The sequence below is a fragment of the Ochotona princeps genome, chromosome 10 (genome assembly GCF_030435755.1).
Source record: "Ochotona princeps isolate mOchPri1 chromosome 10, mOchPri1.hap1, whole genome shotgun sequence".
In the NCBI taxonomy this organism is placed as follows: domain Eukaryota; kingdom Metazoa; phylum Chordata; class Mammalia; order Lagomorpha; family Ochotonidae; genus Ochotona; species Ochotona princeps.
In genome coordinates this window covers 61,660,825-61,724,214 of record NC_080841.1, presented here as the reverse complement: position 1 = coordinate 61,724,214, position 63,390 = coordinate 61,660,825, and the positions used below count along the sequence as shown (strand labels likewise).

General features: G+C 39.3%; 1 protein-coding gene across 1 annotated transcript; it reads right to left on the bottom strand.

The window, feature by feature from the left end:
* Positions 1–26,865: 26,865 nt before the first annotated feature.
* LOC101527569 (aldo-keto reductase family 1 member C15-like) lies at positions 26,866–48,924 on the bottom strand. Its single transcript, XM_004588483.3, has 9 exons — positions 48,768–48,924; positions 45,559–45,726; positions 43,961–44,077; positions 42,709–42,786; positions 41,244–41,366; positions 33,780–33,889; positions 31,304–31,469; positions 29,697–29,779; positions 26,866–26,995 (listed from the first exon to the last, which is right to left on the bottom strand). The coding sequence occupies exons 1-9, from the start codon at positions 48,852–48,854 to the stop codon at positions 26,953–26,955; spliced, it is 975 nt and encodes a 324-aa protein (XP_004588540.2). The 5' UTR covers positions 48,855–48,924; the 3' UTR covers positions 26,866–26,952.
* Between the last annotated feature and the right edge of the window lie 14,466 nt (positions 48,925–63,390).

The following is a 63,390-nucleotide window of genomic DNA, read 5'->3' as shown; positions in this document are numbered from 1 at the left end:
ATGTATCCTTGACAATCACACCACACTTTATCTGTAAGAAGTAAAATTATCATAGATTGATCATTTAAAATGCCTATTATGCTACAAGACCTTATTTATGTCCCTTAAAATCCATTTTATCTTGTTTTCCAACATAAGCGAACTTATTCATAATTTATTGCATAAAATTTCACACCTAATCTGAAGTAGATACATCACAAGATCCCCTACAAATACATATTCCTAATTTGATTATCTTATTCCTCTGTAAGGATGCTTCATTTTATCTTTAGAATCTCTCTGACTCCTTAACTGGTTTGGGAAAAAAAGTTGTACAAAATTACTGATATCTTCATTATTGCCTTTGTTTCACCTGCTGCCTGACTCTGGAAAAAAAATTGCTGGCTTTACCATGTCCTCCACAGCTTTATAAATGCTCACCCATTTTAAACCCTTTTGCTCCTGCCAAGTATCTCTTACATTTCTATGACTTCTGTCAATGAGGTTCATCACTTTTTCTTTTGTATCATTGCAATTTTACAGTTGATATCAACATACTTTAAAAAATCACAATAAAGAAATTACACTCTCAACTAATTAGAAATCCTGCTAGCTAAAATTCCTAAGCACACATCCAATTTTTCTTCCTCTCTCTATAGTCTACCTTTCAAATATATAAAATGTTTTTCAATAATGAACAGATTCATTATTGCTTTAAAAGACACCCATTTTTTTTACATTTTTATTTTCTAAATTCTAATTTTACTAGAACAAGAAAATCTATGAAAACTTCATTGGTATATGCAGGTTAGCAGGTACTCCCAAAAAGCAAGCAATTATCTAATTAATATATATACTTTATTTTATATATATTTCACCGGTTATCAAAGGCAATTAAAGGAGAAAGTCCAGAATCTACCTTTATGAGATTGTGTAAGTCAAAAAGGAAACACCCATTACACTGCAGGCAAATTCAGCTGATATGCTGAATTTGATATGATATCATTTGATATGGTGTCAGGGCATTTTGTTTCTTTGTTGTTTGTTTTGTTTAAGATTTATTTTTATTGGAAAGGCAGATAGACAGAGAGGAAGATCTTCTATCCCATGGTTCATTCCCCAAGCGGCCACAATGGCTGGAGCTGAGCCAATCCAAAGCCAGGAATCAGGAGGTCTTCTGGGTCTCCCATGTGGGTGCAGGGTTCCAAGGCTTTGGGCCATCCTCAACTGCTTTCCCAGACCACAAGCAGTGAGCTGGATGGGAAGTGGGGCTGCCCAGATTAGAACCGGCACCCATATGGGATCCTGGTGCATGCAAGGCAAGGACTTTAACCACTACGCTATCGTGCCGGGCCACTGTCACAGCATTTGTAAGTGCAAACTTCTCCTTTATAATACTCACACAAATATTGTAACTGAGGAGTTCAGATCTGTTACATACATCTTTTTATAAAATTAGGGATTCAATGAAACAAACCATTGGTTTACAGATCTCTGTAGGGGATGTGTGTGTGTGTGTGTGTGTGTGTGTGTGTGTGTGTGTGTGTGCTTGGTTTTCAAGTGCAGTTGAATTTGTCACGGTGCTGAAAGAGTTTGATGGTGCTAAGCAGCTGCCCGGAGTCGTTAGTACTAACATTGGGGTCCACTACTCTCTGCTCAGTTGCAGGAATACCAGGCAAAGGGAAAGTTCTCTTTTGTCTCCATGGCAAGTTGCTCATGTTATTTTTCCTAGACACAGTATTTAACTTAGTGAGAAGAAAAATAAATAGCTGCTTAATAATGATATTGTTAGTTCACTGAAGACAGTGCAGCATTTATAAATATAAAATAAATGCCAGTTTTCCACAAAAGTAATAAAACAAAAACATGGAAACAGTGTCATAGTGTTTTGAGCTATTTTCACTAAATATTTTGAATAGAAAGATCTTCTCCATAACCTACCATAGTAACAGACACAAAAAGAAAACTTCGTGTGAGAACAAACTGATCACGGTAATCATCACCCATGAAGGCTTTAACGTGGGTTAGCATATCATCGATTAAATTTCTAGAACAGGACAGTGAGTCAGAACAAGGCTTTTATACAGACATTCATACATTTATATAAACACATTTAGCATCCTTTACGTTTGAACGGCAGTCCTGAATTTTATTATTTGTAGCTTTTGTTTTTAAAGATTCATTTTTCTGACGTTTTAAAATTAATTTATTTATTATCATTTTATGATACAGTTCCATAGATCCAGGGATTTCCCATATCCAATCCTCAATTCCCTCCTGGCTCACTGAGTTCCCTATATCCTTACTAGAGTATAGTTCCTCATAAATAGTCATATGTCCATCTTTATGGGCATGGACAATGGCAGAGTCCAGCATCCTACTGTCAAGTTATAGTAAAGAGTTTCATTGGGAGTCCATCTTTAGTCTGTAGTCTGGACGTAGAAATGCATACTGCATTGTATCCTCACAATTGGATATGACAGTCTCCATTACAGTTGATACATATCCACTTAAATAAAAAGCCACAAAACAAAATCAAAAACAGGAAGAAAAAAGAAATTAACAGCACCATGAGGTTAAATAATATGCTACATGATGATTTATTTCATTTTACTGGAGAGTCGAATATATAGAGAGGAGGAGAGACAGAGAGGAAGATCTTCCATCCACTGATTCACTCCCCAAGTTTGCACAATGGCTGCAACTGAGCCAATTGAAAGGTAGGAGACGGGAGACTCTTCCAGGTCTCCCAGGCAGGTGCAGGGTCCCAAGGCTTTGGGACATCCCAACTACTTTCCCAGGCTACAAGCAGAGAGACAGAAGGGAAATGGAGCAGCCAGGACACTAAATGGTGTCCCACTATATGGTTTCCCAGTGAGTGCAAGGCAAGGATACTGGCTGCTAGGCTATCACACTGGGTGCCACTACATTTTCAAATTCTCTCACAGGCCAGTCAAGATCACAGGACGTTTAGCTAGTACTCCAGATATTTTATGTTTATTCCAACATTGTATAATCCTTAATATAAAGCGAACATAACCTTTACATTTTTATTTGGAAAATTGTTGGAGTTAACAGAAATGAGTCTGTTAATGCACTCTGTTAATGTCCAAGAAAATTCTCTTTAATGAACTTTAATATTCTTGTGCACATATCATGTAACAGGTTAAAAATATGCCTCACACACCTTGCAATATTTATCTACATTTGGCAGTAAATGTTTGGTCAAAGTGGAGAAACCATTCCTTCTTTGCTCCCCTACTTCAGCAATCTGGAACTGTCTCATTGAGAAAAAGTGGGTCCCAGGGCTTTGACAAGTCCTCCACTGCTTCCCTAGGCCATAGCAGGGAGCTGGATGGAAAGCAGGGCTCCTGGAATTTGAACAATTTCCCATATGGGATCCTGGTGAATTCAAGGCAAGGACTTTAGCCACTAGGCCACCACACTGGGACCATCCTTAATTTTTCTATGGATCAATAGTACACCAATTGGGAGCATAAATTTTTCCAATTCTGAATTTCTATAACTCAGTAGTAATATTCCCTGTTTCATGATGCCTCTCCAATTTCTGAAGTTTCACAAAGGTCATAAATGACTTTGAATGCTCTTACAGAGCCTACAATGACTTGGCAGACTAGAATGATGGCAAGATCCCCAGTGAACCCTGCTCCTGGTACTCATGCTCTGAAGTAATGTCTTGGAGTGTGGCTGGAATCTTTGACTCTATTCTAATCAATGAAATATTGTTAAGTAAATGGAATATTTTTACTATTATTAGATAATACAGGTTGGGATTTGATCTTAGTAAGATCCACCCTCTTCTCAGTTACACAGTTTGATTAGTGAGTGGCTGTGTTGGAGAGACCCACATGCAGTAAAACAGCATGACCTCTGGACTCAGCTAGCTAGAAACCGAGGTTTTTATTCCAACAGATCAAAAGCAGTTAGTCTAACTATGCTGCCAAGCAACACATGAACTTGGAATTCGTTCATTTCCTCATTGATTCCTCAGTTGAAACTGCAATTTTGCTGACAAGGTTTTGGCAACCTGAAAAAACCGGAGTAATGTCACTAAGAAAGCTGTGGCACACTCCAAGCAAATTGCTACAGACCAGCAGGTTGACATTAATACAAGGGACATAAATTAAATGAGATGAATAACATAGTATTTTGTCTAGGGAGACAGAAGGACACATATAGCATGCAAAGATTGGTATGAAAGAAAATCATGATAGTTCCTGAAAGGAGTATTAGAGTATTACATGCAAGTGTCTTTCAGCCAACAATTATTTATTAAGCGGCAACTTTGTGGAAGACAAAGCTGCAGGAGTTATAACCAGATCAATTTTTTCTCTGCTCTCCTGAAATAGAAAAGAACACACAACAGGCTGAGAATTACACACAATGAAGACCATTTTACATCATAATAAGGACTCTGCAACAGGAGGGGCAAAAGCAGAGAAAGGGATAGAGAAAGAAAGACGCAGAGTAACAACAACAACAAAAAATAACAAATAGCAAAATCCTGGAATCTTCGTGGAGAATGAGATAGCTGAGAAAAAATGTGAATGAGGAGAACAGACAAACCTTGATGACATCTGAAAGAAAATAATTTCAGAGGCAAGGATGCTCAAGGGCAAAATGCTACAGTAACAGCATGAAGAGCATGTTCTAGGAAAAACAGATTAGAAAAAGAGGTCAGACAGATGATAGGAAAATATGTATGAGCATGCCAATTTCTCAACCTGCTTTGTACATGAACCTAAAATTCTTCTGGCACCCTCACTTGTTACAACACTGTTTTAGAGTAGGGTGACAGAATAGCTGAATCAAATCTTGTCAGGATCCAGAAACTATCTTCAGTTAAATTGGGGACAGATAGGAACTTCCTTGAAAAATGTCTATAGCTTCTTCTCCTGCAATCCTGAAAAACTGCTTCACTCTCAACAGAAGAAGTACCCACAATGGTCATCATCATCACCCCTACATGATCAGAAACTGAGCACTTACACAGACTTGAATGTGGATGAAACACACCACGAAGCCCAGTCTCTTACTCTCTCCCCTAGTGTAAAGTGTCACCCAGTTTGTGTGATTGAAAACCAACCACTTACTAAAATCCACTCACTGTAGTAAGGCAATGGTCCAGATTACCCTGCAATTTCTGAATCCAGATGCATAAGATCCTTTTTACCTCCAACAGGCTACATCCTTATGTTCAGTATTAATTTGAGGGGTTTCTTTTCCAGGAGACCCAGGATTAGAGCAAAATGGAACTAACTCCTGCATATAGCAACCACACTGACTACAGCCCAATTAGCCATCAGCAATATTCCTTAGGAAAGGACACTCTTCCATTGATGCACTGAAGGAAGGCCATAGGCACTAAAGACCAACCAGGAACTTAGACATAAGATGAACACGTACCTCTTAACCGCCACTTTAGTCTTTAAGGACTTTCATCCTAAACACCTCTGAGAAACAGGAAATTATGCAATAGATGTCCACTTCCTTGCTGTGTACTTTGCAATAAGCACCTCCTTTCTTCAACCACACTAATATCAGTCACTAACTTTGCATAGCAGATCAATGAATCCACTTGAGGGGTTCTATTCCAACTCTAGCAACCAGCTCTGAGGTTCTCCTCTCAGCTTTAATCCCTTTGAAACTCCCTAAATTGAAGCTTAGCTACCTGCTCGGTGCTCTAAGCTTAAGAATAAGTAGCTCTTTGCCACCTACCAGAGAGATGTCATTGACCTTGCATTGTGTGTGTGTTCACTACACCAACCAGTATTTTGGGGGACAGGGCTGTTCTATAGCATAGACTCATAGTGTTAATTCTCAGTAGCATAGTCCACTGAACTCTAAGGAGAAAGTGAGAGATATGCAGAATTGTCCTCTTAGCCAATACCCCTTTAGAAGATTTCCAATTACCCATCCAATTTAATACTCATTCAATCAAAGATTATAAGAACATTTTTAATTAAAAAATAAAGTGTGTATTAATGTTTCATCTAGCTGTTAAGACACAGGAGTCCTATAACAGAAAGACTATGTTCAATGTCAAATCCTGGTTTCATCCAGTTCCAGTACAACCCATAAGATAAAACTATAAAGAAACAAAAAAATCATTATACAAATCACTATTATTGCAGAGGGAGGGATTTTGCTTAACATAATTATCACACACACACACACATAATACTTTCCAGCTACAAAATTTTGCCATGTCCTGCTGTATTCAGCTAGATACATAAGAATGAAGGCGGGAGCAAAAATAAGATGAACATGCAGAACCTCATTTGTTCAAATATTTTTCTATGGATAAATTACTATTCCATCACAGCATTTAAAAAGCCAATGTGCTTCTTAAAGCTATAACTTATACTTTCCTTTATTTTTCCACTTTGCATGCCTCAAAATCATGAGTTTCCAATGAAATACTCCGCCCATGACCTCACTTACAGCCTCTAAAAAGCAAGACACCAGGCTCAAGAACACTAGATGTCAGCTTCCAGAATGCTAAAATAAAAACAAGCAACCTGTACAACTCAGAGCAAGAACAGCAGGGTTTAGTAGCAGCTTAACTCTACATCTAAGTCATATGTCACTGCAAGTCACTAATATTTTTCAAAGATTCAATCTGTTACTCTCGAAACATTTTTAGACAACCATACCTGCTTAGCACAAGTGCTGGAATAAGCGATGGAATGGCAGCAGTGAACACAAATTTTCTTCTACAGGGATCACCACAGAATATTCCAGTTTGTCATTTTCCCATAAAGAGTCTTTCAAGCTAAAGCTCCTCATATTCTTTATCCAAATAAAAGCAAATTTCACAAGACAACTCAGTCTTAATTGTGATTACTCTTATCCCTGTAGCAGCTCTAATCTTCTAAGAGAAGTCAGAAGCACTCCCCAACAGATACTGTTACATACTAATCCACCACTCCCTAACGAACCATTTTCTTTCCAAAAAACAATTGCTTTCTCATAAATCTTTCTTCCCATCTCTCTTCACCCACCCTAAAATAGGTAAATCAACCACAACTTTAACCATCCCTTCCAGTTATCCATCTCTGGAGAATGCACAGTGCACAAGTTAACAAATTGATATTTGACCATTGTTTGGTCTTTGTTTCTCAGACTTAGAGGGCCACAGCCACTGAACCTAAGGTGGGCAGGAGGAAAGCTGCTTCCTCCTCTGCTTGACCTCAGAGAACTCTCCTGTCACTCCTCTGCATCTACTGCTTGCCTCCCAAGTCCTCAGAAACCACTGAACCAACAGGAAACACCCGCTGCTCCCAGGGTCCAAGAAGCTCTTACCAGTGACTGGAACATGACAGTTGCTGTTTTCTAAGTTGTTTCTTGATGGCAGGCATTGAAAAACCTGGCAAGCAATGGCCTTGCCCTACACTTCACCCTACAAAGATCATATGAAGTTCACTGTCTCCTATTGAACCCTAACACCTGCTGAAGCTAAGACATTATAACAGAGTTTTAAAACTTTGATCAAAGGAACACCCACAAATTCCCTCTTTGATAAAGTCAACACACTCAGCCCCCCATTCTTTTGCTCCTCCCCAAGTCACTCCCTCTCACTCATCTCTTCTCCACTCCTTTTTCCCTCTCTGTCCTTTTTGTCTGTTTTTCTACCCTGAAAATAAATAAATCTTACATAAGAAAATTTAAGGGCCTGGGTGATGCCATGCTTTGCATGTACTGGTATCCCATGTGGGCTCCATTTCTTCTCCTGGCAGAACTGTTTCCCAGCCAGCTCCCTGCTTGCAGCCTGGGAAAGCAGAAGAGGATGTCCAAACTCTTGGGACCCTGCACCCATGTGAGAGACCCAGACGAAGCTCCTGGTTCCTGGCTTTGGATCAGCTCAGCTCCAGCTCTTGGAGCCACTTGAGGAGTGAATCAGGGGAGGAAAGATCTTTTTCTCTGTCTGTCCTCCTCTTTGTATATCCAATGTTCCAATAAAACTAAATAAACCTTTTAAAATCTAAAATATCTACCAATATCGATATTATTTTCTTTTTTTATATTCTGTATTTTTCATAATACAATTCCTTAGGGTTAGAGATTTCCCTTCTAACTCTTCCACCCACTATCAAAACCACTGTTCTCCCCAATATTATCACAATAGTACAGTTCTTCACAAACATTTATATTTGAACATTTAAACATTTGTATTTGTTACTCATTCATTTAATATTTGTTTGGCAGGAAGAGAGATTGAGATAAGCTCCTATCCACAAATACATTCCCCATTCCCACACCCTAAAAAATGACAGCCAGGGCTAAGCATATAATCCAGGTCTGTTCCGGGGAGGCACAGATCCAGTCACATTCAAGTGAATAGAGAGAAGTTGAAGACAGCCACCACACTTGCACCGCACATACACCATACCTGACACACTTAGATATGTATCAACTGGAAATACCTAACATGACTACAGGCTTGGTCACCCATTCCCTATCATGTACCTGAGTCTCACCTCTCATCATGCTCAACATACCATGCCTGTATATCTCTATGTTCTAAATATCCTCATATCTCTATATGTTCTCTATATCTCCTTCTCTTCGTAAATGTGACTTTCCAATAAAAATCAATAAATATGTATAAAAATTTAAAAAGCTGAAGTAACTAAAACCACATGATACTGGCATGATCAAAAGAACAGAACAGATACCCACAAATTGAGCTATGTGCATACAAGTGCTTGGTTTCTGACAAGGTGCTTTGACCATACATCTGAAAAACAAAGTATTACTCTCTATCCCGAACTTCATAGAAACCTTGTGGGGGTCATCTTATTCCAGCAGAAGATTTCTTGAGAAAATCCCTGGAAACTGTCTCCAGCTGTGATTGGACCAGATCTTGCTCTGACATCATAATTCCAAAGCCCTACATAAAGCCCTGGCTGGGCCTGGGGCGTTAGTCTAGGAGTTCTCCATTGGAGAGCTCTAGGACCTGCACAAATCTGTTTTTTTTTTAACTTGTTTTAACTGTGCCTATTTTGTGTATTTGTTTTCTTTTCTACACTGTTTATTTTCTCCTTTACCCTATTTATTCATTTTGTTTTTAGCAGTGTGTATTTATTTCCTTAGATACAACCATATTCCTTCTCAAAATTTTTGAAACTGTTTTTAGTCACTTATTTTTTATTTTCATCCTTTTATTTGTTTAAAATTTTAAAACTATTAATTTCCATTTCTTGTTGTGTTCCATTTTCCATTTTCTGTTTTCTTCTTGGAATCTTCATTTTTGGATTAATTTATTTTTAAAATTTCTATATTTTTTCAAGTTTATATTTTATTTTTCTGAAAGAGAAGTAAGGAAGTGTCTAAGGGGAAGATGGAGAGACCTATAATGAACAATTCAGATTGTTCTTCTTAACACATATTTTGTACTACATTATCTTACATGTATTATCTTGCATGTATTTTCTCATTATTAACATTTTTGATACCTCTATTACCAGAATATTTTTAAAATGTTTTACCTTCGATCAATATTTGCATAATAAGAATTGTTCATGGACATTGGCCTTATACTCAGCACTGTGACCAGTGCTGCACAGAGTCGTGAGTGGGTACCACAAAAGAAGAAGAGATCAGCAATGGAGTCCAGGTCCTCAGCACAACCAGCCAGCACAGGTAAATCTGGCAGCACTGACCCACCACCTGGAAAGCAGCACCCGTCTGCCCACGAACTATCACGTCCTCCTTGGATTGGTGTATATTATCACCTAATGTTGTATAACTACAGAGACCCAAAACCAAATATCCCTCTATACAAAGATTTTTCTTCTGTCACTGCATTGCCTCCTCATTGGACTAAAGAACACTCAACCTCAAAATTGTTTGAAACAACAGCATCATACATCTTTACCTCAACACCTAATGCCACAGCTGGTTGAGAAAGACTTTATGGTTTGGAGCATGAGCACTTTAAAGTGATTCAAAATTATGGAGGAGCTACAAAGTTTATAAAGTGCTTCGATTTGTTACCAGTCAGAGCAGCAGTGGAACCATTCCGAGGAACTTGTAGTACCATGCATAGCCTGCCAGTGTGCTCATCATCAGCCCAGGTGTCACTGCTGGGCACGTGGCACTTCCAGTGTTCCTGCCCAGGGACTCACCATCACCAACAGCAGAGGAGCCACTGCTGAGGAGCCAGGAGAGTTGCAGCAGCACTGGGAATTCCAAAGCAGGCTTCCTGGAAGGGACTGTGAAAAGCCTGTGTGAAGTGAATTTAAAGATATTGGGCCAGCTGATGCAGACTGCAGTCATCAATCCTGAAACGTTTATGACATCTTTTGACCATATGAAGAAATCTGGGGATTATGAGGAAACAGTTGTAGAAGATGTGACTATTGGACAGATTCCTGCTACAACAACCAGGATACTAGAATATACATTCATCCATTCCTATGCTGAGAGAGGTAGAGTAGAAGATTTTATTGTTATTGATGAGTGCAGAGGGAAGCAGCTCTGCACACTTATTAGCAATTCTTTGCTAAAGAAAAAAACTGTTACAAGATTACACTTGAATGTCTACCACAAAATGTTGGTTTCTATGCAAAGGTTGGTTATACAGTATCTGAAGAAAACTACATATGTCTTAGGTCTCTGAACTAAAAACCTGTGACTACTACAAAGTTATATTCTTCAAAAAAACACTGTTGCTACATCCCTGTAACATCCATAAATGCTGGACTGAAACAAAGTCTTAACACAAGCATAATGACATTTCGAAGATTACTTTGGACTGATGGGGCAAAATGAGGTTAGATTTACAAATGAATACGATAAATAGGATGATTTTTGACCTAAGCAATCTATTTTTAACTGGAAATAAAAAAAAAAGGAATACAAAGGAGAGCAGTCCTAGGCCCTGCCCAAATTCTGTCTCCATGGAATAATCAGTAGGGCCATGTTCCAGCAACACCCCCTACACTGTGGAAAGGGAAATCCCAACGTTGATGGATGCAGCAATGCCTTATTCCATGTGAAGAGACAAACTGCCCATGCTCAAGGACTGAATATGAACTGACACTCTCAATAAATAATATTTTCCTCTGCACCTCTACATCTCTGTATGAATTCTTTCCTCACCTGGAGGAAATAGCTAGTAAACAGCCCAGGTGCAGCAGGAGAGGACTCCTCTACCCCTATGGTAAACCACTGAAGAGGTGGAAGAGATGGATGTAGGAAAGGGATCCACTCAGGCATCAGTTAATCAGGTTCCCCCACTCCTGTCTTTTTGGTACTTAGGGGATTTTGTTTCTTGGTTCCCCATCTGCTGCTTTTCTTTCTTCCTTTTTTGTCTTTTCTCTGGTACATGGCATGGAATCTTGCATGCTCTGTTTTGATCAAACACTTGGTCGTCTTCATAGCAGGTATAAGTCAACACTTAGCCTCTAGATTCCATACACCATGTGGAATTAATCCTAAGGCAGGGTGGAAATTCCCTACTGCTCATGCCCAGGGAGGGGATGAGGAATGTAAAAGGGAAGGAGGAGATACATATCTCTTTATACCCACTGCACCACTAATGCCTCCAGCTCCAGCCCTCACTTCTTCAGATGTGCAGGATGGCGGGACATGCACTGGAGCAAGGCTTCATGCTGCCCACACTTGTATGCATAGCTCAGATCAAAAGCGTCCTCATTCAGGTTCCTAAAGATGTCTACACTGGTGTCCTGGCTTGCACCCCAAATGCACAAATCAGGGAACCGCATCACAGTCAGGACCCTAGACTTATGCATGCAATTGCTATAAAGCTTGTTCATCGAGACTAATTAGCCATAACATAAGAGAGTGTACCTCCCCACACCCAAGAATCCTGCCCCTATCAGATTTTTGAGGGAAGCTTCAAAGGATTACCCTGGAGACTTAACCCATATCACAAAATAAGCTTTGTTCTAGTGCATTACTCCTCATTCCTTCCAACAGCTTGCCATCAACACCTCCAGAGTAAACGCTGCACCTCCACACTCAAACCTCTAACCCTAACCACAGCCTAGAAGCTGTTGAGCTTTGAATCCCCCCTCCTGGAGCCTTATGCTTTATGTATGACTAATATACTATCACTTTCCCATGTACTTTTCCCATTTACTTTACCTGTTGCCAGTTCATTGCAGTGAGCCTCCAGAGGGTAAAGGTGAATCAGTTCTATCTCCTCTATACATCACTGGGAAGTATATGCAGCTTTCTGCACTTCTAAAAGTGAAGGTAATCCAGGGTCTTCACTTCCACAGTCATGCCGATATGTATAGATAAACTTAAATAATTTGTCCGCAGTTACATCTCTGAGTTAATGAGGGTGAAAATCAAACTCAAACATCTGCAAGGGTCAGTATTGTGGCATAGAGGAGGTTATGTCAATGCCTGTGACACTGGCATCCCATATGAGCTTCAGTTCAAATTCCAAACACTCTACATCCTTTCTAGTTTCTTTCTATGGTATCTTGGAAAGCAGCAGGAGATGCTCCAAGTACTTGAGTTCATGCCAACAATGAGCAAGCCCTGAATGGTGTTCAGACTCCTTCCTTCAGATAGTCCTGCTCTGGCTGTTGTGGCTATTTGAATAGTGAACCAAGGATGGAAGGTAATCATTCTCTATCTCTCCATCTTCCCCTATTCTGTAGCTTATCCTTTCAAGCTATTAGTACCACTAATGGGACAAGTTAATCTTGTGACAAAATTACAAATGTTTCTTGGTGTGAAAATGAATTACACTTGTACTTGTCAGGATCCCATATGGATGCCAGTTTATGTACCAGCTCCTCCACTTCCCATCCAGCTCCCTGTTTGTGGATTGGGAAAGCAATCAAGGATGACCTGCAGCCTTGGGACCCTGCACCCATGTGACAGACCTGGAAGAAGCTCCTAGCTCTGGTTGTAGATTGGCTTCATTCAGTCACTGCGGCTGCTTGGAGAATGAACTAACAAATGGAAGATTTCTTTCTGTATTCAATTCTCTCTGTCAATTTGCCTTTCCAATACAAGTAAATAAACCTTAAAATTTAGACAGCTAGATGGATGGATAGATAGATAGAAATAGATAAATTTTTTTAAAAATGGTTTGCTACAACAAAGCTTTTTAACGAGCTATAATGCTCACCCAAGCGCCTACTAATTAGAATATGGACAGCAAGAAACATTACCACTTGCCACAGACAACTAGAGAGAGAAATCATAGACATCTTCTGTAGATAAATAATAATTGGTCTTCATGTAAGAGGGCTTACCAACACAGTGTTCCATCGTTGGTCTTCACTTCACCTGATGCTAAGGTATGGAAGTGATGATCCCTCAAAAGTTCCATGTTGCAGATCTTATCCTCAATGTGAAAGAGAAAACTTTAAGTGGAGGGAGGAGGTCCTAATGACATGTGCTTGGGTGAATAGAGAGTGCCTTGGAAGATACTGTGGGACCCCACAGCTCTTGCTAGAGTTGGCAACAGTGTAAACCCACCTTCATTTTTGCCCTCTGGCTTCCTCTATGAAGATATGAACTCTTCCTCCCACATCTGCTTCTGCCATGAGGCCACATAGCCTAGGAGGTTTCTGACAGGAGAATTACTATTTTTGTTTCTTCTGAGAGCAAACACCAACTGTTAGGTTTAGTATCACCCTTCAGATGTACCAAGGGACATTCCTCTGGGTTTTCTCAGAACCACCAAATGCAATGATATGAGAAGAAAATTTTCCCTCCCCATGCAAATCGAGTGATCCAAAAGGAAAGGATATCATCTTGGCAATATCAAGCACCATGTAAGAGGGAGCATGACTTTAAACATTTCACTGAAGGTGAACATAAAAAATCATTTGCAAGAATATAGAGTTGGATGGAGACCAGAGAAAGCTAAAAGAGATTTACCCCAAAGATAAAACAGACTTAACTATGTTTTTCAATATATCAAAGAATATACACCCAAGAGTTATAGAACAAGTGATAATGTGTGTGAGGATAAGATATCAAACGTGAACATAGTCTGTTCTGAATAAGTAGGACTTCTTTGTAGCCCAACCAAGAGAAATGGTGTCAAACTGGCAATGACAGTCACTTCCATCCTTACTTCACCAGTACACACCAACAGGGCAAACAAAATGGTGACCTTTCAGAGTTCTTAACAAGGACCCTGTAAGTCTCAGCCACTGCCTCTTTCTGAGTTGGTGATTAGTTTATCCAAGTCACCATGACAAAATGCCACGGACTCAGTGGCTCACAATCAACAGAAGATTCTTTTCCATGGTTCTGAGAGCTGAAAGTCCATGATCACATACTAGCAAGTTCACGTTTGGGAAAGTCCACATTCCAGTTCACTGACTGTCTTATCCCCAAAGCCTCACTTGACAGGAAGGGCAAGCATTCTCCCTGGAACACTAACCCCATTCATGGGGGATCCACCCTTGTGACATTAATGTGTTCAAAAGCCGTGCCTCCTAATAATCTCACTGGGGATAGGATTTCAAGGTATGAATCTGGAAGGGACATAAATTTTCAGTTCCGTGACAGGGTACATTGTAGGATGGATGAGCAGGGCCAACCTGCATCCCTAGCCAAAGTTTTATAGCTGCTCACTGCTGCTCTCTGGGCCTGGTCCCATCTCAACCAGACTTTCATCAGGGATTTCCTGATATCTTTATCAAAGACTCCAGGTCTGAATGGAATTTTCTTAGACATACTACATGGTTCTAAAGAGGAATGACTTTGCTCCTGTCAGGCCCTCAACCAGGACGGCAAGTGAGTCATACGAAGATTTGTGCCCACCTGAGCAGTGGATCCTCAGCATGCAGCGTGCATCCCAGCCCTGATGAGTTGGTTCTCAGTACTGGCCTTAATTGTCCAGAGCTGTCTAATTCATTGTCTCTCTCTAACCAAAGAAGCTGCAGTTGACCAGAGCCTCTCCATCTCAGTCCCGTGTTTTAATATCTTCAGAATAACCATTATTACTATCAGAAATTATCCGTATTCCTTATTTGCTGACATGTTTTCTAATTCCTTGTCTGAATTTCCAACACCAGTGTCCTTCCTTGACCATGTACATTCCATAAATGAGAGCTGACACATGATATTTCAAAATGGTTATAGAAAAGCAAAGCTAAAGCAGCTGTTTCCCGGATATGTTTTGCATGGAGATTAGTAGTATGGGCTTCAAGATGCAACCCTCATGGCCCTTGTATTCTCTGAGCCTACACGGACCTAGCCTGGCATCAGTAGCCACAGGCCTCAGATCTGTGATCCTACAGTTTTAGCCCATGGCAAATTATGTCATCACCCATTCTCCTCACTCCTCCCATTCCTTGTTTCTCTTCAGGGTTCCAAGCACTGCCAGCTCTTGGCTATACTAAAAGGCTGGTGGGTAGCATGTCTTTCCCAGCAACTTTCAAGCTTACCTTTCAATGATTCTGAGAAGAAGTAGGACAAAGAAGAGGAGTTAGAATGGAAGAAGATGCAGCCTCTGTGAAGTAGGGGAGAAACAGGGTGCCCCTTGCAAATGTCTCTGGAGCAAGAGGAAGGGAGAAGAAAGAAAAAGTGTTGTGAATAGAGTCTTCATGGCAATGACTCTACTGAGGAACAGAGAAGGAAGAAATGGCAGAAACAGGCACTTCAGAGTCCAGAAAAGCTACCAAACAATGTTGGCCAAACAGAGCTCCAAATCCAGGAGCAGTGCTACAAAAGACCACCAAAGCCCAGCTCTGGGAACTTTCCATACAAGCCCTCCATGTCTTAAGCAGAAAGCAGTGGCAGAACTGTCAAGAAACACATGGAGATACCAGAACAAGTTTGGGCCCCTTTCAGACCTCAGCCCAGGTTCCTGCCAAAGTCTCCATGAAGGAGACTGAAATACCTTCTGCTCCCAACCACACAGCCACAAGGCTCAGACTGAGGCCTTGGAGCCTGCAAGGTAAAGCAGTTGGATGGGTAGGATTTTTCTACCTCAGAAAACAACTTCATTCAAGGATCAGCAGCACCGCCTCTTCCAGGAAAACCCTGAGGAGTCTCTCAACCACCACTGTGTGACGAGGGGCAGGTGTGTCTGTGGGATGCGTCAGCTGATGCAGCTGTGTTTTGCCTTTCACTGGTGGGAACCAACATCAGAAAACCGTCCTAAAAGGAAAATGAAGCAATGAAGCCCAGAGTCTCCTGAAAACAACTGAGGTTGGGACCACTTCAAAGTTGTTCACGCCATTCAGGGGGCTGTAAGCAAACAGGACTTCAAGGTCATTTCCAAGGACTTGACCAGTAGTCACTTCCTGTTTGATTTTCAGAAACTGCTCCAACTCTCAGGTCTCACTCTTCAGCCACCTCTCTATGTGCACAGGTGATCTGGACACCTGTCTGAAGGAGAGACAAGGTTCAAACTCCAGGCTTGGAATGATTAAGAACATATCCAGCAGGGTGTGGAGCCAGTACCCATACCACACGCCCTCTGCACCTAAGAGCAAAGCAGGATAACACCCATGGCTCAGCTCAGCTCTAATGACATCTCCTTGATTACTAAGGCCTATTGTGTCTGACTAGCTAAAGAGGGAAGCTCATGGAGAGAACCTGAGACAGTCTACAAAACATGGATCAGTGTAGATGTCATGAAAACTGGGCAGTTTATAAATGCAGATGCTGGGTCTGACTCCTCCTTCATTCTGTCACAGGCCGCACAGCTGCTGCTCCTCCTCTTCCTGTCTGCTCAGGCCTTCAGGGTGGCTATATGGGAGCTCTGGCCCCCTACTTAGAGCAGGGATCATTTAATGCCTGCATATCAAAATTTTCAGCGTGAAAGTTGCAAAATGCCTGTATTGCAATACTTTGTGGATTAATAGGACATCGATGAGTAGACCTAGAGACATATTAACTGTTAAAATACTAATATTTTGCAGCAAAAAAAGCTGAAATCTATGCATGGAGGGAATTTCAGAATAGATATTATGAAAAAAATCAATACATGTCTCTCAAAAGCTTTTCCATTCCCAGAGCCTATGAAACTGTCACATAATGCATAATAATTAATTAAAAAAAATTTAAAAAAAAAAAAGCTTTTCCACCAAAATATGCTTATCTTTTGACAGTTTTCCTCAACTTTTAAAAATACTCTGTACAAAAAAGTCATTGTATAATTCCTTCATTTCTGCCAGGATTGTTTGTTCAACTCAAATTCACAATTCTGTTGTTGTTAATCCTTACAACAAAAGATTACTTCTTCAGAATATTTTATATAGTCCTCAATTTACCTTTAATTATTTCCCTTTGCCCCAACATCTTTGAATACACTCCAAATATACCATGGATCAGGTACGGCCAATGAAATGCTGTCCTGTTCCCAATATATCATTATTTTGGGGAAAGTCTTTCATCAATTGTTATTTAAACAGACACCTCAGAAAAGGAAAGAAAAAATAATTTATTCTTACTTCGTTTCTAATTGCTCTTGCTGCCTCTAGCAACAAATCCAATTGGAAGCCAGCACTCAGATAAGCCAGTACTAAGGGCTGCTGGAAAGCTGAGATGAAGGAAATGAGACCAACAGGTCAATGAATGTCAATCAGTCAAACAGATTCTGACTCAGCTCTGAAAAGGGGATATTAAATAATTAGAGCTTTCTTTTGCAGTACATGTTGATTGCTTAGAAATGTTGAATTATGAAAGCATCACATTATGTATCAACGGGAGTAACCAAAATACTTTAACACAGGAGCTTAAGCAATGCCCCTGCTGGCCTCAAAGCCATGTCCAAGATTCCACTCCTGTCTGGGAAATCTCTTAACACAAACAGAGGTTTCTTTAACATTCACAAGGTTTTAATGCCTTTGCCAAAGGTCAGGATTAGCACAGGTGGGAACAATCATTCTAATCACAATTCAACTTAGCAAATATTTGTTCATTACCATCTGTTATTACACAATACTGTTCTTACCTTCATTTATAATTCAGTTCTGTAAGAACAAGTTTAAGAACTCACTTTATCAGAACTATATCTTTAGATCTTTCCCTGAAACTAAAACAACAATGTTCTTTAAAATAAGAATTCAAAAGTGAGTATTGCTGGGGCTTGAAGTTTCTGGTCTCAAGATATAACTTCCCCTCAAGCCATGGCATAGGAGACCAAGCCAGAGTCTCCTCACTATAGAGCCTTTTCTGAGATCTCACCTCTTACAGGAAGCCTACCTATGGAGAAACTGCTGGTGGGCCCAGTTGTCTCCTTGCTAGCTCCACAACTGCCAACACCAAAGCCCTCTGCTTGGGTCCTGTGTGAAGTCTCAGGTCCTACTGAGATAGAGGACCCAAGCCAATCTGTGGCTTCTGCTGGTTCCAGCCTGCACAGGCTCTGCCAGTCCGGCTTGCTAGGTTTCTGCTCAAACCCTGGTGAGTGGGTCCTGTTCCATTCCATGTGCACCTTTCCCATACAGGCTCCCTGGAGGATTTGGGATGGAAGAGGGAAAGAAGGGAAGGAGGGAAGCAGATGTTTTATTCCACTTAAGAGGATAGTTCAAGGTCTAACAAGGTAACATGGACTCCCACCCCAGCATTTACTCATATCAGATAACACCTGTATTACTGCCAACTGATCTTCTAACTCTCGGGTCATGGACAATACCACAGAAATGAATCAGCAGGAAATTCCAAGATGGCAGCATAAGGTAAACACACACTGATTTTGCCTGGGAAGAACTGAACAAGGGAGAGCAAATGGAGCACAATCCTGGGCCACAGATGCAGAAAGCTCAGCAGTAAAGAAACTGCAGAAGACACAAAGACTCTGTGAGACAGCCAGTGGTCTGCACCACAGTCACCACCAGCAGCTGGAGGTCTCCAAAAGAAAGGTGGAAGGGCAGTCACCTGGACTGTGAGTGACAGTCCCTGAGAAACAACAAAGCAGCCAAATCCATGTGGAATGCAAGCCAAGACAGAGGAGGGAGGTCACCACAGGCCCAGGTCCAGGTGAGAACAGAGAGTATGATCCCCGTTGTCCCTACAGAGTGACTAAATTGTCATTTTAGCAGCAGCTCAATTTGCATGGCAGAGACCCCACTGTGGGACCACTAAGAACCCTAAGACTACGATTACTAGGATATATCTGGCCAGGCATGGATGCCCAAATGGTTCCTAACAAAGCATCTGCTTATCTTATACTAGGAATGCATTTCACTGAAAGTAGCCTGCATTACTCACTGACCTAGCATCTTGCTTGTTCTTTAAGAAAATAAGGCCATAGGGACTTGCACTGTAACCAATAGGCTAAAGTCCTCGCCAGAATCACATATTGGCACCGGGTATAACCCGGTGTTCTCACTTCCGATCCAGGTCCCACTTGTGGTCTGGAAAAACAGCTGAGGACAGCTCAAAGTCTTGGGACCTACACAGAGAAGAAATCTGTGCTCCTGGCTTAGGATAAATTCAGCTCCAGCTGTTGAGGCCACCTGGGGAAGTAATCAACAGACAAAAGATCTTCCTCTCTGTATATCTGACTTTCCAATGAATGTAAAACAAATCTTAAAAAAAAAACTGACTAGAAAATAGGACTACGTTCCTCACTTGCTGACTGAAAGTCTAGATCAAAGAACAAGCATGGAATTATGCTTCAAGTATGATTTGAGAAGCCCACCTATAGGTCCAAGGAGTAGGCATCCAAAGCAGACAACTCCTAAAGTGCTGGCAGAGGAAAACAGGATCTTGTGCGCCATGGGAATTCTTTATCTACACAATTGGGTATAGCAGATAGCTGGGATTTGGGGCACACAGAGAACTGCACAAATAAATCCCTTGAGTTTCTGAGGGTGGGGGTTCCAAATACCCTGGCGCAATATTGGACATCAGTCATCTTGTCAGAGCTGAGGGGAGGTTGTATTTACACTGATAGTCGTGTTAGCTGTGTCCACCCCACCCAGCCTGGAGTCACCCTAGACTCTCAAGCCACACTTGAGCACTGACCATGGTTCACAATCCACTCTAAGCACACACTCCCAATTTCAGATGCAAGAATCAGTCACTCCATGAAACCACAGAGATCCAGTTCAAAGACATAACTGTCAGAGGAGAAAACCCATAAACATCTACTGAAAAGTGGCATACCAGGTTAAACACATGCCTGTGGTGTCAGTTCGTGTCATGGCTGTTCCTATCACGGTTCAGTTCCTAACTAATGTGCCGGGGACAGTACTGTTGACTGCTGCCCCTTGAACATGACCCTTCCTCTCAACCAGAACCTTCACACTCCTCTACACTTTCCCCCTAGCTCTGGCATCTTCAGCTGAGACTCCAGCTCTGAATGGAAGCTCCTTTTTCATACTGCATGCTCCTGCTTAGAATGGCTGTGTCTCTGTGTAGTTCTTGGTTACAAAAGCAAGTGAGTGACACCAAGACTGGGTGTGTAGAGTTCACCTGTCTGTGATCATTTGGTTCTCAGTTCTGGCCTCCACCACCCAGTTGTCACCTTACTGTTTCCCGCTAATCCAGAAGTGCCTGTGATCTGCAGCCTTTCTCCATTTCACACTGTATTTTAATTCAAAATACTCATCAATATCACAACTGTCTGCCTTATTCTTTTATTTGTTGAGGTTTTCTAAATTATTGTCTGAATTCACAGGATTCCTTGCATCTGGAGTGCCTCCCTTGATGATGACTATTGATGACATTTCAGAATGTTTCCAGCACAGTGAACTTATTTATTTTGGAGTAGCACTTTGAAGATGCAGAGAATTGAGGGATCCAGAACCCATGTATTTACAAGGAAAGGATAAATAACATTGTTGCCAGTCATAGTGGATGTGATGTTTTTCATGCAGAAATTTTTATTTTAAAAATGAACCGATTTAATATCTTACATTAGTAAGAATACAAGATACAAATGCCAGTATTTTCTAAGCAAATGGTATTTAATGTAATAAAATGACCATTTAGAAACTAAAAGTTAAATACAAAAATGAAACTGGCACTCCTGTCCTGCTGGATAACTGAAACCTGCACACAAAACATCCAATATGGGCATTTGTTGTGTCCAAGCTTCTATACTTCCAATCCAGGCCCTTGCCAATGTGCCTGGTGAAAATAACAAAAAGTGTCCCAAGTGATACACTTGGAAATTAGAAAACTAATTCTAAAATGCAAGAAAAAACAAAATGACTTTAAAAATTAAAATAGCCAGCATTGCAGTTCAACCAACTAAGCCAACTCCTGCATTGCTAGCATCTAATATCAGCACTGATTCAAGCCCTAGCTGTCCTGCTTATGATGCAGCTCCCAGTGAATGCACTAGCAACAGCAGCTAAGGATGGCCCAAGTGCATGGGCACCAACACCCATGAAGGAGACCAAAAGAAACTCTTTGCTCCTGCATTCAGCGTGGCCCAGGCCTGACCATTGCAATCATATGGGGAGTGAGCATCCAATGGAAGACCTCTCTGTCTTTATCACCTACCTATCTATATCTATACATAGATATAGACGTACATATCTGCTTTTCAAACTAATAAATAATCCTTAAAGAAAAAAACCAAGTTTGACAATGAATTATCACAGAACACAAAGTGTCTAATTACATTAATTAAGGCAGTATATATAGTGAAAAGGGCAGACAAAGACCAGAGAACAGGGTGCAGGGATAGCTGAACACACAGTCATATGAAGGAATCTAATAATCCTTCATGGAGAGTAAGTGTCATGGACCATCCATCGTGCATCATTTCAACTGGCTGATGCAAGGAAAGCTAGCACTCTTAATACCTTTGATACCAAATATGCTATTCCTGATGTGCAAGTATGCAGGGGAATTTCAAAAGAAAAAAAGAAGTTGAGGATCATTATCAGGCAGAATCCAAGGCCAGTTGCACAATTTATTTAATATGATATTTATTTAATATGAAGTATGCTTACATAAAAATATATTATATGCTTCATTTACTGGTATTTATTCCTGCTAGAAGTTCATCAATTATCTTAGATTATGATGGGAAGGCGATAGTCTCAGATCAACTTTGAACAGGATTGTTGAAAGCAGAAAGGAACAGTCCAATAGCCCAGAGGACAAGTTCTGCTGATTATACCCATGGTCAGGGAATGTGTAAACGCAAAGTGTTTCTTATAATCCTCTTAATAATATGTGCCATTTGGACACAGAGAAGTTCACTTAGGCTACACAACCATGGTCAGGGTCTTTTGGTAAGACCTTAAAGACTGGGTGAAAAAGGAGCATATCTGTTCATGGTTGTTAGAAGGAGCTGAATTTGTAGAAACGCTGAGTAAGAGCTTGGTAGTCCTGTGCAGGCTTTCAGGAGTTGTCTGTGCTGAGAATTGTGGCTACTATATTCTTGGATGTATTCCAGCAGTATTAGGCAAAGGAGAAATTTTGTTTAGCTTCCATGGCAACTTCATCTTAGATAACTCTAGGTAAACAACTCCTCATGATGTATTTGCTTGAAGCAATACTTAATGAAAAACTGAACAACTGCTTTTCAATAACGCTTTTAGTATTATGGAGTCAATACATCATTTGGTATATAAAGCAAATTACATTCCCACAAAGATTATAAACAAAATACATGAAGCAGGTTCCATGGGATTGTGACTAACTATATTAACTCAGTATTTTGCTTAGAAAGAGGAAAACTTAGTCTCAGGGTTAAACTGAGAAGCCATGAAACAGCATAGCCATTAATCAACTAAATTCTTGGAGCGGTCAGTGTTTCAGAAATCCCTAATTATTCATTACTTCAAATCCCCACAAGGTTTTTTTTCTTTTTTCCTTTTATTGTTAGTATAACTATTACTATTGTTATTATTTTATAATACAATTCCAGAATCTCTGAAATTTTCCTAATCGGTCCCCCCAAATGCCCTCACCCACACACTGAATTCCACTATTATTACAATAGTATAGTTCTTCATAAGCAGTCATAAATCTAATATTGTGTGCCTGGAAAATGGCAGGGTCCAACATGTTATTGCAAATTATATTCAACAGTTTCATTGGAAGTTTATGTTTGATCAGGGAGTAGAGATGCATAGTGCATGGTATCCTCACATCTGGATATGATAGTCTCCATTACACTATTACCATGCATCCCCTGAAATGAAAAGCCACAAAACAAAATCAACAACAGGAAGAAAAATAGAAAGTTAGAACACCATATAGTTAACATGCTACTAAATGACTAATATGTCACTAAAGAAATAGAGGACATTCAAGAACCTTAATGCAGAAAATGATACTAGTTTGAGTCAGTAAAGACGTTAATATGAGAAAAAACTATTTTGAAGATACGAAAATAATAACAAAACCATTAAAATCCATGATATAGGGCCCGGCGGTGTGGCCTAGCAGCTAAAGTCCTCACCCTGAACGCCCCGGGATCCCATATGGGCGCCGGTTCTAATCCCGGCAGCTCCACTTCCCATCCAGCTCCCTGCTTGTGGCCTGGGAAAGCAGTCGAGGACGGCCCAAGGCCTTGGGACCCTGCACCCGTGTGGGAGACCTGGAGGAGGTTCCAGGTTCCTGGCTTCAGATCGGCGCAGCACCGGCAATTGCGCTCACTTGGGGAGTGAATTAGTGGATGGAAGATCTTCCTCTCTGTCTCTCTTCCTCTATGTATATCCGCCTTTCCAATAAAAATAAATAAATCTTTAAAAAAAAATCCATGATATAATTTCTGCTCATCGTTGCTAGTGAGGTACTTCCTGTATGCAACAGATAGTGTGTTTTTATTTATTTACTTACTTTTATTTGAAAATCAGATATATAGAAAGGAGGAGAGACAGAGGGGAAGATCTCCCATACACTGATTCATTCCCCAAAGTGGCCATTGCAGGCAGAGCTCAGCAGATCCGAATCCAGGAGCCAGAAACAGATTTTCCTGGGTCTCCCAGGGAGGTGCACAGTTCCAAGGCTTTGAGCCATCCTATACTGCTTTCCCAGGCCACAAGCAGGGAACTGGATGGGAAATAGGGCCACTAGGAATAGAACCAATGCCCATATAGGACTCCGAACATGCAAGGTAAAGGCGTTAGCTGCTAGGCCACTGCTCCATCCATGCCTTTTTTTTTTAATCCAGTCCACTTATCCATCACATTTGTTTGATGAGTTTAAGCCACTGACATTAGGGTTAATATGAATGGGGGGTAATTTGGTCCTATCATTTTAGAAATGGGTTGTTCTTTGATTTTGACGTCTGTTGTTAGTTTACTGGGATGTTCTTCACATTTGCCTTTGGTTCTGGTGGGTGCTATTCCTCTTCACTGTCAAGAGAACATCTTTAAACATCATTGTAGGGCAGGTTTGGAAGAGATGTATTCTTTGAGTTTTTCTTTACTGTGGAAGAATTTTATTTCATTTTCAAAGACAAAGGAAAGCTTTGCTGGGTCTAATATTCTAAGCCAATGATTTTTGTTCTTTAAAATCTGGAATATGTCGCACCATTCTCTACTGGCCTGTCAAGCTTCCTTTAAGAGATCAGCTTGAGTATGACTGGGCTCCTCTAAAGGATAACTGATTTTTCATGTACATATTTAACAATGTCTATGTCATGTTCAACTTAAGACAGCTTATTGTGTGTTGTGATGATCACTTTTGATGAATCTTTTTTGGGAGTTCTGTGCCCATCCTGTATTCTGTTTCCCAATTCTTCATATTAAGAAACTTATCATTTAATATTTCATTGAATACATCTTTCAACTCAGCTTCTCTTTCTGTGCCTTATGGAAATCTCATTCTTCTATATTTGGTCTTTTCATACTGTTCCTTAATTCTTGAATACTATTTTTTTTTTATCTTGACCATGCTCTGCTTCCACCTTTTTGGTTGTTTCTCCATTGTAATAACTTCCAACTCTGAAATTCTTTCTTTGGTCTCACTCATTCCATTATTAAGGCTTTTGGCTGAATTTCTAATTTGCTCCATTGGGTTCTTAATTTCTAACAGTTTGGCATGATTTTTTTCAGTGTTGCTATTTCCTCTGTGACATAGTTCTTAAATTCCTTGAACTCTTCTATGTGCTTCTCATTGTTGATAATAAACTTTATAACTAGCTTTTAAATTCTTCATCTCCCATTGCATAGATATATTCCTCAATTAACTCTGAAGTTGGCAAAAGGCTTTTGCTCCTTTTCAGGGAAAGCATCAGTAATATGCATTGTGTCTCTGTCTCTTCTTTTGTTCTTGCTCACTGATATTTTGATTAAAAGATTGCTGTCTTTAGGGCTGGTTTCTAAGCTGTGCTGCCCACTGATCCACATGTCAGTTTTATTGATTGTGTTTGCTACCTGGCTCTTCATTTGCAGCCACTTGTGCCACTCCATCCAACGTGTTTCAGTCTGGATTCTTGTGCCAGGCTTCTATTGCAAAGTTCTCATGAACTTCAGCCTATAGGATGCAGGCAGCTTTTGCTGGATCTGTAGAGGCTGATTCAACTATGGGTTACTCTTAACATGAAGACTGGTGCATGAGCATTGTGAGTGGGAGTGCAATCTAGGAATAATCTCTGCAGCTGGAAGCTTAGGTCAGAGATTCAATGCACAGATATACTTAATATTAAAGAAGGAGAGAGGAACCCTGAGACTAGGAAAGTCTCTTCTAAAAGCTAGAAAGGGAAAAAAATGGTTTTCTGCCAACAAATTCAATATAAAATGTAAACATGCACCGAGCTTCACTTTAGATGACTGAGTCTGATATCAGACTTCTGATTTGCAGATAAGTTAGAAAATAAATAGGCAATTTTATATCCAAGAAGTATTGTCAAAACAACTTCAGAAACTAATGTACACCTAGTCTGGGAATTCCCATTTATTCTGTTCTCTCTCTCTCCTTCTTTTCTTCTCTTTCATTCTTCCTCTTCTGCTTCTCCTCTTCCTCCTTTTCTTCTTCCTCCTCCTCCCCCTCCTCATTCTCCTTCTTTTTCTTCTTTGTTTCTTCTCCTTCTTCTTCCTTTCCTTCCTCTTCCTCTTTCTCCTCCTCTTCCTCCTTCTTCTTCCTTTCTCTTCTCCCCACCCCAATCACTATCATCAGTATCATCATCATCATCACCATTGCGCTCTCTACAGATTTTTGCAAGAAATCATAGGCATGCTGTTTTTTCTACCATCACAAATTATCTTCATTTGAATACACATCTACTTAGATTTTCCAAGCATTCTTTGCAAGCATTCTCTACTCTAATTCTTCTTCTCATTCACTTTCTTTAGCCCATTAGATTGAACCTCTCAGCCCCACTAAGTCCAGTTTTCAAAGTAATTATCAAATTTTCTCTGTAGAATCTTTTCCATGTATTGACCTGAGAGATCCTCTTAACCTGTGTCAGCTTGGGTAACTCCTCTAAGTCTTACAATCAGAACAAAAGTGAAAAAAAAATTAAGGCCTACATCTCTACTCTGGATATTATCTTCTGATCACACATACCTTGGTTAAAAGTGAAATGTCCACATTAGATTAATTACTATATTTCAAGCATTGCTAGAATATATTATCTTCATAGACTTCACATATCCTCTTTCATGTCACATAGTCTCCTTCAGTCATTGCTCAGGAAAACTTCTTAGTGAATTATTCTTGCAAACCTTCTTAAAATCACACCTACTAACTATAAAACCTGTATGCTGATGATGTATTTAATTTTGTAAATGAAAATGCAAACAAATACATCATTTTTTGTAGGATAAAACATGAAAGAAAATACACCAAAGATTAAATATATTTGAATGGGACAATATAGTTTATTTTTATCCTCTACCATTCCTTTTCTACCTTTAACTATTAGATATTAGATTAATAAGAGGAAACAAACATCCTTATATTAGAATTCTATTACTTCATAGTATGATAAAATCATCCATTTGAGAAAAAAGCCACTACTTCTAAGTCATAATATCATTCATTTAGTCATAATATCAATCACTCAGGTCTACCAAAGACAAATCCTTTCCACAATGTCTAAAAGCAGAATATTCTGGATCGACGTTCCATACTTCATGCTCAATATTCTTCAGAAAATGGATAGTTAGGGTGATTAGCAGCACTGAAAGAAAATAAAGAATATGAATTTATTAACTCCTTCTCCATAATGAAAGGGAGAATTACTCAAAATATGCAGCTGGAATGGACTAAGACCTGAATTGAGAAACATGTCCTGACTCTACCCAAGCACTCGTACATCTAAGCTCCCAGACGATGTGCAGCTTTTGTGTTTAGATCACAAGAATGGTGACAGAAAGCACTGCATTGTTGGTTCCCATTCATTCATTCAACCCTCATATGGTGAGCACCCTCAATGATGTAAGAGTTCAATTTAAGGAGATTTCAATCTTTTGAGGAGACAAAACATAACAACTAACAGATACACAGAGTGGATTTCTCCTTTCCTAAGTTTTAATTTATAAGGACACATGTCAGGGGCAAGCAACTGCTTAGCAGTTAAGGTACTTGTGTCCTATATCAAAGTGCAAGGGTTTAATGTCACTCTCCAACATGAGACTCTAAATCCCTGCTAATCCCTGGGAAACAGTGATGATGACTCAAGTAATTGAGTCCCTACCATGTATAGGAGTCTTAGACTTGAGTTTCCAGCTCCGAGCTTTTTTTCTTTATAAAGATCTACTTATTTCTATTGTAAAGTCAAATATACAGAGCGGAGGAGAGACAGAGAGGAAGATCTTCTATCCGATGACTCACTCCCCAAGTGACTGCACCAACCAGATCTGAGACAATCCAAAGCCAGAATCCAGGAGCTTCTTCCATATCTCCCACAAAGATGCAGGCTCCCAAGGCTTTGGGCTGTTATCCACTGCTTCCCCATGCTACAAGCAGGAAGCTAGAGGGGAGCAGGGCCACTTGGATTAGAAATGGTATCCATATGGAATTCCGGCAATTCAAGGCGAGGACTTTAGCCACCAGGCTACTGCACCTGGCCCTCCAGCTCCCAACTTTTGCATCAATCACTGCCAGTCATTATTGACATGTGAGCTATAAACTGATACATGGAAACTGTCTTCTTATATCACTCCTAAATAAATAAATAAATGTTTATTATGTTATTTAGAAGTTAATATTATTTTTCTTTCTCCCATATTTTTATTATTTATACATTTCTTAGAAATATATGAGACCCTTAATTTTGCATTCTGCAGTATTATTCCTTATTTTGCTAAAAGATATCTATCCAAAACAGATGGGATATCTCTGACTATCAGTCTATCTCACAATCATATGTTGTTAAAGACTATAGAGTGTCCAGATCTGTGCCAGGCACTATGTTACCCACATAGTGCCACAAAGAAGAATACAACAAAGCATTTAAGGTCTAGCAAGGTAGGTTATGCATTTATAAGTAAAAGATTCTTATTACTGAAAAATTATTTCCCAAGTTTAGATCATTTAAAATGTCTTTTAAAAATCTAATAATTTAAAAATCTAAGTCACTTTGCAAAATGGAAGGGTTCTTTTGACATCTTTCTTGGCAGGTCGAGATTTTTTTATTCTTCTTTGTAAAATTTGATTGCTTCCGATCTATAAATTCTTTCAAAAATTCTATGTTTGGTCAACAAATTTTCTTCTCAACCTTTACGCCTGGTAATTATTAAATGCAATATTATGTCTCTGGAAAAATCAAGTCAAGAGATGTAGGATCTTCCCAAAGGCTGGGAGATGCAAAACGTGATCTTGTGTAGAAAACACTTGGTTTGAAGACCCAGAGAAATACCAGAGGATCTTTTCTTGGTGTATGTAAGGGTGAACCAATTCATTTTATGAGCTATTCACAGTTCACACTGATACAACAGCTGAGGAAATGACAGTTGTGGTAAATGAAAAGAAAGCCAATGAGGGTATTTAAAAGCAAAAACATAGTTAAAAAGAGAATGCCATATCCTGAGGAATGGCACTGCACACTTAAGGCAGGAAGTAGACATATAGCTCCCTGTGATATCCCTGGGACCCATGAATATTAACCTTGCAAAATGCAGCCTATTTAGAAACAAAATACGGGGCCAAGGTGAAGGCTCAATGGTCTGGTCGTCTACAGATATCAACGTCTCACATGGGCATTGATTCATATCAAGGCTGCTCCATTTTACAGCCAGTCCCATGTCTGTGGCTTGGGAAAACAGTGAAGGATGATTCAAAGCCTTGGGAACTTCCACCCATGTGGGAGACGTGCAGGAACCTCCTGGCTCCCGACTCCTGCCTTCACATCAGCTATTCTTTGGCCATTGTGGTCAGGTCAGGGAGCGAACCAGCAGATAGAAGATTTTTCTGTCTCTCCTTCTCACTTCCTTAACAATAAAAATAATAAATCTCATAAAAAATAATTGTGTAATGGCTGGAATAAGACAGATCAAGCTGGATTTTTATTTCTTATTCATTATTGTGTGTTCATTTGTTTCATCTTTTGTGTACATTAAAGATAAATCATTTTAATCAATGTTAAAAATATTGAGAGCCATAAAGCCTGTACATTCTGTGTCTAGCGGGTAAGAGGTCCTTGGACATACAGACTCCAGAACAGGTGGCAAATAGAAGTGGATTTGCAATGATGCAATTTTCCTTATGGATCTGCTGGCTCAAGGAAGAGCCACAGAGAAACTTAAGAACTCTACAGGAAAGTTCCTGTATCATATCTCTGCACAGCACAGTTCTGTCTTCCTTGTTTGGGAAGAATTGTACCCATTTACATCTTTGTGCAAAACAGAGTAATCTTTGGTGTAACCTGCACAGTTACTTACAATAGAAATTTGTTGTAGCGGAGATTTTTGTTGAGGCCATCAATTTTTTTCATGTCGTCTTCAGTCAATTCAAACTCAAAAATCTGAAACGGATGAAAGATTACAGTGAGATTTCTCCATGGAGGTTTCCTGGTACTTTGGAAAGAGATAGTTTCCAAGGCAGTGGTGATACAGATGATACTAAAGGAAGCATTTTTGTTATCTTTGGTTCCTGATGAATTCTACCTGATATATGTCGTCTGTGGTCTATTATTGTACTCTTTTATACTATTTTTCTTCATATTTAACATTTTATTAGGTAACAATATCAAAATGTGGAAAATACCTAATAATAATAATAATAATAATAATAATAGTAGTAGTATAATGTAATAAGGAACAAAATAAACAAGCAAAAACTCAAAATTATAGTGCTCCTCAGGAATATAAGAAAAGGCTGTACACAATTATCATATCCCAAAATCTCACTTTCACACCTGTAGAATCCATTTTTTGCTCTGTGTAATAGTTATCATAGATGAGGGGAAACATACATTTCTCTTTTTGTACCTGGTTTTTTACACTAAACACACCAGTTTTTCATTGCATTCATTTAGTGGCAAAAAACAATCTCATTCTTATTTATGTTTAGTGGTATTATATAGGGTATATTGCCATATTTTCTTTTCATTCAGTTTTTCAATACCCAGTCTTACCAAGGAAAAAACAAATATTTTCCAAACTAATGAGAAGTTGGGCCATATATCAGTGCCCTGACTTGATCCAAAAGAATTGCTCTTTACCATCCTCCTTATCTCGAACCAACCTTCACTGATGTAAATCTTAGAACACAGAATAAATTTCCCCAAGAATCTATTAATCTCAGGGAAAAAAATATTGTTTGTTCAACTCCTGCATCCCACCATTTTATTACCTCATAGTTTTCAAACAATGAAATTTTCAATCCTTACTTCAAATTTTATTTTCAATACAAAACAAAGACCATTCGTTGATCTAAGGCATCTGGATGTACATAAGGCAGCATTACGGAATAAGATTTCATATTAATGTATAAGGTTATGTCTAGCTTCCTACTTGTCAAGAACTTTGCCATGCAAAAGGTGATAAAATGACCAGAGGAAATCACTGCACTTAGAACCTCACAGTCCAAACAGCTCACTGACTTGAAAACAATAACATTCACGCTAATAAAGAAAAAAAAATTAACTTCCAAAGGTAAACCAAGTACTGTGATGGTTGAAAACACAAAAGTTGTAGATCATTTAGTTTGTTTAACACATAACTAATCCTACATGAGTTTGAGTTTAAAGTTCAAATAGAAGTTCAGGTGGACAAGTTGAAGAGGACCAACCAAGATGCTTAAGGACATTTATCACATAACACTCGGGAAACAAAATACTGAAATTGAAATGAGGTTGGTTCCCAGAACACTATCAAGGTAGGCATGAGGCAACAGAACTCTCAGTGCTGTGGCCTTTCTCCCTTCTGAGATGCGTCTTCTGACAGATATATGAGTATAATGAGACATGACACAAGTTCTCACACACAGAGATCACCCTTGCTCAGATCTCACACATCCCACTGGAGAGAAAGTGCTCAGTCTTTACCTGCATGTTCTCTTTGATTCTCTTCTCATTGAAGCTTTTGGCCAGGACCACCACCCCACGCTGCAGGAGGTAGCGCAAGGCAACCTGACCTGCTGTTCGGTTAAGTTTCTTGGCAATGGCATTCAGGACTGGGTCTTCTAAGAGATATGGACTCTTCTGATCAATCCTAGGATGGAAATATACACAGATATTAGAGGGTAAACCTAGAGTATGTAGACCTCTAAACAAAAATTCCCAACATGACTGACAGAAACATTAATGGATATTGATGAGATTCATTCCTAATAGCACAACCGGAAAATATCAAATTGACCATCAGCATGAAAAATGGTAATGATAGTATTTATGCCCATAGGTTGGAATTTTTCAGCAATGAAGTTATCCTTCACCAATGTGTTGGGAATATTCTGTAACATGTAAGTTCTCAGACCCCAGTGGATATCTGAAATCACAGATACTATTGAACTATGTATATAACTTTTTCTATGTACACATACATTAATTTAATACCTATTATGTCGTAACTATCAATTATAATGTGCTGTAATTGCAACTTTTGCAGGTTGGAGAGCAACAGCAACCTGCACACATTTTTTTTCTTACATTACCGTTACACATATAGAAAATTCATTTTTATAGGATCTAACAACTTCAGCATAGCATTTTTTCTTTGTTTATTAAGCACAAGGCTTTAACAAATCACAGTGTAGCATCATAACTCTTGTGTTTTGAGGTCATTATATGTCAAACAGCGATGATGTGAAGACAGCACTCAATGTTCAGATACTTAACGTGATTACGCAGAGAACTGGTAAGTCACTGTTCAGGAGGTCACTGCAGGTGAATACTTCAAGCACATTAATGATTCCCAGTTCCAGAAATACAAATTAGAACCCTAGATTTCATCATACTCTGAATAACATGGAATTTAAAATGTATAGGGCCTGTCAACATAGTACATTGGATTAAGTAACAACTCAGAATGCCTGCATGTCAGGGTGTATTTTTAGCTCCAGTTTCTCTGGGCTTCTAATCCAACTTCCTGTTGATCACCAACAACGCAAGATGATAGCCCAACTAATTGCATTCAGTCTAGTTTTCCTTTCTCTCTCTCTCTCTCTCTCTCTCTCTCTCTCTCTCTCTCTCTCTCCTATTGAAATAAAATACATAAATCGTTCAAAATAAATACACCTACCTTGTGAGTTGCTTATTTCAGATTTATCCACTTAGTATTTTCAAATCACAAATGATTTCAGTGACACATAATGGAGGATTAGTATAAATTAGAATGAACTACAGAGCATCAAAACTGTGTCAATGAATCTCAAAGATATGTTGAATTAATAAAAGAAATACAAAATAAAATTTACGACTTCTTTCATATAAAGTATTAAAGCAGTCAAAATTAACCTATGGAGGAAAAATGTACCAGAAAAGTAATTTTCTAAAGGTGAGAAGGAATCACCTTAGAAGAACATTCTGAAATACAAAAAATTACCGTAATATTGTAGAAATAAGATATTATATCCATCTGTCAAAACTACAGAGTGCACACACAGGTTTTAAATTTAATATATTCTTCTTAATCATTTTATGTTTGAGGGAAGATGGGCTTAGCGTTAAGACAATCATATTCCACATCACAGTGTTTGGAACTGAGCCTCAGTTCCACTCCTGAATCCAGAATATGCTAAGACAGGTCTCAGGCTACAGCAATGATGGTTCAAATGACTGCACCCCAGTCACCCACACGGGAGACAACAGACCAAGTTCAGTTCCTGTTTTATCTTAAGCCAACTCTCAGCAGGCAGTTGAGGAGCAAACTGATGGATGGTAAAAGTTCTGTCTATTAATTTGTATGATTGTGTTATTTATAAACAGATAAATAGTAGATACATGATAGATGAATGGCAGGCAGATAGATAGACAGACTTTTGTCTATCTATCTATCTAAATGCCTGTTGCACAGTGAGTTAATTGTTTGTCATGCTACATCAATTGTGGTTCAAGGAATGACTGCCCTGCTTCTGACTGAGATTCATGCTTATATGTGTAGAAAGACAGAAGATGATAGTCCAAGTACATTGTTCATTGCAATTCGTGTGTGACTCAGATACATTTCCAGGCTCCTATTTTGGCCTGGAGTAGCCACAGCTTTTGAGCATATTTAGGGTGTCAAGCTGCAGTTGGAAGACAAGACCCGACCCTCTCCGACCCTCCCCTCAAGCTGCAGTTGAAAGATAAGACCCTCCCCTCCCCCCTCCCCTCCCCTGCCCCCCCTTTCCTCTGCACATATATGCAGGAAGAATGAGAGAATGTTGGTGGCCCTGAATCTTGCTGTTGGTACATGGGAAATTCATCACACTGTATTGTGCTAACTTTTTATGTCCTATTGTCTTACAGCACAAAACTTAATTTGAACTCTCCATGATCAGTAGGATTGCTGACATAGATTAACTGTTCATGTTCTCCTTACCAGCCTGGATCTCTTTGTGATCCCAAGGCACTGTAAGCAACAAGAGCAATATCCTTGGACTTGCAGTACTCCAGAAGCTTGCTCTGATTGAGGTAAACGTGACATTCCACCTGTAACACATAAAGACCACAAGTGTCAGAATACATGAAACAATAACCACATGCATCAATTAAGAAACTGCTTGAGGCATGTCCAGCCCATAGTCCAGTATATCAGTTCTAATCATACTTCTGTTTCTAAGCCTAAAATTAATGTATGTCCTACTAATTCCTTAATAAATCATTCTCCTTAATAGCCTTCTAAAATATGTCCAAATGCCATTAGATTGATAAAGAATTCCTTTGAAATTTTATTTTATTGATGTTTTAAGATGATTAAAACCTCTTACTCTCAAATTTTACTTTCTAAATGCTTTGTTTTGCTTTTTTTTATGGAAAGAGACCAAACTTCTTTAATGAGTGATTCCATACCTCAGTTGGAAAAAAGCAACTCAAGTTTAGAAAAGCTTAAAGTCTAACACAAAGAAAGCAAGAAAAAAATTGAGGCAAATCAAATTAGAAACTCAGTTGAAGAGGCTTCCATTAATTAGATTATAAAAAAAGATGAAAAGAAATAGGAGTAAATACTGAGGGTTAGCATTGTGGTACTCAGTTTGTTCATGAGGGGGCTGGTGTGTGTTCTTCATGCTCCCCTTATAATCCAACTCCCTGCTAATGTACATGGGAAAACAGCAGAAAACGGACCCAGTGTTTGGTCTATAAACACATATGGGAGACTTGGATGGAGTTAAGTGGTCCTTGCTGCAGAATAGCCAAGATTTAGCTGTTTTATAATTTGCACAGTGAACGAGCAAGTGCAGATCTCTCTTTCTTGCTTTCTCTCTCTCTCTTCATGTACATATTCATATACATATATATATACATATAAATGTACAAGTACATATACATATATGCATAGGTATACACTTATCACTTCTCTGACTCTGTAATTTTGCTTTTCAAATAAACAAATAAATAAATCTTTAAATAAAAGAAAAGATAGTGATTGGAGATATTCATCTTGGGACTCCCATACCCGACAGAACAGTGACTGTATGGAATCAGTTCCTCTGCCTAAAAGTGGCTTCATGCTGATTGGCATTCTAGGAGGCAGTGGATAACAGCTCAAGTACTTGGTTAATGCCATGTACAAAGGACACCTGGGAGCTCAGGCTTCTTACTTTGACCTGAACCAGTCTTGGATGTAACAAGAATGATTGTAGGTGAAACAACTCACGCTCTCTCTCTCCCTCCCCCATCTCTGCCTTTAAAACAGTAAAATGGAAAGATCGAAAGTTTTTCCAACAAAATCCGGAACTGGACAAGGATGTCCACTTTCACCACTGCCATTCAATACAGTATTTTAAGTCTAAATATAGTTTCAAGGTAAAAAAATGAAATTAAAGTAATTCAAAATGGAAAGGAGGGACTAAAATTAACCCTGTTCACAGATGACATGATTCTCTACATAGGAGAAACAAAAGATTCAATCAAGAGACTATGGAAGCTTAGCAGGATACAAAATTAATGAACGTAAATCAATGGCACGGGTATGCGAAAATAACTTCATGTAAGACAAATACAATGCATGTACACTCCCCTTTAAAATAGCAGAGAGAAATCTTAATCTCAGAATTATCCTAAACAAAGAGGTTGAAAGACCTCTACTATGAAAACTATAAAGCATATACAGCATTTTAAAAAGAAATAGAAAAGGACATTAAAAGACCCTATGTTCCTGGATTTTCAGGTTCAAGCTCATCAAAATGTTCTTATTACCAAAGTAACATACAGATTAGAAGTTATCCAAATCAAAATCTCAACAACATTGTTCTCAGAAATAGAAAAGATGACACAAAACTTCATCTGGAAACACTGAGACCATAAATAGCCAAAGATATCTTGAAGAATAAAGACAAAGCTGCAAGAATCACACTTCCAGATGTCAAGAAACACTACAAAGCAGTGGTCATCAAAACAGTATAACACTTATACAGAAACAGCAAAAGATCAAAGGAATGGAATAGAAATACCAGAATAGAGTCCACACATATACAGCCAACTAATCTTTTGACAACAAACAGAAAACAACACAGGGAAAATGCCTGGTATTTTCAACAATTGCTGTTGGGACAATTGGATAGCAACCTGCAGATGTTAGAAGACCCCCACCTGTCACTTTATACAAAAATCAGCTCTAAATAGATCAGGGACCAAATCTGCACACAGAAATAATCAAACTTAAAAAAAAACATAGGAAGCACTCTCCAAGATACAAGAATTGGAAAAAGACTTCTTAAATAAGACACCGAAATGCACAGACAGGCAAATCAACTCAACAAACAAATGGACTACATCAAACTAAGAAGCTTTTGTACAGAAAAGTAAATGATCAACAAAGTGAAGAAGCAACCAACAGAATGAGAGAAAAATCTTTGCACACAACAAAATCGACAGGGGGCTAATATACAAGATTTACAAACAGGTTCAGAAACTCAACCACAATAAAACAACCCTGTGAAGAAATGGGGGAAAAAAAGAACAATCATTTTGCAAAAGAACAAATTCAAATAGCTAATACATCTAAGAAAAAATGTCTGGGCTCCCTCACTGTCAGGGAAATACAAATGAAAACTGTTACCAGAAATACAGTGTTTCTTGACATCTGGAATTGTGATTCTTGCAGCTTTGTCTTTATTCTTCAAGATATCTTTGGCTATTTATGGTCTCAGTGTTTCCAGATGAAGTTTTGTGTCATCTTTTCTACTTCTTTCCTCGGCTTAGTATAGAAATAAAAAGCCAGGAATCTGCTGCAGACAGAAAAGTTTATTTGCGAAGGGACCAAGAGAGCAGGGATGGGAGAGGAAGGGGAAAGCACCTCCGGAGAGAAAGCCGGGAGGTGGGGTGCCTCTCGAAAGAGGAGGGAGAGAGAGACACCAAAGGTTTGAGGAAGGGTCTTGGGACTTTAAGCATTCCCTGACTCCTCCTTAATGGGCAGAGAACCTACAGGTAAGATGTTCCCCATAGGTGGTCTCCTGATTAATTAGGAAATGGGTGGGCAATGCTGGTGCCACCCACTTGAAGGTGTGACCAAGACCTCAGCAGGCCTGGATGGTCTGAAAAACCATACTGGGACCCAGCATGGTAGCACAGTGACTAAAGTCCTCGCCTTGCACACACACCAGGATCCCATATGGGTAATAGTTCATGCCCTGGAAGCCCTGCTGCTCATCCAACTCCCTGCTTGTGAAATGGTAAAACAGTAAAGGATGGCCCAAAGTCTTGGGATCCTGCACCCATGTGGGAGACCCAGAAGAAGCTCCTGGCTCCTGGCTTCAGATCGGCACAGCAGCAGCTGTTGCAATCACTTTGGGAGTGAATCATCAAATGGAGGATGTTCCTCACTGTCTCTTCTCCTCTCTGTATATCCTAGCAGCAGGATAGCTGTGACAATATATCCAAAGGAAATGAAATCTGCCTATGAGAAAGTGATCTCTACTCCTATATTAACAAAGCAGCTCAGTCTACAAGCGCAAAAACATGGAAACAACCCAGATGTCTGTCCAAACAGGAGTGAATAAAGAAACTGTGGTACATCTACTCCATGGAATACCACATAGTCATTAAAAGAATGAATTTGTACCATTTACAAACAAATAATCCCAATTAGAAACCATAATATTCAGTGAAATGAGTCAATCCCAAAGGAGAAATATATGTTCTCTCTGACATAAGAAAAACTTCATGCAAATTATAAGATCAATATCCATTCAATACTGTGTTTGCTATATCTCATGGGTTTTAATATTTTTGGTTTGATATTTGTTTTACTTTCATTTTTATAAAAAAATACCATTTCATCAAGAAGGCTCTTAATTTTCTTTTTCATTTCCTTATCAACACATTGGTTATTCGGTAATATGCTATTTGACTTCATGTTGTTGTTAATTTTCTATTTTTCTCTCTGTTGTTGATGTTGTTTCATGGTTTTTCAATTTGGAGGATGTACAGTGGCTGAAAAATAGAGACTATCATGTCTACATGTGAAGGTACAATGCAGTATGCATCTCTACTTCTAAATCAGAAATGGACTCTCAATGAAACTACTAAATAGATTTTGATAATAGAAGTGCTGGACTTTCTGCCATTATTCGTTATCCATACCTACAATGCCAGGATACACATTAATATCAGAACAATGTACTTAACTGTTTATGAAGGACTATACTATTATGATAATATAAGAGAAATCTGTTTGGGGGACGCAATTTAGGAAGGATGGAAGAGAAATCCCAGAGCCTAGGAAATGTATCATAAAACAATAAAATAATTAAAAAACTAGACACTATAAGGCAAGCTTAGAGGCACAGTGCGATAAGCGTCCATTTGCAAAATACATCCCACATTGGAGTGGTCGTTAATTCTCAGCTGCCCCACTTTCAATTCAGCTCCTTGAGAATTGATTTGGGAGGGCAGCTATGGACTGCATACAGTGAATAAATGCATAGAATAACTCCATCTATCTCTTGCCTCTTCTCTCTTACATTCTTGCTTACTCTTCTTCTCTTTCTCTGGCCCTCTGCATTTCAAAAACATTTTTTATTAGAAACGCAGATTTACAGAGAGAAGGAGAGACAGAAAAATCCTCCATCCACTGGTTCACTCCCCAAGTGGCCACAACAGCCTGGACTGAGCCAATCAGGGTCCCAGAGCTGGAACCTTCTTCCCAGGTCTCCCACATGGGTGCAGGGTCCCAAGGCTTTGGGCCATCCTTGACTGCTTTCCCAGGCCACAAGCAGGGAGCTGGATGGGAAGTGGAGCTGCCGGGATTAGAACCGGACTGGCGCCCATATGGGATCCCGGCGCGTTAAAGGCGAGGACTTTAGCCACTAGGCCACGCCGCCGGGCCCGCCACTATTAATCTTTAACCTTTAAAAGAATTGTATTACTCTTATTATTATTTATTTTGTTTTTAAAGATTATTTATTTGTGCCTGATATGATGGTTAACTTGTATAATCTTCCTCCTGCAAATACCAATATTCCATATGGGTGCCTGCTCATGACCAGACTGCTTCACTCCTGATTCAGCTACCTGCTTGTAGCCTGCGGAAGCAGCAGAGGATGGCCTGAAGCCTTGGGACCCTGCATCCACATGGGAGACCCGGAAGAGGTTCCTGGTTCCCGGCTTTGGATCGGCAGGTACCGGCCATTGAGGCTCACTTGGGGAGTGAAACATCGGATGGAAGATCTTCCTCTCTGTCTCTCCTCCTCTCTGTATATCCGGCTTTCCAATAATAATAAATCTTAAAAAAAAAGATTAATAGTGGCTACAATGGATATAAATCTGTGATATTTGGTAAAATCCATGAATCCACATGAGATAGATCATATGTGAGCTTAATTTAAGCACTGCCTTCAATTTATGGGACATACAAGGACATGATGAACTATTTCACTGGTAAAGCAACAAATCCATTTATGTGAGAAATTTTCAGGGGATAGGACTTTCCTTAACAAAATATTTAAGACAGAAAGATTGAATGAGAGAAATCATACATAAGTTACTATGAACCAGAAAAGAAAGGGAGGAATTGGAGGAGCAGAGTAAGAGAGAAACTACTCATTAAGAGAGACATTAGATAGGTATAAGATAATCACAGTATATGGACCATAACCCTACTCCAATCTGAGTGGAGTTACTAGGATAATGAAATAAAATCATGTTTTAACATTTACAATATTACATGTTACCAAAAAAAATTGCTTGATAAAAATTTAGGTTGAATGATGGTACTCTGGAAATTAGTGCTTAGAGTTTAAAACGAAAATCTTAAAGCTCATATATAAGTTCTCCAAAACAATATAGCTACTATTAAACAGAGTTTCATGCTGAAGATTAAGCCCATTTCCTTTCTAGGCCTTCATATCATTTTGAATATTGCATGATAGTTAATCTTATTGATCATCATCGCTTCTGTAAGAACCCTGATTTTGCTCCATTTAGCTCCCCAACCCTGTGTTCAGCCCTGTGTCCCTAAAGCAGCTGATTCATGCTTTGCTCAAATAATCTTTCCTTGGATTGTACTGATTGGTTTATAAAGGATACCTTCTGTTGCTAAGTCAAGAATATGTGAGAAAAAAAATTGTTAGAAAATTTCTGTAAAATTGCTCCTCCACCTTTAGAAATCCCTCTGTCTTATCCTGCACAACAGAGACTTGGAATCCATTGCCTGTGGGATGCAGCTGATAACTACACAGGACAGAGAGTGAGGAAAATGGTTTGGTTTCAGAACAGTATCTTCCACCTTCCAGAATTTCAAATCCCAAGCCTTCTCGAAGTGAAACAGCTCCTTTAAGTATTAGGTCCCTTGAATTGGTTTTCATTATACTGTAACACATTCTGTGAGAAGAGCATCCAATTATACATTATGCTTTTAATGACATAAGCTTCTCCATCGCTGTTACCAGACTTCAAACTGTCTTAGCCTATATCTTAAGAAAATATCAGAAATTAATCATTTCCCTTGTGTTGGATATTTAAAGCTTTGATTGTGGAGTACTGGAATAAAATAGTGTATTTTAATACTACAACACAATAGTTTACAAAATTCTTATACCTACTTTGATTTTTGCTCAATTACATTCCTAGAAATAAACTACTAAGACAAATGATGTTAGCATTTCAACAGCTTTTGATATAATTATTACTTCTTTTGAAAAGTATGTAAAATTCATCATATTATAAATATTATTCAATGATTGGAAGCTTTGGGTATTCTTAAAATGCATATGGCTTAATTATTACTTCATATGTTTTCTCGGTTTCCACTCCTTTGATTGGATTTGGCATTTGCTCTGGCATTTGCTCTCATCACTAGCTGTTTAGGTATGTTTCCCACCAACTCCATGCTACTAAATCCAACTTTTTCCAGCCACATCAGGATGCTTACCTGAAACCTGACACCACACTCTCCTCATTACTCTTTACCTTTCTGGCCAATCCTATGCTATCACTTTCTTTGTGCCTTTGTGGCCCTTAATATTAAGACTCTCCCATCTTTTTTTCTTTTCATTGTAGCACATTGCACCTGAGACCTAATCCATTTTTATAAGTTTATGTTTAGCAGTGACAATAAGCCTGTCACTCCATTCAGTCCATGTCTCTGATCCGCACTCCAACACTGACAGCTACCATCTCCATAACCACACTTGAATGTTCATAGGAACCTGAAATTTCACTTTGAATAACAATTCGTGCTTCATCCACTCCATTCAACTTGCCCATTCCTTGGTATTTCTTATTGCGAGGGCTGCAATGGTCATCTACTCAATAGATACAAAGCCATAAACCTGAAAAAAATCCATTAAGAATTAAGAATGAGAAGAACAGAATGTAGTGAAAGCTCTCTGGGTTTAGGATTTACCTGGTTGCAGGTGGGCTTATACTTGAGTCCTGGCTTGTTCAGTATCATTTCCAGCTGTTTGCGATTGAAATTGGACACCCCAATGGACTTGGTTAATCCTGCATCTTTGCACTTCTCCAGAGCCTGTGGAGGTGGGAAATGTGTGGTCATTCTTTGTGTACTCTATTCATCTCATTTTTCCCTGGAGTTCCTAAAATCTGGAAATCATTTGCACCATGTCTAACAGTTTTGCTGAAGCAAATAATTTTATCACTTGAGGATATTATTTCCTAATGCATTTTACTGATACAAATTTAACATTGCTACATAAAATCTATCACATGCACACTGAGAAAAATGAATTTTAGATTATTTTAAAATGCCCTTTTACTTCTTTTGCCCCATCAATTGTGCATATCTCATGTTGAGCTTGAGTCATTTTTAAAAAGTGTACCAAGAGTCCAGGGTAAACACACACTATGTTTTCTGTTACAAGAGGTTCTGCTCATGCCTCTTTCTTGCAAACGCAGGAAAAAACAAACAAGTCACAACAACAAAACCACCACAGGTTTAAGGGTAGGTTGCACACCTTTTAGCTCATTCTTCTTACAAGTCAAACTGTTGCTTTCCCTCCTGCCATATATGTGCTTTTCCTTTCTAGAATATAACTCTACCTCTTCCTGAAATTCCTTTGCTACTCGCATTAGGAGGGCTCCCATCTACAACCTAATCTGTGGGGCAGAGAAGTACTTTCCAGAAATACACAAGTTGATGTTAGGGCACTATTGCCATGTAATGAGTGAAGCTACTAACTATGGGATCCACCATCCCAATTTAGAGCATTGCCTCAAATTCTTACTCCCGTGCTTCAGATTCAGCAACCAGCTGATGAACACAGGAAAACAGTGGAAGATGACCAAGTACTCAGGCCCCTGACACCAGGGTGGGAAATCTTCATGGATTTCTATTGTGCTGATTTCTGCCTGAATAAACCCTTATTACTGTGGCCAATTTGGGGTGGTTGGTGGAGGGTAAGCCATCAAATAGATCTGTTTCTCTCTGCTTCCTTCTCACTATGCCCATCTGCCTTTCAAATAAAAAAAAAATCTTTAAAAAGATTAAAAATTACCGGGCTCGGCAGCGTGGCCTAGTGGCTAAGGTCCTCGCCTTGATCCCATATGGCTGCTGGTTCTGATCCCGGCAGCTCCACTTCCTCTCTGTCTCTCCTCCTCTCAGTATATCTGACTTTGTAATGAAAATAAAATAAATAAATCTTAAAAAAAAAAAAGATTAAAAATTAGAAATCTTCTGGGGTCATTTTTTTTCAACTCCCTGAGTTTTTATATATGAACAAAGAACTAAGAGAAGTCCCATATGATCTCTGAAGTCAGACATCCACTGCAGCCAAGATCCATCTCTTCTGGCTAGCCATTCCATCATTCCTACTTTACTATGTGGTGATTTCATGGTCTGTAGTAACACATACCTCCCACGTGTCACAAAGATCCACCGTATCTAAAATAATTTGTCCATTAGCATCCTTTGGTAAAAGTTCATTTCCAGGCTGAAAAACAAAGAAGGGATGAGGAGGTTTTCATTCAGAATGACCTTTCTGATGCCTATGGAGGTGGTCACACAACTTTCAGCAAGCTGTGACCAAATATAGTGTGCATGAATATGCACGTGCATCCATACATCTCTGAGGGATGACTAAGAGGAGAGAAAGAAAATCTAAAATAGCCACATATCCCTAAATTACTAATTTTGAGATCTGCTACATTGGACACAGATTATCTGCTAAGGAAAGTATGGCTTGCAGGTAAGTAGTAATTAGCACCTTAAATCAGGAGGCTTTATTTCCAGATAAAAGCTACCCAACTCCAACTGAACCAGGCTATCAGAGGTGTTCAGCCAACACCCACCGTAAGGAGGTGCCCGATCAGCAAAGTCCAAAGGAACCTGGTTCTGCAGTGCACACCAGCCAGGGTCCTCCTGCTACTTTGGGTAAAGGGTGCAAATGTGAGAGGTTTATGTCCTTCAGACCAAAGGCCTTCTCATTGTATCACTATTAACTCAACATATTTAGGACTCTGATTGCTAATGGTTTTATAAACAGCAGCATAATCACCTAACAAAAATAGTACAGCCCTCAACAGCCTCAGATTTAAGAAGTGACATCAATGAATTTCAACAGCTCAGAAACCTATGCAATGAGATCCATGGAGCAACCATGGCAAAGCAGGTGAGCCTCTGCCCGTGGTACCAACCTCAAAGATGGGCATCGTTGGAGGCCCATCTGTTCTACTTGTAATCCATCTCCCTCATAATGTGCCCAGCAATGTAGAGAAAGAATGCCCAAGTCCTAGGACGCCTGTACCCACACTAGAGACCTGGAAGAAAACTGAGGTTCCTGACTTTGAACAGACCGAGCTATAGCCATTGTATCTATAATGGAAAATTCTCTGTCTCTCTCTCTCTCTTCCACCTTTCCTTCTTTCCTCCCTCCCTCCCTCTCATTCTCTCTGTCAATCTGCCTTTCACATAAAAATAAATGAATGTAAAAAAAAAGTTACTGACAATATCACTTAGATATCAAGGAGGGTCAAATCATTTAGCAATTGTATATCCATCATTAAAGCCTAACTTGTCTTAACAACACAGACCATTTAGCTACAAAACTGGTGTTGACAACAACAATTATGAGACCTTCCAGAATAACTTAAAAAAAAAGAGCTTACCTTCATAGGAAATGGAACATGTATAATGAAAAGATCAACATAGTCCATTTGAAGTTTCTTCAGTGATATTTCCAGGGATGACCTAACCAATTCTGGTTTAAGGTAAGTAGCCCAAACCTGCGACAATGACCAAAAAAGAGGGGAAAGTTGGCTATGATCTCATATTTTGGAGAAGAAACATTAGACATTATTGTTAAAATATTGAGTTATCAATAGAACTGTACCATGATGATATATAATTAAGAAAAGCTATAACTAGTTTCATGCTACCTATTATAAACCAGATCCTTGGTAACATTCTAAATTTTGTTTTAATAGTATATTAGAAACAAACAACACAAGTTAGATGATATTTACAAAGTTCAAGGATTAAAGTGTCAATCTCTCAAAACAGTCGAGAATGGCTGGTACAGGAAAATGCAATCCACTATTCTGTACAATAAATCCCATGAAATGGTTCTGCTGAGAGATCACCACATGATAGCCACAAAAGGAAGCTGGAGACTGTTCAGCTCTCTTTATGCCAGAATGTAATTTTCCACCTTAGAAAATTTATAATTCTTTGATTCGGTTCTGCTTAAGGGAATAAAAGGTTCTAATACTCCAACATCTTTTTCTCAGTGATCTTCTACTTTTTTTTTAGTTTTATTTATTTTATTGTAAAGTCAGATACACAGAGAGGAGGAGAGACAGGGAGGAAGTTCCTCCATCCAATGATTCAGTCCCCAAGTGAACACAATGGCCGGTGCTGAGCCAATCCAAAGACAGGAGCCCGGAGCCTTCTCTGGGTCTCCCACATGGATGCTGGATCCCAAGGTCGTCCTCAACTGCTTTCCCAGGTCAAAAGCAGGGAGGTGTATGGGAAGTGGGGCTGCTGGGATCAGAACAAGTGCCCACATGGGATCCCTGCACGTGCAAGGCGAGGACTATATCCACTACGCTATCACGACGGACCCATAATTTTGTATTTCAACATCATTTTCTGATTAATATCTCAAGTGTACCCGACATATTCTTTGAGGATTTATGAAAAATAGAAAAGGTATGCCTGTGGAAGTTCAGCAAATTCTTATAAATAGGTACCATTATTCATAATTTATAAAAGAACCATGCCTGATATGCCAACATGCCAGAAAACTACATCTCATCTTCAACACATCTGAAAACAAAAAAACATAATCCAGTGTCCTTCAAGATTTGTATATTTCATTTGGCATACTAAGAGAATGAGAGAGAGAGAAAGAGAGAGAGAAAGAGACATGGTATCTCTTCAATTCACTACTCAAATTGCCAGAAAAGCTAGCAATACACATGGTACAAACCCATTTAGTTGAGTCATCATCTGGTGCCTCTCAGCTGTACCAAATGGTAGGACTATTGGAATTGGAGCAGTGACACTTGGAGCCCCAAATCAAAATGGAAAGAAGCTAAACCCAATGTACCACTCTTATCAAAAGCAAATTTTTTCTATTTTGTTTTGTTTGGTTGTTTTTGTTTTATATGCCTCCAAAATTGTAGGAACCAAACTACTCAAATGGCAAAAAATATTCCTCTCATAATGCCATATCTAAACTGACAGAGTCCTGTACTCCCTGTACCTTGGTAGTGTAGAATATGTCCTCTCTCTTCACAGTACCATCAGCAATCTTCTCTCGAATAGCTGCTCCAACCTCCTCCTCATTTTCATATAAGAGTGCTGCGTCAATGTGACGGAAACCAGCCTCAATGGCCACTTTGGTGCACTCGAAAGCCTTGCTTTTTGGAACCTGAAAGGCAGGAACAAAAAGAGTTCATGATCTATGCAACTCATGCAGGAGAAATGCACTTCCTCAGTAACATTTTGTTCCATTGTTGTTGCTGACCCCTCTCTCCCCATCCCTTGGGGAATGGTAATGGATAACTGGTGAAATGAGTTTCAGCATAGAACATGGAAAATCACATCTCATTCAACGAGAATCAATTCTAAGGCAATGGCTTATAACAAAGTGTCCAATATTGGCAGAAAATATCCAACCATTCAGTAGGAAAGAATCAGGAATACACACACAAATTAATACAGAGCTGTTATTGATGGAGATTGAAAATAAGTCTCTAACATCCATTTTCCCAGGTTCTAAGCTCTTCAAGTTGTTCATGATTGTTCTTTATCCTTCACTCCTCAAGTTCTCTCATTTAATACTATTCAACATGCGTTGACTGAGTACTTCCTGAGTGCTTAGCAATATACTAGCCCCAGAGGGACTGAAGATTTAGCCGTGTACAAAATGGCTACTTTCCCTGCTCTCATTAAGACTCTCAGAAGAATAAGAGATGATCATTAACAAAGGAAGAATAATTACATGAACATTACAAATAAAATTGTTTGCAGAACTCTTCCCCAAATGGAAACCCAGACAGGAGGCAGGTGAGAAAACATCTAACCCATTCTCCATCTGACAAACATGGACTCAAAAAGGAAGCCAAGGCAGGGAGCTGCAAAGCAAAATGCATTAGAGAGACAGTCTGCTTTTAAGCCAAGTCCAGAGGGCCAGAGCCTGCAAGGGAACCTGGACTACAGGAAGGACACTACAGGATCTGGAAGACATCCTTGAGTATCTGGGAGGACCCGAGTGGGAACACACTGGCCAAATTCTAACAACTAAGAAGGACAAGGTGATTGGGATTCTGCAAGCAAAAATAATTACAACCCCGTAACTTCCTATACAAAATGCCTTCCACAAACTCCTTTCATTTTCAACTGCCATCATCAGTTTTCACCCTGAATGCCATTTGCCTGGACTTCAGTAACAACCTTTCTAATCTATCCCTAGGTAATGCTCCATTATGCTCAGGAAACACAACATACATGAAAGAATGTCTTCATGTCTTGCTTTGTGTTCCTCTAAAGCAACCCTTTAGGATAGCATTTGAATAATTAATACATTTGATGACAACTTCAAGAACAATTTTAAACCTTCATTTTGTGTTACAAGAGCCTAACAGCAGAATGAAGCACACTTGTGAATGTGTCTAAAGGACTCTAATATTGTGGTAATGTAGGGGTAACATTGGAAGAGATTCAGTTAATGGCATGGATGGATGGGAAAATCCCTGAGTGTATATAACTGCATCATCAAAATATATAATTTTTTTAAAAGGAGCCTTCAAATTCATTGCCCTGTTCCAACAACCCTGGACCTTCTCTGTGGAAGCTGACAAAGCACAGGCAAGCACCTCTCCCTCAGTGCTCAGCATATCCCATTTACTTGAGCTGAATAATCTCAGAACACAGAGAAATGCCTGTGCCTAACTTGTGCCTGATGTAAACTGATCTTCCCCCTCATGAAAATCTTCCCAAAACACTCAGAACAAGCCTTCACTTCAGATTCAGCTTTCTGTTGATACAGCAGGAAGACAACAGATTACAGCCCAGTACTTGGTTGCTGTAACCTCAAAAGTGACTGACATCAACATGCTACTTTACTGCACAGGAGGTTAGGAATCTGTCCTCTGACCAACATCAGAACTTCTGAGAAGGACTGAGAGTAAAGAGTGCTGTACCCAATTTCAGGTACCTCACCTCACTTTAGCAGGTGTCAATTTTTTCTTGCAAAAAGTTAACACAATAATATTGCAAGTCTTGACTCATATTTCAAGCAATTATAAGTTACCCACTTTCCTTAGATAATGTATTTACATTTTTCTCAGAAGGCAAAGTAGAAGACACAGGTTCACAATACACACACAGTAACACCCTCCCCTCATATACTGACTGAATAAATCATTGAAGAGTGGACTGAGGTCATATTTAGGGGAAAAAAAAATAACAGAGTGTTAGAGAGGCTCAGTGTCCAGCTAGTCACATTGTCTGGATTTTAAGCACATACATGTATGATTATTTTTCGTGGTACTGAGATTTATGTCAGATTTCTATTCTATGCTAATGGAAATATTATGTCTTAAATAATAGACATATTATTGAAAAAAAACTTGTCCTGTCTAAGGGCAGTATGTGTCAATATTTCATGTTATGTTTTAGTAAGGTTGAGCAGAGGGGTCTCTGTCACCATGGGATAATCTCTCCCAAGAGCTTCCACACCTCCCCTTGCTACCACCTCACTGTGACCAGAGCTCACTGCAATGAATTCTGTGAATGATTAATCAAATACTCAGTGAGAAATATAGTTCACACACACACACACACACACACACACATAACAGTTTATACCTCTTAATTTTTCTTTTCCTAAGGTTAAAATAGCAGTGGTTTCTCCTCATCCAAACATTTGATGATTGAAATTCTCTGACAAACACTTCAGTCCCAACTAACTAAGCAAAACAAGTCTGCCTCAAAGCACACTGTTACCTATCCCTTCCTCCACTGCACTTTGTCCCTCAGGAATTTCTAACACAGCAGACTGGCTCTGACTGGGGCAACAGAAGAGCACAGGCAGTGCAGCTGGAGCTTTGCATTTTAGAGATGTAACAACAAAAATCAGTACTCCCCCAGGAAAATTTTGAGGAAGTAACCGAGATGATGTTTGCATGGTATCTAATACTCATAGTAAGCACTTCATACGTGTTAGGTAATAATAATAAATCTAACCCCCAGAGTTCTCCACTTCTGAATCCCCACAGTCAACAGCTTCCCTTCTGCAATTAATGCACAAATGATCTCTGTGACCTGAAAACAGACAAGTTAGAGACAGAGAAATACAAGCCCAGATAATTCATTACAAACTACCAAGTGTCCATCAGGTCAAAGTGTCTGTCTGCTGACAACCAGGACTGATACCACTCACTCTTAGTCCCCCTGGGGTTCACTTACTGTTGCAGGAGCATAAGTTCCAAATCCAAGCCTTGGCATGTAGTGTCCATCATTCAGCTTCACGGAACGACTGTGTTTGAAATCCATCTTCCCCCACAGCCACTCTGATTCTGTCTTCCCTCTGAGCCAAAGGAAGACAAACCTCCAGACTTTATATCCATAGCAGCCACAACATAGGTGGAGCCAAGATAACAACTGTGGAAAATTCCAAATGAACTAGAAAGAACTCATTGACTCCTGTAAGACTTTCACATTTCTACAGTTATATCCTAATGGTAATATACATAGAAATGTTATTCACATAAGAAAAGTTCACATTTCCTGCTCAGCATTGTTCACTCTTGACCTTGATATTTGAAATAACTGTATCAATGTATCCTTGACAATCACACCACACTTTATCTGTAAGAAGTAAAATTATCATAGATTGATCATTTAAAATGCCTATTATGCTACAAGACCTTATTTATGTCCCTTAAAATCCATTTTATCTTGTTTTCCAACATAAGAGAACTTATTCATAATTTATTGCATAAAATTTCACACCTAATCTGAAGTAGATACATCACAAGATCCCCTACAAATACATATTCCTAATTTGATTATCTTATTCCTCTGTAAGAATGCTTCATTTTATCTTTAGAATCTCTCTGACTCCTTAACTGGTTGGGGAAAAAAAGTTGTACAAAATTACTGATATCTTCATTATTGCCTTTGTTTCACCTGCTGCCTGATTCTGGAAAAAAAAAATTGCTGGCTTTACCATGTCCTCCACAGCTTTATAAATGCTCACCCATTTTAAACCCTTTTGCTCCTGCCAAGTATCTTTTACATTTCTATGACTTCTGTCAATGAGGTTCATCACTTTTTCTTTTGTATCATTACAATTTTACAGTTGATATCAACATACTTTAAAAAATCACAATAAAGAAATTACACTCTCAACTAATTAGAAATCCTGCTAGCTAAAATTCCTAAGCACACATCCAATTTTTCTTCCTCTCTCTATAGTCTACCTTTCAAATATTTGTTTTTCAATAATGAACAGATTCATTATTGCTTTAAAAGACACCCATGTTTTTACATTTTTATTTTCTAAATTCTAATTTTACTAGAAAAAGAAAATCTATGAAAACTTCATTGGTATATGCAGGTTAGCAGGTACTCCCAAAAAGCAAGGAATTATCTAATTAATATATATACTTTATTTTATATATATATATTTCACCGGTTATCAAAGGCAATTAAAGGAGAAAGTCTAGAATCTACCTTTATGAGATTGTATAAATCAAAAAGGAAACAACCATTATACTGCAGGCAAATTCAGCTGATATGCTGAATTTGATATGATATCCTTTGATATGGTATCAGGGCATTTTGTTTGTTGTTTGTTTTGTTTTGTTTAAGACTTATTTTTATTGGAAAGGCAGATAGAGAGGAAGATCTTCTATCCCATGGTTCACTCCCCATGCAGCCGCAATGGCTGGAGCTGAGCCAATCCAAAGCTAGGAGCCAGCTCTTCTGGGTCTCCCATGCGGGTGCAGGGTTCCAAGGCTTTGGGCCATCCTCAACTGCTTTCCAAGGCCACAAGCAGTGAGCTGGATGGGAAGTGGGGCTGCTGGGATTAGAATATGGGATCATGGTGCATGCAAAGTGAGGACTTTAACCACTACGCTATCGTGCCGGGCCCCTGTCACAGCATTTGGTTTTTTGTTTGTTTGTTTGTCCTTTTTTTTTACATTTTATTATTATTGCTATCATTTTATGATACAGCTCCATATTCCCTTATCCCCTCTCCAATTCCCACCTAGTTCCTCTATATCATTACTAACATATAGTTCTTCATACTCAGTCATATGTCCATTATTGCGGCCATGGACAATGGCAGAGAGTCCAGAATCCAATTGTCAAGATACAGTAGTTTCATTGTAAGTCCACCTTTGTCTGGAAGCAGAAATGGATACCTCACAGCATCCTCACATCTGGATATGTTAGTCTCCATTTCACAGCTACTGTACATCCCCTTAAATGAAAAGTCATGATACAAAATCAACAAAAGAAATTAAATGACATGTTACTAGATATGACAGTCTCCATTACACAGCTACTATACATCCTCTTAAATGAAGAGCCACAGAACAAAATCAACACCCAGGAGAAAAAAGAAATTAACAACACCAAGAAGTTAAATAACATGCTATTAAATGACTAATGTGTAGCTGAAGAAATGAAAATCAAGAACTTTCTTGAAGAAAATGATGCCAATGCATGATCTACGAGTCATTGAATGATTTAATCAGAACAAAAGTGTTCTGAAGAGATGAAACCAACAGAAAACAACAAAACCCATGTGATACAGTTTCCGCTGATCTTTGTTGAAGTGTGCCTCCTCCAGACAATAAACAGATTGGTTTTGTTTTTTAATCCAGTCTACTAATCTATGACGTTTGATTGAGTTTAAGCCATTTACATTGAGAGTTTAATATACATGGGTGATACTTTGGTCCTGTCATTTTAGAAATGGGTTGTTCATTGGTTTAGTCTTCTGTTGTCATTTTACTGGGATGTTCTTCCCATTTGCCTTTGGTTTTGGTAGGTGCTATTCCTCTTCTCTGTGAAGAGAACATCTTGAAGTATCATTTGTAGGGCAGGTTTGAAAGAGGCAAATTCTTTTAGCTTTTCTTTACTGTGGAAGAATTTTATTTCATTTTCCTTATTTTTGTTTGTTTTTTTTTGTTTTTTTAGTATTCATTTGTTTTTTTTAATTAATTTCATTGCATTATGTGACACATTTTTTATGCACTAAGATTCCCCCCCCCGTCCCTCCCCAAACTCTTCCCCCCCCACACGGTGGATTGCTCCACCTTGTTGAATTTCCATAGTTCAAATTCAGTTGAGATTCTTTCATTGGAGGTTTTGACCAATCATAACGTCCAGCATCTTATTGTCCTGGTAAGTTCATTTTCAAAGACAAAAGAAAGCTTTGCTGGATACGTTATCCTAGGCTGACAATTTTTTTCTTTTAGAATCTGGAATAAGTCACTCCATTCTCTTCTTGCCTGTAGAGTTTCCTGTGAGAGATCTCCTGTGAGCTTAATTGGCATTCCTTTATATGTCAATTGATTTTTTTTCACATGCACATTGAAGGATCTTTTCCTTATGTTCAATTGAAGAGAGCTTGATGATCACATGTCATGGTGAAGATCACTTTTGATCAAGTCTGTTGGGAGTTCTGTGCCCTTCCTGGATCTTGTTTCCCAATTCTTTCTCCAGATTAGGGAAATTTTCCTTTATTATTTCAGTAAATACATTTGCAAACTCAGCTTCTCTTTCTGTACCTTCTGGGACTCCCATAACTCTTATATTTGGCCTCTTAATAGTGTCTTTCAATTCTTGAATACTTTTTTTGGCCTGACCCAGTTCTGCTTCCAGCTTTTTATTTGCTTCCCCCTGGTGACAGGAAATACCTTCCAATTCTGAGATTCTTGCTTCTGCTTGCTTCATTCTATTTTGGAGACTCTGCACTGTACTTTTAATTTGCTCTACTGTGTTATTAATTTCTGATATTCCAGCCTTGATTTGCCTGTTGTTTCCTTAAATTCTTTGAACTCTTGCATGAGCTTCTCATTTTTGATCAGAATCTTTAAAATGAGTCTTATGGATTCTGTGTCCCCCATTTTCTTGATGTCTTCTTCAGTTAACTCTGAGGTTGGCATAGGGTTTTGCTCCAGTGCAGGGGAGTTTTCGGTAATATTCATTGTGCCTTTGTCTCTTCTTTTGCTCTTGATCATTGTACTTCTGGTTGGCAGAGTCTTCTCCATGGGGAGGGTTTCTAAGATCTGTCACCCACAGGTCTACAATGCAATTTTACTTACTGCGGTTTGGTACGCAACATTTTGCTTGCAGCCACTTGTGCCACAGCCTCCAGCAAGTTCCAGGTATGGGTTCTTATGTCAGATTTCAACCATGGTCTCCACAGCCCCAGCTCCTGGCTCACCACTCTCCACCTCCTGTGATACCGTGCTGAGGCTGCACCATTGTCTCTGCAAACTTTCTCGCACTTTTGATTGGAGCAGGTTCCAGGATGAGAGAGACTCCAGGTGTCCTATATAATTAGGTTGTTGGTGGTGCTGATCTTGTCAGAACCTGTTGGATGTTAAGGCTGGGTTCCACACAGACCTATTTTGACCCGTACGATGCCACAGTTGGTATTACTTTCCTGCAGATTCAGTGCAATCCACCGACCTCAGAAATGAGTCTGTTAACATAATCTGTTAATATCCAAGAAAATTCTCTTTAATGAACTTTAATATTCTTGTGCACATATCATGTAACAGGTTAAAAATATGCCTCACACACCTTGCAATATTTATCTACATTTGGCAGTAAATGTTTGGTCAAAGTGGAGAAACCATTCCTTCTTTGCTCCCATACTTCAGCAATCTGGAACTGTCTCATTGAGAAAAAGTGGGTCCCAGGGCTTTGGCAAGTCCTCCACTGTTTTCCCAGGCCATAGCAGGGAGCTGGATGGGAAGCTGGGCTGCTGGGATTAGAACCTGTGCCCACATGGGATTCCGGGACGTTCAAGGCAAGGACTTTAGCTGCTAGGCCACCACACTGGGACCATCCTTAACTTTTCCACGAATCAATAGTACGCCATTTGGGAGCATACAGTTTTCCAAATCTGCATTTCTATAACTCACTAGTAATATTCCCTGTTTTATGATGCCTCTCCAATTTCTGAAGTTTCACAAAGGTCATTAATGACTTTGAATGCTCTTACAGAGCCTACAATGACTTGGCAGACTAGAATGATGGCAAGATTGTCCCCAGTGAATTCTGCTCCTGGTACTCATGCTCTCAAGTTTGGTGTGTGGCTGGAATTTGAATCACTATTCTAATCAATGAAATATTGTTTAGTAAATGGAGTATCTTTACTATTATTAGATAATACAAGTTGGGATGTTATCTTAGTAAAGATCCACCCTCTTCTCGGTTACACAGTTTGATCAGTGAGTGGCTGTGTTGGAGAGACCCACATGCAGTAAAACAGCATGACCTCTGGACTCAGCTAGCTAGAAACTGAGGTTGTTATTCCAACAGATCAAAAGCAGTTAGTCCAACTATGCTGCCAAGCAACACATGAACTTGGAATTCATTCATTTCCTCATTGATTCCTCAGTTGAAACTGCAATTTTGCTGACAAGGTTTTGGCAACCTGAAAAAACCGGAGTAGTGTCACTAAGAAAGCTGTGGCACACTCCAAGCAAATTACTACAGACTAGCAGGTTGACATTAATACAGGGACATAAATTAAATGAGATGAATAACATAGTATTTTGTCTAGGGAGACAGAAGGACACATATAGCATGCAAAGATTGGTATGAAAGAAACTTAGTACAACTGGAGTAGACCAAAAGAAAATCATGATAGTTCCTGAAAGGAGTATTAGAGTATTACATGCAAGTGTCTTTCAGCCAACAATTATTTATTAAGCGGCAACTTTGTGGAAGACAAAGCTGCAGGAGTTATAACCAGATCAATTTTTTCTCTGCTCTCCTGAAATAGAGGAGAACACACAACAGGCTGAGAGTTACACACAATGAAGACCATTTTACATCATAATAAGGACTCTGCAACAGGAGGGGCAAAAACAGAGAAAGGGATAGAGAAAGAAAGACGCAGAGTAACAACAACAACAAAAAAATAACAAATAGCACAATCCTGGAATCTTCATGGAGAATGAGATAGCTGAGAAAAAATGTGAATGAGGAGAAAAAACAAGCCTTGATGACATCTGAAAGAAAATAGTTTCAGACGCAAGGATGATCAAGGGCAAAATGCTACAGTAACAGCATGAAGAGCATGTTCTAGGAAAAACAGATTAGAAAAAGAGGTCAGACAGATGATAGGAAAATATGCATGAGCATGCCAACTTCCCAACCTGCTTTGTACATGAACCTAAAATTCTTCTGGCACCCTCACTTGTTAAAACACTGTTTTAGAGTAGGGTGACAGTGTGTGATTTTGCACACTAATGCACTGACAAATTATATTCAACACACCTTAAGTTATACGACCATATAACAAGATTGGTGCTATCTTAGACCACATTAAATGTTAACCAATGGCTCTACTTCTAGATCAGGGCGGTTTCTGGTGTCAGAAACTACTACTCTTCAGTTTTCAAAATAAAACTGTGACACAGCAGTATGATAATCCTGCCTCTGTAAGGTACAGCTGTACAAAGAATAGCTGAGGCAAATCTTATATGATCCAGAAACTATCTTCAGTTAAATTGGGGACAGATAGGAACTTCCTTGAAAAATGTCTATAGCTTCTTCTCCTACAATCCTGAAAAACTCCGCTTCACTTTTAACAGAAGTACCCACAATGGTCATCATCATCACCCCTACATGATCAGAAACTGAGCACTTACACAGACTTGAATGTGGATGTAACACACCATGAAGCCCAGTCTCTTACTTTCTCCCTTAGTGTAAAGTATCACCCAGAGTGTATGACTGAAAACCAACCACTTACTAAAATCCACTCACTGTAGTAAGGCAATGGTCCAGATTACCCTGCAATTTCTGAATCCAGATGCATGAGATCCTTTTTACCTCCAACAGACTACATCCTTATGTTCAGTCTTAATTTGAGGGGTTTCTTTTCCAGGAGACCCAGGATTAGAGCAAAATGGAACTAACTCCTGCATATAGCAACCACACTGACTACAGCCCAGTTAGCCATCAGCAATATTCCTTAAAGGACACTCTTCCATTGATGCACTGAAGGAAGGCCACAGGCACTGCAGACCAACCAGGAACTTAGACATAAGATGAACACGTACCTCTTAACTGCCACTTCAGTCTTTAAGGATGGTGATCCTAAACGCCTCTGAGAAACAAGAAATTATGCAATAGATGTCCAGTTCCTTGCTGTATACTTTGCAATAAACACCTCCTTTCTTCAACCACACTAATATCAGTCACTAACTTTGCATAGCAGATCAGTGAATCCATTTGAGGGGTTCTATTCTAACTTTTGCAACCAGCTCTGAGGTTCTCCTCTCAGCTTTAATCCCTTTGAAAGTCCACAAACTGAAGCTAAGCCACCTATTTGGTGCTCTAAGCTTAAGAATAAGTAGCTCTTTGCCACCTAACAGAGAGATGTCAGTGACCGGTTTAATGTGCATTATGTGTATGTCCACAACACCAGCCAATTTTTTCAGGGGGACTGTTTTATACCATAGATTCATAGTGTTATAGCATAGACTTATAGTGTTATAGCGTAGACTTATAGTGTTAATTATCAGTAATATAGTCCACTAAACTCTAAGGAGAAAATGAGAGATATCCAGAATTGTCCTCTTAGCTAATATCCCTTTAGAAGAGTTCCAATTGCACATTTAATTTAATACTCATTCAATCAGAGATTCTAAGAATATTTTAAGTAAAAAAAAATAATTAAATAAAGTATGTGTAGGTGTTTCATCTAGCTGTTAAGACACAGGAGTCCTATAACAGAAAGACTATGTCCAATGTCAAATCCGGGTTTCATCCAGGTCCAGTACAACCCATTTAATTAAAAGATGAAGAAATAAAAAAATCATACACATCACTATCATTGCAGAGGGAGAGATGTTGCTTAACATAATTACTATACACAGGCAAACACACACACACACACACTTGCATAATACCTTCCATCTACAAAATTTTGCCCATTTCCTACTGCATTCAGCTAGATACATAAGAATAAAGGCAGGAACAAAAATAAGATGAACATGGTGGCCCTTCGTTGTTCAAATATTTTTCTATGGATAAATTACTATTCCATTCCAGCATTTAAAAACCCAATGTGCTACTCTAGGGCTATAACTTATGACTTTCCGTTATTTTTCCACATTGCATGCCTCAAAATCATGAGTTTCCAAAGAAATACTCAGCCCATGACCTTACTTACAGCCTCTTCAAAAGCAAGATACCAGGCTCAAGAACACTAGATGGCAGCTTCCAGAATGCTAAAATAAAAACAAGCAACCTGTACAACTCAGAGCAAGAGCAAGAACAGCAGAGTTTAGTAGCAGTTTAACTCTACATCTAAATCATATGTGACTGTGAGTCACTAATATTTTTCAAAGATTAAATATGCTACTCTACAAACATTGTAGACAACCATACTTGCTTGGTTAACACTAGTGCTGGAATAAGGGATGGAATGAGGGAGAAATTCGAGGGAATTTTCATAACAGCTTCTTGAAGCAGTTTGACATATAATTACACATTTAATGTGAACACACAGCATGGATAGTCCTCACATGTTCCAGAAAATAAGCTGACAACATGCTAATCATCCTTGATGACAGGTATTGGGCTTACGGTCAACATGGCAGCAGTGAAAACACAAATTTTCTTCTACAGGGATCACCACAGAATATTCCAGTTGTGTCATTTTCCCATAAAGAGTCTTTCAAGCTAAAGCTCCTCATATTCTTTATCCAACTAAAAGCAAATTTCACAAGACAACTCAGTCTTAATTGTGATTACTCTTATCCCTGTAGCAGCTCTAATTTTCTAAGAGAAGTCAGAAGCACTCCTCAACAGATACTGTTACATACTAATCCACCACTCCCTAACAAACCATTTTCTTTCCAAAAAAACAATTGCTTTCTCATAAATCTTTCTTCCCATCTCTCTTCACCCACCCTAAAATAGGTAAATCAACCACAACTTTAACCATCCCTTCCAGTTATCCATCTCTGGAGAATGCACAGTGCACAAGTTAACAAATTGATATTTGTTTGACCATTGTTTGGTCTTTGTTTCTCAGACTTAGAGGGCCACAGCCACTGAACCTAAGGTGGGTAGGAGGAAAGCTGCTTCCTCCTCTGCTTGACCTCAGAGAACTCTCCTGTCACTCCTCTGCATCTACTGCTTGCCTCCCAAGTCCTCAGAAACCACTGAACCAACAGGAAACACCCACTGCTCCCAGGGTCCAAGAAGCTGTTAATTACATAATAAGACTAGAATATGATAGTTGCTGTTTACATATTTGCTTTTTGATGGCAGGCATTGAAAAACCTGGCAAGCAATGGCCTTGCCCTACACTTCACCCTACAAAGATCATATGAAGTTCACTGTCTCCTATTGAACCCTAACACCTGCTGAAGCTAAGACAGTATAACAGTTTTTAAACTTAGATCAAAGGAACAACCAAATTCCCTCTTTGATAAAGTCAACACATTCAGCCTCCATTCTTTTGCTCCTCCCCAAGTCACTCCCTCTCACTCATCTCTTCTCCAGTCCTTTTTCCCTCTCTATCCTTTTTGTCTGTTTTTCTACCCTGAAAATAAATAAATCTTACATGAGAAAATTTAAGGGCCTGGGTGATGCCATGCCTTGCATCTACTGGTATCCCATGTGGGCTCCATTTCTTCTCCTGGCAGAACTGTTTCCCAGCCAGCTCCCTGCTTGCAGCCTGGGAAAGCAGAAGAGGATGTCCAAAATCTTGGGACCCTGCACCCATGTGAGAGACCCAGAAGAAGCTCCTGGTTCCTGGCTTTGAATCAGCTCAGCTCCAGCTCTTGGAGCCACTTGAGGAGTGAATCAGGGGAGGAAAGATCTTTTTCTCTGTCTGTCCTCCTCTTTGTATATCCAATGTTCCAATAACACTAAATAAACCTTTTAAAATCTAAAATATCTACCAAGATCGATATTATTTTCTTTTTTTATATTCTGTATTTTTCATAATACAATTCCTTAGGCTTAGGGATTTCCCTTCTAACTCTTCCACCCACTACCCAAACCACTGTTCTCCCCAATACTATACAATAGTACAGTCCTTCACAAACAGTCAACATATCCTTTTAAACATTTTGTATTTATTTACTTATTCATTTATTATTTGTTTGGTAGGAAAAGAAACAAAAAACTCCCATTCACAAATACATTTCCCATTCCCACCCCCTAGAAAATAACCACAAAAACAGAGGGCAGCCAGAGCTAAGTACATAATCCAGGTCTGTTCCGGGAAGGCATAGATCCAGTCACATTCAAGTGAATAGAGAGAAGTTGAAGACAGCCACCACACTTGCACCGCACATACACCATACCTGACACACTTAGATATGTATCAAGTGGAAATACCTAACATGACTACAGGCTTGGTCACCCATTCCCTATCATGTACCTGAGTCTCACCTCTCATCATGCTCAAGATACCATGCCTGTATATCTCCATGCCTGTATATCTCTATGTTCTCTATATCCTCATATCTCTATACGTTCTCTATATCTCCTTCTCTTCGTAAATGTGACTTTCCAATAAAAATCAATAAATATGTATAAAAATTTAAAAAGCTGAAGTAACTAAAACCACATGATACTGGCATGATCAAAAGAACAGAACAGATACCCACAAATTGAGTTATGTGCATACAAGTGCTTGGTTTCTGACAAGGTGCTTAGACCATACATCTGAAAAAACAAAAGTATTACTCTCTATCCCGAACTTCATAGAAACCTTGTGGGGGTCATCTTATTCCAGCAGAAGATTTCTTGAGAAAATCACTGGAAACTGTCTCCAGCTGTGATTGGACCAGATCTTGCTCTGACATCATAAAGACAAAGCCCTACATAAAGCCCTGGCTGGGCCTGGGGCGTTAGTCTGGGACTTCTCCATTGGAGACCTCTAGGACCTGCACAAAGCGAGCTTTTTTTTTTAACTTGTTTTAACTGTGCCTATTTTGTGTATTTGTTTTCTTTTCTACACTGTTTATTTTCTCCTTTACCCTATTTATTCATTTTGTTTTTAGCAGTGTGTATTTATTTTCCTTAGACACAGCCTTGTTCCTTCTCAAAATTTTTGAAATTATTTTTAGTCACTTGTTTTTTATTTTCATCCTTTTATTTGTTTAAATTTTTAAAACTATTAATTTCCATTTCTTGTTGTGTTCCGTTTTCCATTTTCTATTTTCTTCTTGGAATCTTCATTTTTGGATTAATTTATTTTTAAAATATCCATATTTTTTCAAGTTTATATTTTATTTTTCTGAAAGAGAAGTAAGGAAGTGTCTAAGGGGAAGATGGAGAGACCTATAACGAACAATTCAGATTGTTCTTCTTAACACATATTTTGTACTACATTATCTTACATGTTATTATCTTGCATGTATTTTCTCATTATTAACATTTTTGATGCCTTTATTACTAGAATATTTTTAAAATGTTTTACCTTTGATCAATATTTGCATAATAATAATTGTTCATGGACGTTGGCTTTATACTCAGCACTGTGACCAGTGCTGCACAGAGTCGTGAGTGGGTACCACAAAAGAAGAGGAGATCAGCAATGGAGTCCAGGTCCTCAACACAACCAGCCAGTACAGGTAAATCTGGCAGCACTGAACCACTGCCTGGAAAGCAGCACCCGTCTGGCCATGAACTATCACGTCCTCCTTGGATTGGTGTATATCATCACCTAATGTTGTATAACTACAGAGACCCAAAACCAAATATCCCTCTATACAAAGATTTTTCTTCTGTCACTGCATTGCCTCCTCATTGGACTAAAGAACACTCAACCTCAAAATTGTTTGAAACAACAGCATCATACATCTTTACCTCAACACCTAATGCCACAGCTGGTTGAGAAAGACTTTATGGTTTGGAGCATGAGCACTTTAAAGTGATTCAAAATTATGGAGGAGCTACAAAGTTTATAAAGTGCTTCGATTTGTTACCAGCCAGAGCAGCAGTGGAACCATTCCAAGGAACTTGTAGTACCATGCATAGCCTGCCAATGTGCTCATCATCAGCCCAGGTGTCACTGCTGGGCACGTGGCACCCAGTGTTCCTGCCCAGGGACTCTCCATCACCAACAGCAGAGGAGCCACTGCTGAGGAGCCAGGAGAGTTGCAGCAGCACTGGGAATTCCAAAGCAGGCTTCCTGGAAGGGACTGTGAAAAGCCTGTGTGAAGTGAATTTAAAGATATTGGGCCAGCTGATGCAGACTGCAGTCATCAATCCTGAAACGTTTATGACATCTTTTGACCATATGAAGAAATCTGGGGATTATGAGGAAACAGTTGTAGAAGATGTGACTATTGGACAGATTCCTGCTACAACAACCAGGATACTAGAATATACATTCATCCATTCCTATGCTGAGAGAGGAAGAGTAGAAGATTTTATTGTTATTGATGAGTGCAGAGGGAAGCAGCTCTGCACACTTATTAGCAATTCTTTGCTAAACAAAAAACTGTTACAAGATTACACTTGAATGTCTACCACAAAATGTTGGTTTCTATACAATGGTTGGTTATACAGTATCTGAAGAAAACTACATATGTCTTAGGTCTCTGAACTAAAAACCTGTGACTACTACAAAGTTATATTCTTCAAAAAAACACTGTTGCTACATCCCTGTAACATCCATAAATGCTGGACTGAAACAAAGTCTTAACACAAGTATAATGACATTTAGAAGATTACTTTGGACTGATGGGACAAAATGAGGTTAGATTTACAAATGAATACGATAAATAGGATGATTTTTGACCTAAGCAATCTATTTTTAACTGGAAATAAAAAAAGAGGAATACAAAGGAGAGCAGTCCTGGGCCCTGCCCAAATTCTGTCTCCATGGAATAATCAGTAGGGCCATGTTCCAGCAACACCCCCTACACTGTGGAAAGGGAAATCCCAACGTTGATGGATGCAGCAATGCCTTATTCCATGTGAAGAGACAAACTGCCCATGCTCAAGGACTGAATATGAACTGACACTCTCAATAAATAATATTTTCCTCTGCACCTCTACATCTCTGTATGAATTCTTTCCTCACCTGGAGAAAATAGCTAGTAAACAGCCCAGGTGCAGCAGGAGAGGACTCCTCTACCCTTATGGTAAACCACTGAAGAGGTGGAAGAGGGGACGTAGGAATAAGATCCACTCAGGCATCAGTTAATCAGGTTCCCCCACTCCTGTCTTTTTGGTACTTAGGGGATTTTGTTTCTTGGTTCCCCATCTGCCGCTTTTCTTTCTTCCTTTTTTGTCTTTTCTCTGGTACATGGCATGGAATCTTGCATGCTCTGTTTTGATCAAACACTTGGTCGTCTTCATAGCAGGTATAAGTCAACACTTAGCCTCTAGATTCCATACACCATGTGGAATTAATCCTAAGGCAGGGTGGAAATTCCCTACCGCTCATGCCCAGGGAGGGGATGAGGAATGTAAAAGGGAAGGAGGAGATACATATCTCTTTATACCCACTGCACCACTAATGCCTCCAGCTCCAGCCCTCACTTCTTCAGATGTGCAGGATGGTGGGACATGCACTGGAGCAAGGCTTCATGCTGCCCACACTTGTATGCATAGCTCAGATCAAAAGCATCCTCATTCAGGTTCCTAAAGATGTCTACACTGGTGTCCTGGCTTGCACCCCAAATGCACAAATCAGGGAACCGCATCACAGTCAGGACCCTAGACTTATGCATGCAATTGCTATAAAGCTTGTTCATCGAGACTAATTAGCCATAACATAAGAGAGTATACCTCCCCACACCCAAGAATCCTGCCCCTATCAGATTTTTGAGGGAAGCTTCAAAGGATTACCCTGGAGACTTAACCCATATCACAAAATAAGCTTTGTTCTAGTGCATTACTCCTCATTCCTTCCAACAGCTTGCCATCAACACCTCCAGAGTAAACGCTGCACCTCCACACTCAAACCTCTAACCCTAACCACAGCCTAGAAGCTGTTGAGCTTTGAATCCCTCCCATCCTGGAGCCTTATGCTTTATGTATGACTAACATGCTATCATTTCTCATGTACTTAATAAACAGCATACATTTCCTCCCATTTACTTTACCTGTTGCCAGTTCATTGCAGTGAGCCTCCAGAGGGTAAAGGTGAATCAGTTCTATCTCCTCTATACATCACTGGGAAGTATATGCAGCTTTCTGCACTTCTAAAAGTGATGGTAATCCAGGGTCTTCACTTCCACAGTCATGCCTATATGTATAGATAAAGTATAGCTCCCTGCTTGTGGCCTAGGAATGCAGTCAAGGACAGCCCAAAGCCTTGGGACCCTGCACCCATGTGGGAGACCTGGAAGAGCTCCTGGCTCCTGGCTTCGAATTGGCTCAACTCTAGCCATTGCTGCCGCCTGGGGAGTGAACCATCGGACAGAAGATCTTTCTCTTGTCTCTCCTCCTCTCTGTCTAACTGCCTTTCCTATAAAAATAAGTAAAAATTTAAGAATAAAAATTCTCTTTCTAGTCTAGAAAAACGTCTCTTTACAAATATAGATTAGGGTTTCTGGCTCACTGACTCAGTGTCTACATCATGCTAGAGTAGGTAACAGTGTAAACCCCCCTACATGTTTGCCCTCTGAGTTCCAGTTGGAAGGAATGCGCTCTTCCTACCACATATGCTCTGTCATTGCCATCTGCCATGAAGCTGCATAGGCCAGGAGGTCTCTGAAAGCATAATAATATTTTTGTCTCTTCCAAGAGCAAACATCAACTATCAAGGATTATTTAACGCCTGCATAGCAAATTCTTCATCTGAAAAATTGCAAAATTCCTATCTTACAAGGCTGTGTGGATAAACTGA

Excerpts from the sequence above, each read along its gene's own strand:
- LOC101527569 (XM_004588483.3), bottom strand. The coding sequence starts at position 48,854 with ATGGATTTCAAACACAGTCGTTCCGTGAAGCTGAATGATGGACACTAC. Across the intron at positions 29,780-31,303 it reads GAATCAAAGAGAACATGCAG|ATTTTTGAGTTTGAATTGAC; the intron begins GTAAAGACTGAG and ends CATCCGTTTCAG. Across the intron at positions 26,996-29,696 it reads CGCTACAACAAATTTCTATT|TGCTGCTAATCACCCTAACT; the intron begins GTAAGTAACTGT and ends ATTTTCTTTCAG.